Raw genomic sequence first — 72,089 nt, forward strand, 5'->3', positions numbered from 1 at the left:
ATAAAATTGTGCTAACAGTAAATGATTTCCTCCCTATTTCAAAGTCTTCCTCTAAGAATATTAAGAGACAGGACTTCATTTTACACGTCAAGACCTCATACATCTTTTCAACAGTTCTTCCTTCAGTCTGTAGATGGCATTGTCCACATCAGGTACAGAGTTCAGGTAAAACAGGAAAAAAACAAGTGGTATATAAAAACTGAAATTCTCTGAACTCTCAGGTGAATTTTTGGTTCCTAATTTATTATTTGTCTTGTAGCTCTTTTGTTAATAAAGTTAGTTCTATAAGGCTTGAACTGGTTTTCACCACATGAACTAGTTACTGGAAGACCAAATTAAAGAGGCTCTATTTGGCCTTACTAAATTGTACCAGGTTGTATCACTAGCAGGTTTTAGCAGCATTATCTAGGGAACCTCTGCAAGTGACTTGGAATCAGGGAAGCAAATCTACTAGGAGGAGCCCTGTGCAGAGCCACCCTGGTAGAGAGGACTATTCCAGAATTTCAAAGGGAAAATGTTTTCCACAATGAGATGGCTACAGGGAACAGCTAAGATCCAAGAGGCAATAAGCTGTTTAAATGGAGTTTTGGAATGGGTTATGAGGAGCAATTTAACATTGGTGACCATCAATGTTTTTTGGTGCTTGTGTTTGCCTAATTGTGTGATTCTTTGGTCTTTGAGATATTACAGAACTCTCTATCACCAAAATGGGGAAAACAGTGATGGGAACTTTTCATTTTCATTTACTATGTTGTTTCTATTGAATATCTGGCTGATTCCTGAAATATGTTTCTTGTTAACCCCACCCAGATATAAAAAAGGACTCATGGAATGATAGCATCAAAGGAACACTTCTAACATTCCCAAGATAAGAAATCAAATGGGAGGAAGGGAATACACCATCTTTAAAACCTCCAAAATATTTTATTTGTGGATGAATTTCCCTAACACCGAGTCTTAGTGATATACAATCCCTTTCTATCAATTAACTCACTGTGACTTCTTTAAAAAGTAGCTTTATAGAATTTATAAGTGTAGGATTTTGCAAACCTAGTGTGTAATCTGTAACTTAGTTTACCTATTGAGTCTCCTTAACCAGGTATGTTTCCTTAGGGGATGTATGTGATGATGTTCTTATTTAATTAAATTTGTTCAACTTCTATGATATTAAAGAAGCACAAGATTTTGAATCTGTCTTAAAAACAATTTTATAGCCTAAAATAATATATGAGATTGCAATATGGAAAAGAATTTATTTCTCTGCCTGATATAATTTTCCCTATAAAGCCTTATCAGAAACTTTGATCTTTGTTTGTTTTTTTAATCCTGAACCTGTGTTTGAGCATATTAAAACATAGCTTTTCTAACCTCTACAATTTCTGTGTTGTGGTAGATTTGTTTTAGCAGCAGGTACCACCTATACAAGCTGAAAGAGGGAGATATTTCTCTGATAATAGGGTCCATAGGCTTGCCAAGGTTGCCAAGGAAGTTCTGGACACAAAAGAGGTTAGGAACCTATTGCATATACACTACCAAGAGCTGGATTTCTTACTATTTCAAACTCAACTTGTCCCAAAATGAGCTTTTCACATTTCTGCCCAAAACTTCATTGGGTAATGTCCCTGCCTCATTCTCTCCTCATCCTCCCCTCCCCATTTGATTGATCTTCCTAAAGCAAGTTTACATCACCCCTTGATTCAATCAATTCCAATGGCTCCCTATTGCTTTTAGGATCAAATATAAATATAACGGCTCTTAAAGCCCTTCATAAACTGACTTTTTCCTAAATTTGCAGTCTTCATATATACCTTACTCAGCTTCATGTACTCTTTGACCTGCGACACTCCATCTCCCAACTCCTGGCATTTCCACTAGCTGACCCTCATTCTTGGAGCACATTCTTCTTCCTCTCCTTTTAGCTTCCCTGACTTCCTTCACGTCTCAGCTAAAGTCCTGCCTTCTACAAGAAGCTCTTCAAAGTCCTCCTGTCCTCTGAAGTTATCTCCAACTTACCCTGTATAGCTCTTGTTTGTACTGAGCTGTTTGCATGTTGTCTCCTCCCTTACACCCTGAGCCCAAGATCAGGGACTGTTTTTGCCTTTCTTTATATCCCCCCAGCTTTAGCAGAATGCCTAGCTCACAGCACACTCTTTACAATTTTTTTGATCTAACAACATAACTTGTGATTTTATTGTCATCAACTCCATTCACTCAGCCTCTCCTGTGAAAATCCTGGTATTTTTTACTCTTCCACTCCTATGACCATCTACTAGTTGGCTGTCAACAGTATCTCCAGGGCATCTCTCCTATTTCCTATCTATTCCTAATTTTCTCCACTATAGTAGAGGTCTTTATTAATAATCCCTGGGACTACTGTACTATCCCCTAATATGAACTTTTCAACCTAGAGAGGCAAGTATCGAGTGCAGTCTTGGCCCTAATGTGTCCTGCTAGGTGCTTTTCCTAGAAGACTCTTATGTTTTTCTATTTTTATCTGTTTTCTTTTACAGGTCTCCTAGTTTTTTCATTTAATATGATCTTGACCTGTTACATCTTAAAACCATTTGCCACAAACCCATTATGCTTAACGAGGGTACCAACATTCTTCCAGTCATCCAGGTCTGAAACTTCAGTGTCATCCTCACTCTCCACACACATCCAGTCACATAATAATTGTGTGTGTGTGTGTGTGTGTGTGTGTGTGTGTGTGTGTAACGTGCCTTATATATGTCTCCTTCTAATTCAGGCCCTGATCACCTCATGATTATGACATCAGCTTCCCAGTTGTCTCAATACTTCATTTCTCCCCACTCCAATCCTTTATAGATTTGCTGAGGAAATCTTCCCATGGTATAATTCTGACCCCCACATATACCCAATAATCTCCAATGCTTCCCTATTGCTTCCTTTTTCAAAACATGTACAAGGATATGTTTATTGTTTAAAATTTTTCTATTTGCAAATGTTCCATTTCCTTTGTTCCCTATTCTAGGGAAGGAGTCAGTAAGGCAAATTTCTTGGAGATCTGGGCACAAGCAGGGGCCTCAAAACATGAGAGAGAGAGACTGAGAGAGGAGGCAAGAGTTCCAGTGGACACAGCCTCAGGGATCAGCTCAGGAGCCCTGCAGAGGACATAGGACAGTCATATAAGAGTCTATGTATGGGTCTGAAACCATAAGTAGAACCACTTCTTCCCACTAAGGGCCCCCAAGTCATTTCTTAGGTTCAGGCCCCACTGGCAGAGACTGTAGCAATGAGAAGCCTGATTGCACCTGGATAGAAGGATCTCACCTGTTGGTTGTGAACCCTGATTTCCTAGAAAAGGAAGGAAGATAGACATACAAATACTAGTGAATTCTTGAGTCACAGAAGCAAAGAGCACCAAGATTCTGGACCCAGTAGTATGGGGGTTCCTAGCACTGCCTAGCCCAGCACCTGACACTACAGAGGAAGCACGTAATTGATACTTTACCCACCATCTACAATTGTGTGAGCGGATGGGGGGCAAGAAGAATTCAGGGGAGAGGTTATAAAGGCTGGAACCTGAGACCCCTCCCAAGGCCCTCTCTACTAATGAATATGGGATTCTATAAGACCCTAGAGCCCTGGAATCTGACCCCTTCACTATATTCATTAAGTCCCTGGGGAGGAAGAGATGAAGCTAGAGCCAGATCACCCCTTCACCTCTGGGGACCAGATTTCTAATATAAATATCCTCTCTCCTGGGGAGGAGATCATGGATGGGAGAGGGTCTCAGGCCTTTACTCAGAGTATCTCACCTTTCTGACTTCTCTTGTAGACAATGAGGCCAACCCCAAAGAAGATCAGCCCCAGCACAAGGCCTCCAATTCCACTGAGCATCTTAATCTGGGAAGATTCAGACTGTGCTTCTGGGGAAAAGAGACACCAAGGATCAAAACTGTCCCTGCAGGAGCCAGCCCCATGTGGGGAGCACACAAGTCTTAGGTGAGCCTGAGAAGGAGGCTAAATCCTGTCTAAGAAAGGAAGGGATGCATGTGCAAAGGTCTTTCTGGGCTCAAGAAGTGAAAATTCATCAGGAGACATTGATATATGTCTAAACTCCTAGCTCCTCTACTTGAAGCGGAGCTAGGCTTTGAGATGGATTGATAGGCCAATTACAGAGTCTCAAAGGGAGGCCAGCTCCCAGGGCTGGGGCCAGTGAGGAGGCTAGTAAGGTTCTAGGTCTCTATAACTCTTAGTTCAGCACTGCCATAAGAAGGCTCTGCTGGGCAAGTAGGGGAGGTTGAGTAGCACCACATGGGGTTTATATTAGCCAAGGACAGAAGAAAAGAGGGCATGACACATACACTGAGGTATCTCAGAGCTAGCTCCATGTCCTGAACAATATTAGAATTAGAGGGTGAGGGAGCTGTAGCTCACTCTAGTGAAACATAGCAGGTCTGTGAAGGCTGGAGTGCTCCACTTGGCAGGTGTAGACATCTCCACGCTTGGGGATCATTTCCAGCATCACCAGGATCTGGTAGGTCCAGTCTCCATTGCTGATCAGGCCTATGGACACAACCCCAGCTGTCTCCTCCTGCCCATTTAGGAACCACCTGACCTCAATGTCCCCAGGATAGAAACCAGTGACAGAGCAGACAAGCAGGTTGTGGTGTCCCAGGGGAGCCATCTTTGATGGATACACAATCACCTCTGGCTTAACTGGAAGAAAGAAGAAAGATCTTGAGTGAAGGAGCCAGAGCAGGTCTTCCTAATCCAGTCACCACCTCTGTCACCTGATCCATAACTGAGCTCTGGTCTCTTCTCCCCAGGGCCAGAAATGGGCATGTTGGTAGACATTTAAGCTCCCCCTAAATCTAGAAAGTTGAACTAGCAGGAAGTAGGCCCAGGAGTCCATGGTGCTGAATTATCACAGCCCCAGCTCATCAGGATTCAGTGATATGGGAAGAATTAGCAAGCAAGTTTACTTATTATAAATGGATACTTTATAATGGATCATTTCCAAAAGCAGGTCATATGTGAAGATAATAAACGATTTTTAAAAAGGTTTCCACTTCAAATATTAAGAGACACTATCATTCCACAAAAAAAGTTTTGAATCAGAGGAATTGTGGGAAACACCTAGACCTGGTAGAAATCTGAGCATCCTGACCAAGTCCAAGTACCCTGGGAGAAACAGAAATATATCTGGATCCCTGGAGGAAGACAATTTCAGTGATGAGGCCTCGGTTGTAAGAGACTGTTATCAGAGAAGGCTAAAAGTGGAAGGGAGAAAGAGTGAGTATGGACAAGAGTCACATAGAATGGGCAGGCAAGGATGAGTTCCTTGGAAGGAACTTTTGAACCAATGAGGTCAAAGATCCATTTGACTATGAGTACTAAAATATAGACAAATATTCAACATATGAAACTATCCTTCACTTGATTCTCTTGTCCCTCCCTAGATTATATCCTATTTCTCTAATTCCATTTCCAGACAAATCTCTCCAAATATTCATCTGTATCCAAAGTTCTCTAAAACTCAGTAATCTAGCTTATAACACTGCTCTTGAATGAATAAATGAAAAAAATATACTAATCACCAACTATATGCTAAGCATTGGAAATATGAATGGAAAAGTAAAAAGAGTCTTTACTATGAAGCAGCATGCATTCTAATGAGGGAAAGAATATTCATAGGTAGTGGTGGCCAAGGAGGAAGACTTTGGGCAGAAGGTGGGAAGTGAGGCCACAAGGGAGTAGATGGACACAGCCCATCAAGGAACAATGGAAAAGTAGATCTTATCACAGATTCTTGCTTCCAGATTTTTCTTGGGGGTGGGGGAAAGAAATCTGTGAGGAAATGGTAGGTGCATCTCTATGAAGAGGTTGGCAAGGGGATTGTGGAGAAAGTTGCTGCAGAGAAGGGATTGAAGTGAAGCATGTCAGAATAATTTCTGAAATAGTACTCAGGGTTTGGGGCAGCTAAGTGGCACAGGGGATAGAGCACTGGACTTGGAATAATGATGACCTGAGTTCAAATATGGCCTCAGATATGTTCTAGCTGTGTGACCCTGGGCAGGTTACTTAACCCTGTTTGCCTCAGTTTTCTCATCTGTAATATGAGCTAGAGGAAATGGCAAACCACTGCAGTACCTTTTCCAAGAAAACTTCAAATGGAGTCGCAAAGAGTCAGACATGACTGAAGTGTCTGAATAATAATAGTACTGTGGGTTCAGTTACCAATCAAGAGAGCAGGGTCCCAAAGCAGAAGATCCTCCAAGGGATGATGTTTGGTTTAAGAAGCAAGATGATTTTTAAAGTTTTAAAGGGAATGTTCCCTCCATTTACCTCCTTTCACTAATTATAATAATTTTGTCTCCAAATTCATCCTTCACTGAAGCCTTTGACAGTGATCGTCACCTCCTTGAAATCCTGCCTTCCCTAGGTTTTTGCGACACCCCACCATCCTGACTTCTTTCTTACTTCAACTACTATCTGCCTGTCTCCTGGGCTGACTCTTCCTCCCTCTTTTCAATCATTAAATATATTCATGACTCAAAGTCTCCACCCTCTATTCTCCTCTTATATACTCTCTCCCTCAGACATCTTTTTACTCCCACCTCATTTCTCCCTCTCTGCAGACACCTCCTGAATCTTGATCTTGACCCACCCTTTCTCATAGACTCACTTCCTACATTTCTAGCTCCCTGACAAACATCTCTACATGGATGTGCCCAAGCACCTCAAACTAAAAATGTAAAAGATGTAATCTTGTCCCTAAAATCAAATCCTCCTCCTGACTTGCTTATTTCTATTAATGTCAAATTCTGCCTCACACCAGATATAGAAACCTGTAGTAATTTGGGGCTCAGGTCTCTCTCTTTCCCTCAGCTCCCACAGACAAGTCAGAAAACCTTACTGGTTCTTCCTCTCCAGTGTCTACTCTCTGCCCTAGGTTTTCCAGTAACACCATGACCACCCAGTTTAAAACCCGTTAATCCTCAAATATCTTCACCCACACTAACATAGCAGCTTACCATACTCACTACACTACCCTGGTAATTTTGACTGTGTCACCTTGGCTGAGTCAGTAATTTGGGGGCCTCAGTTTCCTCAACTGTAAAATGAGAGTGTTGGCCTAGATGGTCGCTAATGTGCAAATGCTGGGATTCTGTGCAGAAGAGGAGACAGGATGAAGGACTCACCCACGGGTAAAACTCTTTCAGAAGAATAAGGGATTGGGGGAAGGGGAACACCTTGGCCTCTGATATAGGAGCTCAGAATGACAAAAATGTGGTCATCAATTCAAGTGATTAAGACTACACCTGGACCCCTTGGAAACAGGTGCGGGGAATCTACAGCCTTGAGGCCACATGTATTCCTTGGGTGCAGCATTTTGACTGAGTCTAAGTTTTATGGAACAAATCCTTTTATTAAGGAGATTTGTACTATGAAGTTGGGATTCAGTCAAAGGGCCGCCTAAAGAACCCCATGTGGCCTTGAGACCACAGTTTCACCTGCAATAACCTCAAACATCTTTAGCCTCCTGGTTTCTCAGACGTTTGCTTATCATTTTGGTAATATCATGATTTAAAAGTGAGAAAAGAGAACATCCTGATGTTACCAAATTCCTGACATTGTACTTCTGAAACTCGGGCAAATCTGAAGCCTCTGGCCCCTCTTTGCTTCCCTGACAGCTTGAGCCGGCTATGCTGATAACTCCTGAGCCCATCCTCATGCCTTTGACTGCCCTACTCTACTCAGTCCTTCCTGTTCCTATTCCTATCATCCTGGGATGATAGTTTATGACATGGCTGTCTGCCCAGCTCCAGAGGCAAGGCATGCTGGGTCAAGCTTCAGCATCTGCAGGGGCCTCCTAACTGCTCTCTGTGGTTTAAAGTCATCTCCTCTCCAAAGCCCACATCTCACCCTATGACTCTCCATGGCTGTTTAGATAAAGAATAATTTCTTTAGTCTAGAAATCAAGGCCTTCTCCACCTCTGTCCCCACTTCCCTTTCTAGCCTTCTTTCCTACTTTTGCCCACATGAAACCTCAGTCCAACCAAAGTCTATTGACAATCTCTTAGTTCCTCCTTGTGCTTGCCCTTCTCTGTGCTCATTCTCCCACAGACATGGATTCTCTCTCTACTACTGGTGAGGTACCACAATCCCCCAGTCACCTCGGCTCACAATCTCAGTGTTATCCTCACTCCCATCACCTATATTGAGTCTGTTGCCAAAACTTGTCAATTTTATCTTTGTGGTATCTTGAATATACCCCCATTTTCTCCCTTGACCCTGATATGGCCCTGATACAAGCCCTCGCCACCTTCCACCTGCACTACTGCAATAGCTTGCTGGTGGGTCTGCCTGCCTCCAGGCTCTCCTCACTCTAGTCCATCTTCCACTCAGCTGTCAATGGATCTTCCTAAAGCACGGATCTGACCACGTCACCCCCCTGCTCAATAAACTACAGTGGCTCCCAATCACCTCCAGTATCAAATTTAAAAATTCTGTTTGGCCTTCAAAGCCCTTCACACATTGACCCCTCCTACCTTTTCAGTTTCCCTACACCTGACTCTCACCTCTCCCACCCATGCACTGTGATCCAGTGACACTGGTTTTCCTGCTGTCCCTCCTAATAGATGCTCCATCTCCCAACTTAGGGAATTTCTCTGGGCTGTCCCTCATGTCTGGAATATTCTCCCTCCTCATATCTGACTTTTGACTTGTCTGGCTTCCTTCAAGTCCCAAATAAATTCCCATCTTCTCCAGAAACCCTTTCCCAATCCTCCTTCTGTTGGTTATTTCCAAATTACCCTAAATATAACTTGTTTGTACACAGTTGTTTTCATGGTGTCATCCCCAGGGATTTACACCTTTCTTTGTATCCCCCGCAGTTAACACAGTGCCTGGCATAAGTGTTTAATAAAACTGACAAATTTCTAGCTGGGAGGCTACTAAAATATTGTGTAGTTTGAATGATTGCCCACATGGGGGCATCGCCTGCTCAGTACACTCAAGGCAGAAAGCAGGATGATCCTGGAGCTGTCAGCTGGGTGAAGCAGACATCCACCACCTTGCACGAACTGGGAGGTGCCACTGCCCTTGGGTTTCCCTTGCTCACACCCTGACAGACTGTCTCTAGAAAGCCCCTTCTCTGTTGCCCAGCCCTGGAGAATGGGGGTTACACATGGCATACTCTCCCCCCAGAGGCAGTGCAGGTAACAATGCCCAAAAGTGGGTCAGATTCGGGGCAGCTAGGTGGCGCAGTCAGTGGAGCACTGGCCCTGGAGTCAGGAGGACCTGAGTTCAAATTGGACCTCAGACACTTGACGCACTTACTAGCTGTGTGGTAACCCCAATTGCCCTGCCTTCCCTCCTTCAGCAAAGAAGTGGGTCAGACTCCTGGAGGAGGGCTGGTCATGTTAGGATCCCAAAGAGAGTGTGATTGGCCGTGCCAGGTGCCAGCCCAGGCTTCAGGGACAATAATATAAACACTGCCAGAGGGGCTTTTATCTGCTCCCCTACAATACTTACACTGTCTGGGAGGCGGAGGAGGCGGAGGAGGCGGGGGACCGGGAGTGGAACACGGGACGGGATGAAGAGACGGGGTGAGGCCGAGCGGGAGCCGGAGTCTGAGGCGGCAGTGGTGGCGGCAGCAGCGAGGGAAGCGGAGACGGCGATGTCTGTGCAGGTGTGGGTCGTGACTGCAGCTCCTGCCGCCAAGGTGCCTGAGGTGGAGCTGAAGGACCTGAGCCTCCCGGATCCCGAGCCGCAGTTCGGGATGAGCTGGGCGGCCTTGGCCGCCATGGTCCCTCCGGCGGGTTCCAGGGACCCCGAGTCTGCTGCTGCGGCCCCGGCTCCGGCGCCAGCCCCTGCTCAGGTTCTGGCTCCAGTCCCGGCTCTGACCCCCGGCACCCGGCCCCGCCACTCTCAGCCCCGCCGCCTCCCCGCCCACCAGAAAGGTGCCACAAGTCTCAACCAGAACGACCCGCATCATCAGCACCGGCGGCATCGCGACGGCGGCGAGGCCCTACTCAGCCCCGACCGCACCGTCACCGAGGGGCCTCGCACCGTCACCAAGATCCGATTTGCTGTGCAGAAGCAAGAATCCAACAAACGTCCCACCAAGATTGGCATCTAGCGATAGCTACAGCTCAGCCGCTTCATCCACAGATAGCTCTGCTGATGAGACTTCCCCACGGGACAAACAGAACTCCAAGGGTAGGAGCGACTGTGTCAAGGACATCGAACACGCAGGGTTTGGCCAGAGAGAGATTGAGATGGCAGAGCAAGAGATGCCAGCATTGATGGCTTTGAGGAAGAGAGCTCAGGGAGAAAAACCTTTGGCTGGAGCCAAGATTGTGGGCTGCACTTCCATCACTGCTCAGACAGCGGGACTCATGGAGATGGGCTGCCTGCAGTATCTACTCTAACCTCCAAGAAGCGGCTGCTGCTGTCGCAAAAAAGTGGGTTTCCTGTCTTTGCGTGGAAATGAGAATCGGAAGATGATTTCTGGTGGTGCATTGACACGGGTGGCAGCCCAAAATGATCCTGGATGACAGAGGGGACCTGACCCTCGTGTTTAAGAAAATCAAGGCTATAATAGAAGAGTGTTACAGGATTTTAGAGGCTGTACCAGTTATCCAAGGCTGGCAAGCAGTGCGTGCCCTCCATGAATGTCAATGACTCAGTCACCAAACAGAAGTTTGACAGCCTCTACTGCTGCTAGGAGTCCATTCTTGATGGGCTTAAAAGGACAACAGACATGATGTTTGGGGGGCAGCAAGTGGTAGTCTGTGGGGAGGTGGGGAAAGAGTACTGTGCTGCCCTGAAGGCCATGGGTTCCAGAGTGTATGTGACTGAGACTGACCCCATCTGTGCCCTGCAGGCCCGCATGGACAGATTTCTACCTGTGAAACTGAATGAGTTCATCCAGCAGGTGGACATTGTCATCACTTGTACGGGTAATAAGAATGTGGTGACAAGACAGCACTTAGACCCAATGAAGAACAACTGCATTGTTTGCAACATGGGATATTCCGATACTGAGATTGATGTGGTAAGTCTGCATACCCCAGAAGTGACCTGGGAGGCCATGAGATCTCAAGGTGATCATGTAATCTGGCCAAATGGAAAGAGAACAGTGTTATTGGCAGAGAGCTGCCTGCTGAACCTGACCTTCTCAACAGTGCCTATATTTGTGCTCTTCATCACTGCCGTTGCTAAGGCTCTGGCTTTGATAGAGCTTTACAATGCCCCTGAAGGAGACTATAAGCAGGATGTCTACCTGCTGCCCAAGAAAATGAATGAGTATGTGGCAAGTCTCAGTTCCCGGTATATTTTAGATACGAGGCCTTTGTCAGAGACACTGGTTGTAAAGATTCTTTCCCAATTTTATGCTTCCCTCCTAATCTTTGTTGCATTGGCTTTGTTTGTACAAAACTTTTCAATTTAGCATAATCAAAATTATCCATTTTGCATTTTGTAACACTCCCTATCTCTTGTTTGGTCATGAATTCTTCCCTTCTCCATAGGCCTGACAGGTAAACTATTCCTTGCTCTCCCAAATTGCTTATAGTATCAGCCTTTATTCCTAAGTCATGAACTCATTTTGATTTTATTTTGGCATACAGTGTAAGATATCAGTCTATGCCCAGTTTCTGCTGTACTATTTTCCAATTTTCCCAGCAGTTTTTGTGAAATAGTGAATTCTTAACCCAGGAGCAGGATTCTTTGGGTTTATCAAAGAGTAGATTGCTGTAGTCTTTAACTATTATGTCCTGTGTACCTAATCTATTCCACTGATCCACCACTCTATTTCTTAGCCAGTACCAGGTAGTTTTGATGACTGTTGCTTTATAATACAGTTTAATATCTGGTATGGCTAGGCCACCTTCCCTAGCATTTCTTTTCATTAATTCCCTTGATATTCTGGACCTTTTGTTCTTCCAGACAAATTTTGTTATTATTTTATCCAGCTTTGTAAAGTAATTCTTTGGTAGTTTGATTGGTATGACACTGAATAAGTAAATTAATTTTGGTGAAATTGTCATTTTTATTATAGTAGCTTGGCCTAACCACGAGCAACTGATGTTTTTCCATTCATTTAGATCTCAATTTATTTGTGTGAAAAGTGTTTTGTAATTGTGGTCATATAGGTCCTGGGTTTGTCTTGGCATGTAGACTCCCAAATATTTTATAATGTCTACAGTAACTTTAAATGGAATTTTTCTTTATCACTCTTACTGTTGGGCTTTGTTAGCTATATATAGGAATGCCAAGGATTTATGTGGGTTTATTTCATATACTACAACTTTGCTAAAGTTATTTATTATTTCAAGTAGTTTTTCACTTGATTTTCTAGGATTCTCTAAGTAAATCATATCATCTGCAAAGATTGATAACTTAGTTTCTTCTTTGTTTATTCTAATTCCTTCAATTTCTTTTTCTTCTCTTATTGCTAAAACTAACATTTTTTGTACCAAATTGAACAATAGGGATGATAGTGGACATCCTTGTTTCACCCCAATCTTATTAGAAATGCATCTAGCTTATCCCCATTACATATAATGCTTGTTGATGGTTTTAGGTAGATGGACTTCAGAATTGCTAACTCTCCCCTCCCCCTCAGACATGAAGTGTCCTCAATTAAGAAACTGAAGGAAAGGAAGAAAGAAAAAAAACCCTTGGAACAAATAAGCATACTGAAGCAAAATGAATTCTCACAGTGGCCATGATGCAAAATGGATGTCTGTTTCTGTACCTTGAGTTCAATACATCTCTGTCATGAGGTGAGTAACAGACTTCATCATAGGTCCTCTGGAGACATGACTGGTCACTAAATTGATTAGAGTTCTTAAATCTTTCAAAATTGTTTTTTATAATATTGATTTTTTGACAAAATTATTTTCTTAGTTCTGCTCAGTTCACTCTGCTTTATTTCACACTACCCAGCATCCCCTGAGATGGGCTTTGGCATCATTTATTAATGGCTCAAAAATATTTAATTAATACCTATACCACAATTTGTTCACTCATTCCTAATTAATACAGAACTCACTCTTAGATTCCAGTTCTTTTAGTTTTTTTCTTCTAACCCACCCTTAAAGATCAGGAAGATTTTCCTCCCTCCCTTCCTCTCTCTTTTTTCTTTCCTTCCCTCCCTCTCTCCTTCCTTCCTTCCTTTCTATTTTCCTTGCAACTATTTCCTTCCTAGTATTATCTTTCTGATTACCATGTCAACCTCAACCTCCCCTGTTTCCCTGATGAATTTAATGTATTTCTACACCAAACTGTGTTCAATCATCCTTTCATTTTTGTGGAGACTGAAATTCATCTACTCACGCTCCTCCCCCCTTGCTCCATTCTGGTATACACTTCCTCTCATGCACTGCATTTATGCAGATTCTACCTTCTTCTTCCTCCTTTCTACACCAGTTTATTCTTTTGGTGCTTTCTTTTCTTTCCCCTCTTAAAACCCTCAGAACAGAACCATTCTACCCCCAAGACCTTCTCTTTTTCTTGCTTAACTTCCTCAATCCACTTTGAAGACATATGTTTGAAGGGACTATTTTTTCTATTCCCCCATTAAAATGTTAGGACTACATCATCAAGCATCCCTTTATCATTTCTTAAATAAATGTACCTCCCTGGGTTTTCCTTGATTCTTGTGTTTGTATTTTGATGTTCCTACTCAGATCTTGTCTTGTTGCCAAAAAAGTTTTCCACTTCTCTGTTCTCTAAGGCCATCCCATCCACCCTCCCACACCAGCAGGATTATATTCAACTTTGCAGGGTAAGTGATTCAGAGTTATTTCTTTTGCCTTTTGGAATATTCAATTGTGAGATTTCTTCTCATTTTAGTAGAAGTTCCCAGGTCTCATGTGATTGACTTCCATTCTTTGCTGCCTGAGCTCCTTCTCTCTCAATACTTGCAACATGTTTTCTTTGCTATGGGAGTTCTGGATTTGGGCTCTGCCAGACCTGGGACTCTTCCTTATGAACCCCCTTGAGAAGACAGTCAATAGATTCTCTCTTTCTTTACCTTGGTCCCTGCTTTTAGTAGATTTGGGAAGTTTTTATTTATAATTTTTTTTGACATGTGATGTCCAGACAGTACCTAGCCCATTGTAGGCCCTTAATAAAATGCTTCTTAATGGATTGATGTGAGTTTCATAGAGGCATCCCTGGCCACTGACAGTGAGAGGTCTATGGGGACACCACTGACTCGGGAAGGAGGGAATTCTATTTCAGTGCTCTTTTAAGCTCCTGATGTGTTCAAAGTACCAAACTGTGGGATACACTGGGGAGAGATAATGAGATTAGACAAGACAAAGGCCAGCCTTTGTAGAGGTTACAGTGTGGCAAGGGATGAAGATTATATATACATATATATATATATATATACACATTTATACACATATATGCATACATATATAACTGTAATAAAAATGAATACATAGGAAAGGTACAATATGCATTGTGCAAAGCCAGAGGGATGTGAGTATTCCAGACAACTGAAATCAGAGAAGTTTTCCTGCAGGAGATGACCTTTGAATTAGACTTATAGGATTATGGACTAAGAGAGGGAAGGAAGGGAATTTTAGATTTCCACATTCTGTGGTTGGACACATACTTCTTTTTCTGCATACAAGGGAATGGGTGATTTGTTGAGTAGAGTCTAGCTGATTTATTTTTTGTCTGCCTTTAGTCTGATCTCAATATCTGTTTGCTGGTATGAGAATATTTGTTCTTAGGTTAGAGAGAGAAACAACTGCCCTTTTTTGTGGCTAGTCTAGGAATCTCTCCTAGAGGTTAGACTAAATGACCTCTCAGATTTCACTTTAATCTGGTATGCTGTATCTCTATTCAGTGTTTCCTCTGTCTTCTGATGACTTCAAAGCAAGAGAAACCCCAGTACAGAACAGGAAAGAGAGAAGGCCTAATTAGTGCGTCTGAGTCATGATCATAATGACAAATAAATGCAAAGCCCATCAAAGTCCATTTATATCTTTGGTTTTGCTGTACCTGCAAAGGAAAGGGTGAGGTTTTGGGCTGATCACATGAAGGTGCCATTGATCTGATTTGACCAATGTCTCTCTGCCTTTTGCCTGGGTGAGCAGAAGAGTCTAAGGGATCTGAAGCTTGGGAATGCTGAGCCTCCCCGAGTGTCTGATGGTCATTGCTATTGCCAGGTTTGTAGGCTAGCATTCTGCCACTGAAACTGGACTGTATATGGAATACTCACCATAAGCTCAGGGCAGCTCTCCGTTAGAGGAACAGAAGGCCCTGGGTCAGTGGGGAGGCAAAGAGAAAGGTGGTCATGCATCTCCTTGCACTATTTCCCTCTTAACATGACTGCCTCAATTTTCCACACTGGTCACCTACTCAAACAAAGGAATCATTCATCACTTTTGTCTTTTTTGCTCAAATGTACCCTGTCTTTGTCCTTGCTGCTAGGCAAATAAAGGCATAGTTCTATCATAGGAAAACAACGATAGGGGTCTGCAACATGACTATATGTAGACTCAACATGCCTGAAGATTGAAACGAGATGGACAAAAAGTCCCCTTCAGGTCTCGTTGATCAAGATTTCTTTACTGTAAGGGACATTCCATAGTCACATATCTCTGTCTATTTCTTTCTGATGAATGGCTTATACTACTGACCTGCTTCTGGTGTGAGAACTGTGGCTAATTACTACCAGAATTCTTAGTGCACCAAGGCCAAAAATCCAAATGCGCAAATCTAAGTGAGAAGGATCCACTGAACACTTTCCTCCAAGTATCAGGTCCAACAGAATTTAAGGAGACACTTTTAAAATCTCAGTGGGAGCCTCTGAGGACAGCTGCCTATCCAGTTCCCTGCCTAGGTTTTAGCTTCAGGATTTCTTTATGTTCTGACAGGACAAAAGGAATAAATACTTCTTCCAGTTCTTTTCACTGCTACTATTTTGTGACTGATTCCTGAGTGAAACCTGATAGACTGAAAATGTTTAAGCAACTACATGCCAGATGTCAATTTAGGATGGAATGGCTTTTATGGGTGGGGGGATTGAATTACCTCTGGTTTGCTTTGAAATTCTCTTTTAGTGCTTCCTTTAATCTGTCTGTGAGTGTATGCACATGCAGCAGCAGCACAAGGGGATAAGCAAACAGTGCTTCCACAAGTACCAATCCTAGGAACATCTGGGAGCCATCCTGATGTCCACCATCAAGGCCCCACAGGGTAGCAGTGAAAGCGGTCTATTTGGTGTGTTTGTACTTGTTAAATAGCTATGTATATCTCAGGGGATCTGAAAGGACCTGGTATTTCCCATGACAATAGCTGTCCCTCCTGCAGTCATGGCCCTCCTTCCAAAGAGCAAAACCTCACATGTTTTCAGCACTTTAAGCAGGAAAACCAGTCACTGTCAGTGGTCAATATCATCCCTGATGCACTGCCCTGTCCTAAATCCTACTCCCCTGCTCTCTATGCCCAGCAGTGTAGAACACCATGTCTCTATTTCTATCAACACACAGCTCCTTCCTCCCAGGCTTGACCTAAAAGGAGTCCTTCTCCATAAGTCCAATAGCCACTTATTCCAGGATGCATGAGGACACTGTAAAGGACAGCAGGCCACAGGATCTTCTGTCTGTCCCCAGTAACCTGCCTAAAGCTTGTTTTCACTCTCATGCCTGCTCTGCCCTATTTGTTGGACTTTACACTTTCAATCATGTCTGTATTGTTGCTGACTATAGTCAAATTTATGGATCCAAAATATACATTTGTTGCAGTGCACGATTTTTGTCTAATACAGAAAATAGCAAGATTTTTGACATCACCTGGAGCCCAGATCCACAATGATTTCTCTGGGAGATGCCAGTGTATTACCTTCTTCAAACATTTAAACTTTAAGGCTTGTAGAGCTCTTATTAGGGCATTACTAGAGGAAATGACCTGCAGGCCCATTTTACTGGAGTAGTGGTTCATTCAATCAAATGAGATCATATTTATAGAGGGCTGAGCTCGTACCTGGCCCACATTAGACATTTAAGAAATACTTATTCCCCTCCCTTTCCAGTCCTCAGTCTCCTACTTCTGTTATCATTTGTCTATCCATAGACCAGGGATCTCTGGCCAGCCTTTTAGATCTGGCCATCTTCCAAGATCAGGGATCATAAAAAGAAAAAAAAATATGGCCACCATGATGAATCATATTCCCTGTATTAGAGAAACTGAAGTTTTTCTCAGTTGGACACATGAGGGCACTTCTTGTACTTCCTTGCCCTACTCTGTTTCATAAGAGCAAATTGGGAAGAATCTTGTTTTCGTGGAAGTCAGAAAAAATTAGTGCTCCAAATTGACCCTCCTCAGCAAAAAAAACATTATTTCTCCTGCCCAACAAGCTTGGCCTTTGAATTGGTCAGTGGGTAATAACCACACCTGCTGTCCACCACAGGGACCATTTGGAAACCAGCAAGTTGAATTCCCTTGATTATCTAAATATTGCATTGATTATTACATTCTTTTTATTTTTGACTTTTTATCATTGACACTCTATCTGCCCTCTGTGATCTAAGCTAAGATTTTGGATGAGAAAAGCCTCCCCTTGCACTCATGCAGACTCCACTGACATAGCCAAGAAATTCCTTAAGGAATTCATTAGTAACTGTTCATTGCCATTCATTTTAGGCAGTAATAATTGTATGCATTTCATTGGTCAGATATTAAAAAATATTTATATATAATATATGTATGTAATATTCTATGAGCATATTGTGTATACAATATAAATATAAAATCAATATTATGTATTTATGCATTTGAACATCTAACTTATGAAATGTGTGCCACTATTTATTTTATGTTGTATATAAAAGAATTATAGGTTAGCTACCATCTCTAATCCAGCAGAGCTGTGAAACACAGAAAATCCAATATAAACATATGCTTGGCCAAAATTTGTACAAAATTGACTTCACAGGGTGTTTTACCACAGACGATAATTGAAGGATGACTTTTTACCAGAAAGAAGAGCAAGGAGCCCAGTTTGTATTCCTTGACTGCATTCTGACTGGGTCCTATGGCATTGGCAGTAATCTGAACCAAAAGGAAGTGTGATCTGGCCTGACTCTTGGGAATCATATCCAGATGCTCTATGGCTTAATCTGGGCTAATATGTTTATTCTCCTTTTATACTAATCTGTGTGTTTTTATCTTTATACACACCGAGGATGTATCTCCAAGTGAGACTGCTAATACCTCCCTGAAACTGATTAAGGTTATGAGGAGGGCTGGGCTGGTGTAGTTGTACCAGCATGCTGCAGCCAGCCCCTAGATCAGAGGATGACTGAAAGCTCATTTGGGTGCGGCTGCCAGTGCCATCTGGTGGTTCTATTTTTAAGACGGAACAGGAAGGTGTCAAAATGTTGGAGAGGTCCCTGGCTGGGGTTAGATTATGAAGGCCTTCAAATGCTAAATGGGGGACTTAGTATTTAATTCTAAGGACAATAAGAAGCCACTGGAGGTTTTTAAGAAGGGGATGCTATAATCAAACTTATTATACTTCAGCAATACCATTTAATGCTTTTGTGCATTATGCATTCAAGAAGGGGAAGAGACTAGAGAAAAGGAGACCAAGGAGGAGACTATGGCAATAATCCAGGGAAGAGGTAACCTCTGAGGTCCTTGGTGACCATGAGATTCTAGGAATTCTGTTCTCTTTTGTCCTCAGGAAAGTCTAAGTGTTGGAATAGAGTCTTCAAATGAAACCTCTGTCTAGGAACTAATGATGTAGTTCAGTCCTGATCCAGAACGGTTCTCCCATGTCTGTGGTTGCCCAATCCTAGAGCACAGAAGAGAGCACTTAAAGTATTATTCTAGAAATTTTAGGGGCAATTACTATGGGCTGGGGACCAACCTGACTGCCATTCTTATGTGTCCCTTGTCCTTTCCCTGTCCCCAGGATACTGTAGGTCTGGACAAAAGTTCTGATGATCACCCTGTGGGTGCTGAATTCCCTGATGGCTATAGACAGAGTAGCAAGTGTAGAGTAGTACGTATAAGCACATATATATACATAGATACATATATATGTAAAATATATGCATACACATACATATGTATACACATACACACATATGCATACATACACATACTTATGTATGTATATGTGTATAGGCATGTGCATGTATATGAATATGATTTACATGTGTGTATATGTATATACCTGTGTATTTATATGTAAACATATGTGTACATATATACATATGTACATATCTACACATATATTTATGTGCATGCGTATGTGTGCATAGTAAATATAGAGCAGTGGCTCCCCAGACAGAGAAGATGAAATTAAAACAACCCTGAGGTCTCCCCTCTTCCCCAGCAAATCTTCCAAGGTGATTACACATGAAAATGGCTAATGTGGGAAGGACTGCAGAAAGACAGGCAGGTTGATGCCCTGTATATGGAGCTATGAACTGGTACAACAATTGTGAAAAACAATTTGGAATTATGTTAAAAAATGTCAACATCTCCATAACCTTTGATCCTAAGATCCCACACCTTAACATATAAGCCAAGGGGGTCAAAGATGGAAAAAAATCTTCAGATATGAACATATATGAAAATATTCATAGGAACACTTTGTGTTACTAAAGAAGCAGAAACAAAGGAGGGGCCATCGACTGAGAAAGGGCTGAGCAAGTTGTGGCACATGAATGTAAGGGAATTGTGTTGCAACAGAAGAAACAATAAAAATGAAAAAATTCAGAGAAACATGGGAAGACTTAAATGAACTGATACCGAACAGTGTGAGCAGAACCAAGAAAGAAACATCCTCAAGACTACAAAATGGAGGAGCAGGGGAGATGATGCTGAAAGTTATGGAATCATAGATAACAAACTTGGCCACAGAGAAGAGAAAATAAACATTTCATGGAAGAAGTGGGGAGACTATGGGTATGCACTGTTGCATACACTGTTGGATTATATGTGATCAATGTGACGGTGATTATGGAACTTTTGAGTAAAAATTCTGTTACGAGGGAAGGCCAGTGGGAGTAGGGTATATACTAAGCAATGAACATAACATGAACACAAAATGTATTACTAAAACTTTAATTTTTTAAAAGTGCAATGGAGAGGCACATGATAGGCAAGCATAGGCTACAGCATATCATCAAAGAAGAACTGAGCAGAAGTGGTAGAAGGAAAGTCATCACAGAGATTATCACTAGAATGAGGGAGGCCCATCACAGAGAAAAGCTAAAGATTTCTGGGCAGACAGCCTGTGAAGGCCACTGGTATCTATGTAGCATAAAGATATGTAGAGAAAGGCCACCAGCAGGCTGGTTATTCAGCTTCTGTAGGAATCCTGGAAGAAAATGGACAAGAGGCACCCAGGATGAAAAGGTGTGGATGGATCGCAATCTGCACCTCTGGAGGCATTTCACACTTTGACAGATTCTATAGATCCTAAGTGATGAAGTTTCCTCCTCTGCTCCCCTCACTTTGTCTTCATGTCCCCAAACACCAGTTGATTCTGAGTCTTTTCATTTATTAGGGCGAAGGCTCAAGGGACAAAAATGGATTTAAAAAGGTACAGAAACAAAGGAGGGTGGAGGGTGTCTCTGAAGCTCTGTTGGGGAAATGCCAAAGAGTCCAGACAGAACTGAAGGTACGGGGAAGGAGCTATTCCAGAGAAGGGGTCAGCAGAGTTAACCTCCTGGAGATCTGGGCAGAAGCAGGGGCCTCCAAATGTGAGAGGGAGGCTGTGGGAACACAATAGTTCCAGGGGACACAGTCTCAGAGATCAGCTCAGGAGCCCTGCAGAGGACAGAGAACAGGCATGTAAGAATCTACCTGGGGGTCTGAAGCCCCCCATGAACAACTTCTTCCCACTGAGGGCCCCCAAGTCTCTTCTTGGCTCCAGGCCCCACTGGACAGATGATGTAGCTATGAGAACCCTGATCCCACCTGGGTAGAAGGATCTTACCTGTTGGCTGTGAACCCCGATTACCTGGGAAAGGAAGAAAGACAGACATATCAATCCTGGTAGATTCTAGAGCCACTGAAGCAAAGGCCACCGTGGTTCTGAGCACTGTGGCACAGGGGGCTCATAATACTGCTTAGCCCAGTACCTGATACCACAGAGGAAGCATTTACAACTGTGTGAGCAGATGGGTAGAGGGGGAGTGGCAGGGGGAGGGGCTAAAGGCTGGAACCTGAGACCCCTCCCAAGACTGTCTCTAGTAGTGAATATGAGATTCCTTGAGACCCCTGAGCCCTGGGATCTGGCCTGTTCACCACCTGAGGAGGAAGAGCTGAAGCCAGAGCCAGACCACCCCTTCACCCCTGACCTGGGGCCAGATTTCTAGCACAATTAAATATCCTCTCTCACTCTCCTGGAGAAGGTCAGGGAGGGGAGGGGGCTCAGGACTTTCCCCAGACTATCTCACCTTTCTGACTCCTCCTGTGGACAATGAGACCAACCCCAAAGAAGATCAGCCCCAGCACGAGGCCCCCGACTCCACTCAGCATCTTACTCTGGGCAGATTCAGACTGTGCTCCTGGGGAGAAGAGACAGCAGGGGTCAAAACCTTCCCTCCAGGAACCAGGCCTGTGTGGGGAGCAGATGGGTCTGAGGGGAGCCTGAGAAGGTGGTTAAACCCTGTCTAAGAAGGGAAGGGACAGATGTGGGAGGGGCCTTTCAGGACTCAGGAAGTGAAAGCTCACCAGGGGACACTGACATCAATCCACCCCAAAGCCTAGTTCCCCTACCCCAGGAGAAAGGGGTCTATAGGCTGAACACAGAGTCCCAGAAGGAGGCCAGTGAGGAGGCTGACAAGGTTCTAGGTCTCCATAGCTCTTAGTTCAGCATTCCCATGAGGGGGCTGTGCTGGGGAAAGAGGGGAGGGTGGGTAGCACCACATGGGGTTGGTATCAGCCCAGGGCAGAAGAAATGAGGGCAAAGGACACACACTGAGGGGACCTCAGAGCTAGCTCCATGTCCTGAGCAATGTTAGAACTGGAGGGTGAAGGAGCTCTATCTCACTCCAGTCTAGGATGACAGGTCTCTGAAGGCTGGAGTGCTCCACTTGGCAGGTGTAGACATCTCCACGCTTGGGGGTCATTTCCAGCATCACCAGGATCTGGTAGGTCCAGTCTCCATTGCTGATCAGGCCTGTGGACACAACCCCAGCTGTCTCCTCCTGCCCATTCACGAACCACCTGACCTCAATGTCCCCAGGATAGAAACCAGTGACAGAGCAGACAAGCAGGTTGTGGTGTCCCAGGGGAGCTGTCTTTGATGGATACACAATCACCTCGGGCTCAACTGGAAGAAAGAAGAAAGACCTTGAGTCAGGGAGCCAGAGCAGGTCTTTCTAGTCCAGCCCCCACCTCTGTCACCTGATCCATAACCAAGCTCAGGCCTCCTCTCCTCCCCAGGGCCAGAAATGCGCATCTTGGTAGACACTTAAGCTGCCCCTGAACTAGCAGGAAGTAGGTGGGGGGAGTCCATGGTGCTGAATTATCACAGCCCCAGCTCATCAGGATTCAGTGATATGGGAAGAAATTAGCAGGCAAGATTTCTCATTGTAAATAGCTACTTTATAATGGATCATTTCCAAAGCAGATCATAAGGGTAGGTAATAACCTATTTTCAGAAAGATTTCTAGCTCAAATATTAAGAGATGCTATCAATCCACTGAAGAAATTATGAATCAGGGGAACTGTGGGGAACACCTAGGCCCAGTAGAAACCTGAGCATCCTGACCCAGAGTCCAGGGGCCCTGGGAGAAGCAGAAACATGTCTGGGTCCCTGGAGCAAGACAATTTCAGTGATGAGGCCTCAGGTGTAAGGTTCTGTATTATCAGAGAAGGCTGGAGGGTGAAGAGAGGAAGAGAATGTGGTTGAGACAGGAGAGGGCAGAGCATGGGAAGTCTCTGCTGAGCTTAGATTCAGGAATAAAAAAGGGACAGTTTTATTGATAACTTAAAAAGGTTCATGAAGCCTGGGCACTCAGGAATTGGGGGATTTAATTTTGTATTAACTGTTTTGTTGCTGTTCTATCATTTTTCAACTGTGTACAACTCTCTGTTACCTTATTTAGGATTTTCTTGGCAAAGATAATGGAGGGTTTGCCATTTCCTTCTCCAGCTCATTTTACAGATGAGGAGACCGAGGCAAACCGGGTTAAGTTGATGTGGGTGCAAACAGTGCCCTAAGGACTAAATTGCCTTTTTCCTGGGGATGCCCTAATGTATCTTAATACACAGGTACCCTAAGGGATGAGTGTCTCTCCTTGGCACCCCAAAGTCTCCTCCCCTTATCTTGTGTCCGGTCCGGACTCCCTTATCTTATCCTTACCCTGTGAGTTTTGTCCTATCCCTAAATCTCCAATGCCCACAAGAAGCCCTAAAATCATCCTACAGGCTGTGTAGCTTTTTGTCTCTACAAGTCTGGTCCCTTCCCTACATCAGTGCCTTTGTTTGGCTCCTTGCTAAGTCTCAGGCCCGCTGCTTTTGGGTCAATAAAGCTCCCCTTGGCTACAGGGAAGGTCTAAGGGAATCCTTTCACATCTGATGAACCAGCTCTCCCAGCTCTGACCTCATCAAAGCCACTTGCCCAGCTAGTAAGTGTCAGAGGCCAGGTTTGAACTCAGCAACATGACTCCAGGCCTGGCGCTCTAACCACTGCCCTACCTGGCTGCCTCTTAACCACTTAGCATTGTATGAATGGGCGTTATTTAGTGGTGAAGGGTCTATGGCCTGTTCCCAATGCAAGTTATCCCCATTAAAATAGGAGGAGGGAAAAAATCTGAATCTGACTGAGGAAAAAGGACTCAAGGAACCAACATTCATGCTGCTACAGGAGGGTCTCTCCCCCTTCCCTCTATCCCTTCCCTCTTCCCCTTCACTCATCTCCAGTTTTTCTGCTCCTGATTCCTCCCCCTCATCTGTTGCCTTTCTTCTCCCTCTCCTCCCTCCTTCCTTCTCCCTCCATCCCAATCCCCTCCCCCATACGTCTTCCCTCCTCTTCATTCCCCTTTGTCCCCCATCTCTCCCTTCCCCCGACCTCCCTCCCCTGCTCCTCCCCTCTTGGTCCCCTCCCTTCCTCCTCTCTCCCAATCCATCATCTCCCCCTCCCTTCATCCCTGCTCCCCCTCGTCTCTCCCCTGCTCTGGGGGCCCCGTTCCTGCTTCTCCTCCTGTGATCCCCCCCCACCTTCTGTCCTCCCCACCTGCCCACTCCCATCACTGCCTCCCCTCCCTCTGCGCTCCCTGCTCTGCCCCCTCCCCCGCTCCCTCCTCCCTCTCCCCGGGTCCCTGCTGGGCTCCCCTGGTCTCCCCTCTCCTCCGCCGGGGATCGCACTCACAGGGCCCGCGCAGTAAGAAGGGCACCACCTGGTAGTTGTGCCTGCATAACCAGTCCACCGCGGTCCGTCTGCCCTCCAGGTAATCCTTGTCTCTGTTCAAATACTCAGCACTGCGCCGCCCCAGCTCCGTCACCGCCACAAACTCCCCCACGGCGTTGTCGAAGCGCACAAACTCCTCGCGGTTGTAGATGAATCTCAGCACATACCGCACGCTCTCCGTCCCGTTCACAAAGTGACACTCGGCCTTAAGCTGCTCCGTGAAGTGCTCTGGGGGACACCGGGAGGACGGTCAGCAGTGACGGACACCCCGGCCTCGCATCCAGAACCATAACGTGGGCCTGACCAACGAGAACGTGGCCCACCTCCCGCTGCCCTTCCTGCGCATGCTCTGCCACAGCCCCTCTGAGGCCCAGAGACCGCAAGCGACTTTTCCGAGGTCACACCGCAAATCTGGAATGGGGGCAGGACTAGAACCCAGACCTTCAGGTTCCGGACCGGTCCTGTCTGCCTGCTGCGTCACAGCTGCCTCTCAGCCACACCCAGCCTGGTGCAAACACTCCCAGGGAATCTTACCCAACAGCCTCCCCAAGTCCTCCGCACCCCAGTCTAACTCACTCTCTGATCCTCATCCTCCAGTGGATCTTTGTATCCCCCTCCCCCAGCCCCTCTGCAGAGACCCGGGCTGGTGACAGACCCTCCCCACACTCCCATGACCCTGGAGGTCACGCCCCCCTCTCCCCTTTGACCAGAGGACATTAATCACATCAATATTACCCTCCTTACTGAAAAGGGCTTGGAGATCTGCTGTGTGTGTGTGACTCTGCTGACAATTCTGTGACTGTGGACCAGGGCCCCTCCCCCATCACCCCTCCCGGGCATGGCTTGTACCCTCCTCCTCCTCCTCCTCCTGGAATGTGAGCTCCTCCAGGGCAGGAAATGACTGTTCTTATGTGTAAACTAGCTCTCAGCACAGTGCCTGGCACACAGGAAGCACTAAATTAATGCTTATTGACTGATTGATGTCATTTATCTGTCCACTCCACAAAGGACAAAGTAATTTTTAAGAAGTCTAAGCCTGACCACTGAACTCACCCCCTCAAGAACCTTTAGTGGCTCCCTATGGACCCTTGGAGAAATTTCAAAACCTCAACCTTGGCATGCAGAGCCCTCCCCACTCTGAGTCCAGCCTATCTTTGCAGCATCTCCTCTTGTCCCTCCTCACATACAATTCAGTCAAACTGACCTACTGGCTGCTCCCCAAACTCAGCATTTCGTCTCCTACCTCCAAACATGTGAACAACCTCCATGCCCTTCCCCCCTCCCACCCCAACTCATGAATTCCTTGCTTTCCCTTATACTTAACAGTCTTTCCTTCTCTGTGCACTGCTGTACTTCCTGAAGAGAATCAGTCTATCAACAGGCATTTATTAAGTGCTGACTGTGTGCTAGATACTATGTTAGCTGTTGGGAACATAAATATAAAGAAGGGAACCATCCCCAGGTTTACATTCAAATGGGAGAGACAAGTGTCCATTAAAGCACAGCCAGCATGAGTCCAAGTGAGTAGAAGGTAGGGAAGGAGGGAAGACACTGCATTTGGGGGGGGATCAGGAAAAGCTTCACCTAGATAATAGTGCTTGAGCTGAGCCTTAAAGGAAGAGAGGATCCACGAGGCAGAGGGAAGGAGGGAGTGGATTCCAGGAATGGGGGATGGCCTGGGCAAAGGCCCAGAGGTGGGAGGTGGGTTCAGTCTGCAAGGAAAAGGCCAGTTTGGGCAGATCACAGAGTACACAAAGAGGAGGACTGTCATATAAGAGAGGGTTCCAGCCACATCATGAAGGAATAAACAGAGGAAGGTCTAACTGATCATAGAAGCAATAGGGAGCCAGTGCTGTCTATCGAGGAGAAGAGTGACTTAGTCAGATTTGCTCTTGAGGAAAAATACATTTTTAGGTGTGTGACAGATGGTCTGGAGTGAATAGAGAGTTGAGACAGGAACAGCGATTAGGAGGCCATCATAATAATCTGGGTGAGGGATGATGAGGGTCTGCTCACATGGTGGCCAGAGCAGCAGAAAGGGTTGTATGTGGGAGGAAATTGAGGAGATTAGTTCAGCAGGTGATGAATTATGGGAACTGAGTGAACCCCACTGACTGCATCTTGTGACTCAGTTCTGGAGCTAGCTCAGCTCCCTTTCTATCCCATTATGGGAACAGACCAGTTTCTGTCTTGTGAGAAATTGTGTTCAATTGTGGGAAGTGGGAGAAAACCTTATTTCAGTGTTTGGACCTAGTGATGCATGGCTGGAGGATGGACCAGCTCTCCTGCTGCTTAGAGACCCTTAACCAAGGCCTGAGGTTGTGGGGACCACAAAGAAGGGCAGATTTGGAGACTGAAGCAGGGAGTTTTGTCACAATTGTACATCCCAAGCTGCCCATCTGTCTTATCTGAAATCTGGCCCCCTTCTATTCAGTCACTCAGTGTTTCCATGCTCCTTTCAGTGTTCACAGACCCTTGGCGGGGGGGGGGGGGGGGGGGCACCTCTTTCTAATTTCAGGGAATTGCACCTTTTTGCGCTCCCTCTTCCAACTTGGAAAGTCCCTAGTCCTTCCTCCAATTAGAATTCAAGTTACCTAATGTTCTTTTGTTTCCTTTTAATTCATTGGCCTTATGTGATTCCTTGTTTTTAATATATAAACGTCTGTCTCATCCTATGTTCAGGGTCCAGGCCTAAGCTAAGCAAGTCTGGTCCCAGTTTGTGGAGTAATCGGCATACATTGCTAATAAATCAATATGCACAAAAGCTTGACCCTTTGTTCCCTTAGTCATTTCATGTTTTACCCACCACATGTAAGAAAGGTTATGGCAGTGACTCTGTGGGGGGAGAGGGGGAGGTAGAGCGAGGCACTGAAGATAAAACCAAGGTCATGAACCATGAGATGAGAAGAATTGCATTATGTTCATCAGGAATAGGAAAGTCTAAAAGAGGGATGGGTTTGGGGGAAAAGCAATGAGTTCCATTTTGGACATGTTGTGTTTAAGAGAGCTTAGAGACATAGGGCCTGAAATATCCAGGAGGCAGCGGGTAATGCTGGACAGGCACTAGGAAGAAAACACAGACCTTGGAGTCATCTGAACAGAAATGGGAATGAACTCTATGGGAGCTGAGGAAGTTACAAAGAGGAGAGAAGAGGGCCCAGGACAGAGCCTTAGGAAACACCCCCATTTAGGGCATAGGATGTGGATGATAAACCTGCTAAGGAGACTGAGAAAGTGACCAGACAGGTAAGGAGAGAACCAAGAGAGAGCAGAGTCACAAAAACCCAGAGAGGAGAGAATACCCAGGAGTGGAGGGAGGCTGTCAGGGTCAGATTCAGCAGAAAGTTCCTGAAGAAGGAAGCCTGAGAAAAGACCATTGGCTTTGGCAACTAAGAGAGAGCTCCAGAGGCCAGGCATGATGGGTCAAGCTTCACCATCTGCAGTGGCCTCCTAATTGGTTTCTTTGATTTAAAATCTCCTCTCCAGAGGCTCCAGCAGACCCCATGACTCTCCATTGCCGTTTAGATAAAGGACTTCTTTAGCCTAGAAATCAAGGCCTTCTCCACCTCTGCCCGCATATCCCTTTCTAGCCTTCTTTCCAACTTCTACCCACATGAGACCCGAGCCCAAGCCAAAGGCTATTCACAGTCCCTTAGTTTCTCCTTGTGCTTGACCTTCTCTGTGGTCATTCTCTCACACACATGGATTCTCTTCCTGTTATGTAGAGGTGCCATCATCCTCCCAGTCACCTCGGCTCACAGTCACAGGGTTATCCTCACCCTAATCACCCATACTGAATCTGTTCTTGCCAAAACTTGGCAATTTTGCCCTTGTAAAATCTTGTATACACCTGACCCTGCATGGCCCTGATGCAGACCCTCAGCACCTTCCACCTGCACTACTGCAATAGCTTGCTGGTGTGTCTGCCTGCTTCCACGATCTCCCCCTCTAGTCCATCCTCCATTCAACTATCTAATGGATCTCCCTAAAGCACAGATCTGACCCTGTCACTCACCTGCTTAATAAACTCCAGTGGCTCCCTACCACCTCCAGCTTCAAATTTAAAAATTGTGTTTGGCCTTCAAGGTCCTTCTCATGTTGGCCCCTCCTACCTTTTCAGTCTCCTTACCCCTGAATCCCTCCTCCCCCACCCATGTACCCTGTGATCCAGTGACACTGGCTTTCCTGCAGTGCCTCCTGCCAGACACTCCATCTCCCAACTCTGGGCATTTCCTCTGGCTGTCCCCATGTCTGAAATGCTCTCCCTTCCCATATCTGACTCGTGACTTCCCTGGCTTCCTTCCCGTCCCAACTAAAATCCCATCTTCTAGGAAGATTCCCAATCCCCCTTAATTATTCCAGTGCCTTCCCTCTGTTTGTTATTCCCAAAGCATCCTGAATATAACTTGCTTTTATACACAGTTATTTCCATGGTGTCATCCCCAGGGACTTTTACCTTTCTTTGTTAACACAGTGCCTGGCACATAGCCAGGGCTTAATAAAAGTTTGAGTTGGGGGCGGAGCCAAGATGGCCGCATGAAGGCAGCCTCTTACCGGAGCTCTCTCACAAGGTCTGTCAGATTCCCATAAAAAAGTGAATTTGAGCAGATTCGAGAGAGTCAGAAACCGCGAGCGGTCTGCGTGGGGCAAATTTCCGAGCCGGGAGAGTCTGAAAGGCCAGAGGAACGAACCTGCAGGCGCGGAGAGTGCTCGGTGCGGGGCTGCTCCAGACCAAGGCGGAAGCGGCTGGCCGGGAAATCCACGTGGGAGACGAGCTGGGAGAAAGCTGGGCGCCCGAAACCGGCAGAGATCCCCAGGCCTCCCAACACAGGACGGCAGTCTCTGGGAGCGACGAGAGGCAGCGCAACGCCACCAGCCGCGAAAACACCCAGTTCTGACGCTTGCAAAACCCAGGATCTCGGCCTCTTGAACTTCCGGAAGACTCAATGGCTAGGTAAGCGGCTCTAACCCCTCCCCCCCTCACCCAGAGAATTCCTCGGGGAAAAAAAAAAAAAAAAAAAGAGAACTGAAACAGAGGAGAGAGTAGCAGGGCTTCACAGGACAAATACTAGAAGCTTATTAGTCCCAGAGGGGAAGAGTCGGCAGGGGGCCAAGCCAGGAGCCCAGACGTAACCTTGCTCCCCCAGGGGAAGCGCCAGTCATCAGCTCAAACAACAAACGGCTGAGACCATTGCTGAAAAGCAAGTGCTGGAGAGCACCCATAGGGAGTGAGACGCCAGGGAGCCAGACCCCTCCCCCACACCTCAGGAAACTGAAGGTTATAATTTTAGACTCACAACCCCCAGAATAAGAAAGCTGGGACAGAAAGCCCTGAGACTCACAGATAGAAATTCGTTCTAACGCCAGCAAAAGGCAATCCAACATGAAGAAGAACACAAAAAAACCGAGGACAATAGATTCTTTTTATGGAGACAGGCAGGATCAAAATATCGACGTAGAAGAAGATAGCAATGACACGGTAGATACATCAGATACCTCAAAAGCTAATATGATCTGGTCTCCAGCCCAAAAAGCACTGCTGGAAGAGCTAAAAGAGGATTTTAAAAACCAAATTAGGGAGCTAAAAGAAAATATGGAAAAAATGGAAAAAAGGGAGAAAAAATCCACTGACGAAATCAAGTCCCTAAAGAATAAGATTGGCGAAATGGCTATGGAGATTCAGAATCTAGAGAGAGAAAAGGACACCCTGAGAGGTGAAATCAACCAATTGAAAATGGAGGCTCAAAAGCAAAATGTAAACACTAACTCATTTAAAATTAGACTTGAGCAAGTGGAAGCTAATGAATCTATGAGGCATCAAGAAGTAATAAAACAAAATGTAAAGAATGAAAAAATAGAAAAAAATGTGAAATATCTGATTGGCAAAACAACTGACCTGGAAAATAGATCCAGGAGAGACAATTTGAGAGTTATTGGTCTACCGGAAATCCACGATGAAAAAAGGAGCCTTGACAGTATCTTCGAAGAAATTATCAAAGACAACTGCCCAGAGGTCCTAGAACCAGAGGGCAAAATAGTCATTGAAAGAATTCACCGATCACCCCCTGAAAGAGATCCCAAACTGAAAACACCAAGAAATATTATACCCAAATTTCAGAGCTATAAACTTAAGGGGAAAATACTGCAAGCAGCCAAAAAGAAGCAATTCAAATATCGTGGAACTACAGTCAGGACCACGCAGGATCTCTCAGCTTCCACATTAAAAGACAGGAGAAATTGGAATATGATATTCCGAAGGGCAAAGGAGCTGGGACTACAACCAAGGATCAACTACCCAGCAAAACTAAGCATAATTTTCCAGGCAAGGTGATGGACATTCAATGAAATAAGGGAATTCCAGACCTTCCTGATGAAAAGGCCAGAACTCAATGGAAAATTTGATCTCCAAATACAAACCTCAAGAGAGACATAAAAAGGTAACCGGGGAAAAACCCCACAAACTTCATTAACCAATAAGCTTAGGTTGTTTACATCTTTATGTGGGATTATATCATCTTATGTATGTTTTTTATGTATATATATACATATACATATATAAGTCATTCTTGTGAATGGTACAACTATTGTGACAAATGAAAGGGATATACATAGGTTGTGAATGCCTGTATAAATTAACTGATGTAAAGATATAAAATATAAATAAGAGATATAAAGGGAGGGCTATGAGGGAAGTGGTAAGAAGGTTGTAGAAAAGGGTAAATTACACCAAAGGAAGTGGCAAAAAAACATATTATAGTAGAGGGAAAGAAGGGAGGGAGAAGAGCAGTATTTGAGCTTTACTGTCATCTGATCTAGTTCAAGAAGGGAATAACATACTCTGATAAGTTTAGAAATCTAACTTGTCCTACGGGAAGTGGGAGGGAAAGGGGGGAAAAAGGGAGGGGGGAGGGCAGAAGGAAGAGGAGAAGTAGCAAGTGGGTAACGGTTAGATAAGGGAGGGGAATAAAGAGGGAGGGTTAACTGAGGAAAGCGGCGGTCAAAAGCAAAACTTTGTTGGGGAGGAGAAGGGGAAAGGGAGAAATAAAAGCATAAACAGGGGGAATTAGGATGGAGAAAAAGACACAGATAGAAATCATAACCCTGAACGTGCAGGGGATGAACATTCTCACAAAACAGAAGCAGATAGCAGAATGGATTAAAAACCATAATCCTACAATATGCTGTTTACAAGAAACACATCTGAAACAGGGGGATACACATAGGGTTAAGGTAAAAGGCTGGAGTAAAATATATTGTGCCTCAGCTAAAGTAAAAAAAGCAGGTGTAGCAATCCTAATCTCAGACAAAGCAAAAGTAAAGATAGATCTAATTAGAAGAGATAAGGAAGGACATTATATCCTGCTAAAAGGCACCATAAACAATGAAGCAATATCATTGCTTAACATATATGCACCAAGTGGTAAGGCATACAGATTCTTAGAGGAGAGGTTAAGGGAGTTACAGGAAGAAATAGACAGCAAAACTATAATATTGGGAGACCTCAACCTCCCCCTTTCTGAACTTGATAAATCTAACCTCAAAATAAATAAGAAAAAAGTTAAGGAGGTAAACAGAATTTTAGAAAAGGCACATATGATAGACCTCTGGAGAAAACTGAACGGGGATAAAAAGGAATATACTTTCTTCTCAAAAGTACATGGCACATACTCAAAAATTGACCATGTACTAGGGCATAAAAACCTCACAATCCAGTGCAGAAAAGCAGAAGTAGTCAATGCATCCTTTTCAGATCATGATGCAATAAGAATCATTTTTAATAAAGCACCATGGAAAAATAAGCTAAAAACTAATTGGAAACTAAATAATTTAATTCTAAAGAGTGAGTGGGCCAAAGATCAAATCAGAGAAACAATCAATAATTTCATTCAAGAGAATGACAATAATGAAACAACATACCAAAACTTATGGGATGCAGCAAAAGCAGTTCTTAGGGGAAGTTTTATATCTCTAAATGCCTACATGAATAAAATAGGGAAAGAGGAGATCAATGATCTGGGCATACAGCTGAAAAAGCTAGAAAAAGAGCAAACTGAAAACCCCCAATTAAATACCAAATTAGAAATACTGAAAATCAAAGGAGAGATTAATAAAATTGAAACCAAGAAAACTATTGAATTAATAAATAAAACAAAGAGCTGGTTTTATGAAAAAACCAATAAAATTGACAAACCTTTGGCCAATTTGATTAAAAAAAAGAAAGAAGAAAATCAAATTACCAGTATAAAAAATGAAAAGGGTGAGGTCACCTCTAATGAAGAGGAAATCAAAACAATAATTAGGAATTATTTCGCCCAACTGTATGCCCATAAATTTGACAACCTTAGAGATATGGATGAATATCTACAAAAACATAAACTGCCCAGACTAACAGAGAAGGAAGTGAAATTTCTTAATGACCCCATATCAGAAAAATAAATTGAGCATGCCATCAATGAACTCCCTAGGAAAAAATCTCCAGGGCCAGATGGTTTTACATGTGAATTCTATCAAACATTTAAAGAACAACTAATTCCAATACTTTGCAGACTATTTGGGAAAATAGGGGAAGAAGGAGTCCTACCAAATTCTTTTTATGACACAAATATGGTACTAATACCTAAACCAGGTAGAGTTAAAACAGAGAAAGAAAATTATAGACCAATTTCTCTAATGAATATTGATGCAAAAATTTTAAATAAAATATTAGCAAAAAGATTGCAGCAACTCATTACGAGAATAATACACCATGACCAGGTAGGATTTATTCCAGGAATGCAAGGCTGGTTCAATATTAGGAAAACTATTAGCATAATTGACCATATCAACAACAAAACTAGCAAAAACCATATGATCATCTCAATAGACGCAGAAAAAGCCTTTGACAAAGTACAACACCCATTCCTATTAAAAACACTAGAAAGCATAGGAATAAGGGGAACCTTCCTCAAAATTATAAATAGCATCTACCTAAAACCATCAACAAGCATTATTTGTAATGGGGATAAACTAGATGCATTCCCAATAAGATCAGGGGTGAAACAAGGATGTCCATTATCACCCCTATTATTCAATTTGGTTCTAGAAACATTAGCTGTAGCAATAAGAGAAGAAAAAGAAATTGAAGGAATTAGAATAGGAAAAGAAGAAACTAAATTATCACTTTTTGCAGATGGTATGATGATTTATCTAGAGAATCCTAGAGAATCAAGTAAAAAACTACTTGAAATAATAAACAACTTTAGCAAAGTTGCAGGATATCAAATAAACCCACATAAATCCTCAGCATTCCTATACATTACTGACAAAGCCCAACAGCAAGAGATAGAAAGAGAAATTCCATTCAAAGTTACTGAAGGCACTATAAAATATTTGGGAGTCTATTTGCCAAGACAAACCCAGGGCCTATATGAACATAACTATGAAACACTTTTCACGCGAATAAAATCAGATCTAAATAAATGGAGAAATATCAGTTGCTCATGGTTAGGCCGAGCTAATATAATAAAAATGACAATTCTACCTAAATTAATCTATCTATTCAGTGCCATACCAATCGAACTACCAAAATTTTTTTTACTGAGCTGGACAAAATAATAACAAAATTCATTTGGAAAAACAAGAGGTCTAGAGTATCTAGGATATTAATGAAAAGACATGCTAGGGATGGTGGTTTAGCCACACCAGATATTAAACTGTACTACACAGCAGCAGTCATCAAAACTGCCTGGTACTGGTTAAGAAACAGGGGTGTGGATCAGTGGAATAGGATAGGTACACAAGTAGGTGAAATCAACAAGTTTAGCAATCTACTCTTCGATAAACCCAAAGAAGCCAGTTTCTGGGCTAATAATTCACTATTTCACAAAAACTGTTGGGAAAATTGGAAAATGGTAGGGCAAAAACTAGGCATAGACCAATATCTTACACCATATACCAAAATAAAGTCAAAATGGGTTCATGATTTAGGAGTAAAAGTTGATACTCTAAGTAATTTGGGAAAGCAAGGAATAGTTTACTTATCAGATTTGTGGAAAAGTAAAGAATTCATGACCCAACAAGAGATAGAGAGCATTACAAAATGCAAAATGGATAATTTTGATTATGTCAAATTGAAATGTTTTTGTACAAAAAAAGCCAATGCAACAAGAATTAGGAGGGAAGCAGAAAATTGGGAGAAAATCTTTGCAACTAGTATCTCTGATAAAGGCCTCATTTCTAAAATATACAGGGAGCTAAGCCAAATATATAGGAATACAAGCCATTCCCCAATTGAGAAATGGTCAAAGGATATGAACAGGCAGTTTTCAGAGGAAGAAATTAAAGCTATCTACAGGCATATGGAAAAATGCTCTGGATCGCTGCTGATTAGAGAAATGCAAATCAAAACAACTCTTAGATACCACATCTCTCCTGTCAGATTGGCTAAAATAACAAATCAGGAGAATGATAATGCTGGAAAGGATGTGGGGAAATTGGAACATTGTTGCATTGCTGGTGGAGTTGCGAGCTGATCCAGCCATTTTGGAGGGCGGTGTGGAACTATGCCCAAAGGGCTATAGAAATGTTCATACCCTTTGACCCAGTAATACCACTTCTAGGGTTGTATCCCAAAGAAATCACGCAAGCGGGAAAAGGACCCATATGTACAAGAATATTTATAGCAGCTCTCTTTGTGGTAGCCAAGAATTGGAAAGCAAAGGGATGCCCATCAATTGGGGAATGGCTGAACAAGCTGTGGTATATGAAGGTGATGGAATACTATTGTGCCATAAGAAATGGGGATGATGCAGACTTCATAACAACCTGGAAAAACCTACACGACATAATGCTGAGTGAGCGGAGCAGAGCCAGGAGAACGTTGTGCACAGCCACAGATATGTGGATTCCGTGAGGACCAACCCTGACATACTGCGCTTCTCTCAGCAACCTAAAGGGGCAAGGACAACTCCAGGGGACTCACGATGGAGAATGCTATCTTCATTCAGAGAAAGAACTGCGAAGTTTGAATACAGAGTGAGGCACACTACATGCTCACCTTTTCTGCTTCTCTTTTGTTTTTGGTTTTGGGGTTTTTTTTTTGTTTGTTTTGTTTTTTTTGGTTCTGTTTCTTCTTTCTCATGATTCATTCCATTGGTCAAAATTCTTCTCCACGACTTGACTAGAGCATAAATTAATTCAATGCGAAGTTATACATGACAGTTATATGAGACTTCATGCCGTCTTGGGGAGGGAGGGGGGAGGGAGGGGAGAAAAACTGGAACTCAAAACTATGTAGAACCGTGTGTGGTAAACTAAAAATAAATAAAGGAAAAAAAAAATAAAAGTTTGAGTTCTAGCTGGGAGGCTTTCAATATTGTGTAGTTTGGAGGATTGTCCACATGGGGGCAGCACACACTCAGTACATTCATGGCTGATACCAGGGTGTTCCTGGAGTTGTCAGCTGGGTTAAGCAGCCACCACCCTGCTAGGACTGGGAGATCCCACTGCCCTTGGGTTTCTCTTGCTCATGCCCTGACACACTGTCTCTAGAAGGCCCCTTCTCTCCTGCTCAGCCCTGGAGAATGGGGGCTACATGTGGCAGGGGCAGAGCAGATGAAAAAGCTCAAAAGTGGGTCAGATCCTGGAGGACAGCTCTAGAGCAGGTTAGGATCCCAGGGAGACTGTGATTGGCCAGGTGCCAGGCCAGGCTGGAGGGTAAATAATATGGACAGTGCCAGAGGGGCTTTTATCTGCTCCCCCACAATACTTACACCAGCTGGAAGAGGATTGTGTCCCATCCCAGAAGGCTCCCTCCCTGCCGAGGACAAAGGATCTCACTCACCGATAGGTCGTGGCAGAGACCCCTTGATCCAGACCCCAGCTTCAGGGAGAGCAGCAGTGGTGTGGAGACCAGAGATGACACTGACAGACAGGGGGCAGAGAGGACAAGCCCTGCCTGGTCCAGGGTAGTGGGGAATTGGGGAACATTGTGCCTGCACCTCTTTTCTCAGCCCATGAACAAGGGATCATGAAGATAGGAGAAAAGCCAGTCTGGGTCCATCCCCTTGGTCCCTCCAGCCCAGTGTCTGCCTCTAACCTGCCTCTGAGGGATGGATGAGGAGACCTTCCCCTACTGCACCGGGCTGTTATTCATGAAAACCAGGGGTGGTCCCCAACTCCAGCTTCACTGGCCTTGAAACCATACCTGGGAAATTAATCCAGGAAAATCTACCCCTTCTTTCCCAAATAACAGCCAAATTGAAACCTTTCTAGCAGCTTGGGCAGACTCTGGGAAGATGTTTAGTGGGACAAAAAAGTTTAGATGGGGGTGGGAGACCCTGGCAGCTCTGCCCATGCCATCCCCTAATCAACAAGATCCAGGGATTCCCTATCACACACAGGATCCAATATAAAATCCTCTGCTTGGCCTTCAAGGCCCTTCACAACCTGGCCCCCTCCTACGTTTCCAGCCTTCTTACACTTTACATTCCCAGGCCCCCAGCATTCTGCTATCCAGTGACACTGGTCTTCTTGTTCTTCCCCCATATATTTCTCCATCTCCCCACTCTGCGCCCTCTCTGGCTGTCCCCCATGCTTAGAATCCTCTTCTCCCTCACCTCTGCCTCCTCACTTCCCTGACTGACTTCAAGGATCAGCTCAACTCCCACCTTCTACAGGAAGCCTTTCCTGATGCCCCTTAATGTCAGTGCCTTCCCTCTCTTGATTATGTCCCATTTATCCTTTATCTGTCTTGTTTGTACAGTCGTTGTCCTGTTGTCTCCCCCATTAGACTGGGAGCATTTTGAGAACAGGAACTTTCTTTTGCCTTTCTTTCTATCGTTAGCATTAGCACAGTGCCTGGCAGACGGTAGCTGCTTCATAACAGATTATTGACAAACTGCCTGGAGCACTCAGCTCTTGGAGGGGGGTTGCATCAAGTCCCTGAACCGTGAAGAAAAGGGGTAAAAGAAGTGAGGGCCAAAGGAAGAGTTAGTTGGGAGCAGAGCCTGAAAACAGATTCATTTACTGTCCATCTATCTGAGGATCATCCTGTCCCAAGTCCTTCCTTTGGTCTGGGCTTAGAAAGAGGAGTGCTCCCTTGGGCCCCACCTGTGCTTTCTGGGAAGCTGCTGCTCTTTACCTGGAGCATGTCTTCCTGCAGCCACCTGGGAAGTCAGCACCAGTAGGGTCACAGCCAGAACCTCTGTCCAGAAGCCCTTGGGCAGCAAGACACACAGCATCCTGGAGATAAGATGAGGCTGAGGGACTCAGAGATATAACAGTCAGGATGGCCCTCACTTCATGGGAACCACCCCCCACATCTCCCAGACTAAGAATTTACACTCTCTTGTCTGCCCCAGGGTTAGGCAACCTCAGAGTTGAGAGAGCCAATGAGCATTAGGAATGAAGGGCATCATTAGTTCCTAGGCAGAGGTTCCTTTTGCAGGGCCTGTTCTAATACTGAAATATTTTTCTGGTAAAGAAAAAAAAGGTTACATTAATCATAGAATCTCAGGGAAGTAAGGGCCCAGAGGTCGTGTCATACCTGGACTGTTGCAATAGCCAAACATTAAGGTGCTGAAGCTGAGCTTCTAGTGTAGATCAATGAATGTCTTCATCACTGCAGTGGGTCCCATAAAACTAGAGGACAAATGTTCCAATATTTATTTAAAAGGGAAGATGGATGAATCTGCAGTCTATGGTTCAATAAATTTTGCTTTTGCCTCCCGGAAAAAAAAATTTAAAACCCATTATAAAAGAAATGGTTTGTGAGCATTTTGAAAGGGAAAAGTGGTTGTATAAAGGCCATCAAGACCTCATCAGAAAGAGGTCATGCCAGATGAACCTTCCTTCTTTGACACTATAACTGAGCTCATGGATCAGGAGAATGCTGTAGATACAGTAAACCTGGATTCCAACGAAGAATCTGACAAAGCCTCCAGTGCTGCCCTTGGGGAGAAGATGGACAAATATGGACTAGATGATAATGTGGTTAGCTGGATTTGGAAATGGTTGAATGGCTGAGCCCCAAGATTGGTCCTTAATGGGTGACTGTCAGATTGGAGGAAGCTCCCTAGCAGTGTATGCCAGGAATCTGTCCTTGGTCCTGTCCTAGTCAGCATTTTTATCAGTGCCTTGGATGAAGACATAGAAGGCAGGCAAAGGGAATTTTCAGATGACTTGAAACTGGCAGACACTGCTACCATACTGGATGACAGAGCCAGGATCCAAAGCATTGTCGACAGGTCAGAACAATGGGAGAGTTGAATGGAAGGAGATTTAATTTAATAGAGATAAAGGAGTTCTACACTTGAATTTAAAAATCCACTTTATCTGTTCAAGTAACTTTATTTGATGAAGAGACATCATACTAACAGCATTTACAGATTTGAAGTTTGCAAAGCGCTTTATAAATATTACCTTAATTGTTCCTGTCCTGCCTCTTGATTGACACCAAAAATGCCAAGTACAAAGGTGCCTACATGGCTCACGGACTTATCTCAATCCTCTTCAGAGACTTGAGAGGCATTACTGAGAGAGAAGCATGGGCAGAGGAAACTCCGGGGGGTTAATGAAGAAAGACTTTGGAAGGGCATGTGTGTATGGAAGGTCAGGCCTGTCTTGTCTTTGGACTTGCTTGAAATTCTAGAGACTTCTAAGACTAGATCTGCTCTGAGTGAGATTGCGTGCTCATTCCTTGTTTGAACACTCACTGTCAGATGAAACTCAGATGAAAAGCTCATTTATTCTTCAGTATTTTATGTCATATTCTAGTCAGACACTTCTCTGGTTTCTGTTTGCTATTTTGCTTGAATAAGTGGGCTTGTGATATTTGGTGTAACCAGTATTTGTGGAGAAGGAGCCCAGCTGAGGGATATAAGTTTGGGACTACCTTCCCCTTTAAAAGTAATCAGGAACCAACTACTCTGGAGAGTAATAGGTAAATAAGTTCTTAGGCTTGCCATCCATCTCCTTGTTAATGATTATGCATACATGTGCAATATCAGCTCTTCACAGTACCATCTCTTTTCTACATGAAGTGATGATATATACATGTGTATATCCTCAAAGAGGGGCAAGGACAAAGGCACAATGTGATAAAGACAAAAAAGTTTTAAGTTTCATACAAACTTTACTTTGAGAAAAGCAACAAAACTTTTCTCAGAAATAGAATGTGTGCATGTGTGCTGTTGGCTTCTAAGTGTTTTTATTAACAACAATGACAAAAGTATGAGTAAACTTGACATTCCTGGATGACATATTTTTAATTTTTTCTTTTGGTCCTGAAGGTAATTAAGAACAAGAATGAAAAAGTAGAGAAAAGCACCAATCATCCTTCAATTTCAATCAAATATAGATGATTTTTGTTGTTGTTGTTTCTTCTTTTCCTTCCGGGATACATGGGTTCTAATTATGTTTTAGTAATAAATTCTCAAAAGTTACTTATGGATTTTACATATAAAATTGTGCTAATAGTAAATGATTTTCCCCTTATTCCAAGTCTTTCTCTGATAATATTAAGAGACAGAAGGACTTCATTTTACATGTCAGGACCTCATAGATCTTTTCAACAGTTCTTCCTTCAGTCTGTAGATGGCATTGTCCACATCGGGTACAGAGGTCGGGTAAAACAGAAAAAAACGGTGGTATGTAAAAATTGAAATTCTCTGAACTCTCAGGTGAATTTTTGGTTCCTAATTTATTACTTGTCTTATAGCTCTGTCGTTAATAAAGTTAGTTCTATAAGGCTTGAACTGGTATTCACCACATGAACTAGTTACTGGAAGACCAAATTAAGGAGGCTCTATTTGTCCTTACTAAATTGTACTAGGTTGTATCACTAGCAAGTTTTAGCAGCATTATCTAGGGAACCTCTGCAAGTGACTTGGAATCAGGAAAGCAAATCTACTAGGAGGAGCCCTGTGCAGAGCCACCCTGGTAGGGAGGACTATTCCAGAATTTCAAAGGGAAAATGTTTCCCAGAATGAGATGGCTACGTGCAACAGCTAAGATCCAAGAGGAACAGCTGAGATCCAAGAGGAAATAAGCTGTTTAAATGGAGTTCTGGAATGGGTTATGAGGAGCAATGTGGAATAAGATCTCAGCTTATTTAACACTGGTGACCTTCAATGTTTCTTGGTGCTTGTATTTGCCTAATTAAGTGTGTGATTCTTTGGTCTTTGAGATACTACAGAACTCTCTATCACCAAAACAGGGAAAACAGTGATGGGAACTTTTCATTTTCATTTACTATGCTGTTTCTATTGAATATCTCATTGATTCCTGAAATATGTTTCCTGTTAACCTCACCCAGCTAAAAAAAAAAGGACTCATGGAACAATAGCATCAAGGGAAGACTTCTGACATTCCCAAGATAAGAAATCAAATGGGAGGAAGGGAATATACCATCTTTAAAACCCCCCAAATATTTTACTTGTGGATGAATTTCCCTAATACCGAGTCTTAGTGATATACAATCCCTTTCCATCAATTAACCCACTGTGACTTCTTTAAAATGTAGCTTTATAGAATTTACAAGTGTAGGATTTTGCAAACCTAATGTTTAATCTGTAACTTGACTTGGTTTACCTACTGATTCTCTTTAACCAGGTATGCTTCCATAGGGGATGTATGCAATGATGTTCTTGTTTAATTAAATTTGTTCAACTTCTATGATATTAAAGAAGCACAAGATTTTGAATCTGTCTTAAAACAATTTTATAGCCTAAAATAATATATGAGATTGCAATATGGAAAAGAATTTATTTCTCTGCCTGATATAATTTTCCCTATAAAGCCTTATCAGAAACTTTGATCTTTCTTTGTTTTTTAATCCTGAACCTGTGCTTGAGTGTACTAAAACATAGTTTTTCTAACCTCTACAATTTCTGTTTTGTGGTCGATTTGTTTTAGCACCAGTTACCACCTATACAAGCTGAAAGAAGGAGATATTTCTCTGGTAATAGGGTCCATAGGCTTGCCAAAGTTGCCAAGGAAGTCCTGGACACAAAAGAGGTTAAGAACCTATTGCATATAGACTACCAAGAGCTGGACTTCTTACTATTTCAAACACAACTTGTCCCTAAATGAGCTTTTCACATTTCTCCCCAAAACTTCACTTCCTTGTTGGGTAACGTCCCTGCTTCATTCTCTCCCCCATCCTCTACTCAACTTTTCAATTGATCTTCCTAAAGCAAGTTCACATCACCCCTTGATTCAATCAATTCCAATGGCTCCCTATTGCTTTTAGGATCAAATATAAATATAATGGCTCTTAAAGCCCTTCATAAACTGACTTTTTCCTAACTTTGCAGTCTTCATAATCACCTTACTGAGCTTCATGTACTCTTTGATCTGTGACACTCCATCTCCCAACTCCTGGCATTTCCACTGGCTGTCCCTCATTCTTGGAGCACATTCTTCTTCCTCTCCTTTTAGCTTCCCTGACTTCCTTCAAGTCTCAGCTAAAGTCCTACCTTCTACAAGAAGCTCTTCAAAGTCCTCCTGTCCTCTGAGGTTATCTCCAACTTACCCTGTATAGCTCTTGTTTGTACTGAGCTGTTTGCATGTTGTCTCCTCCCTTACACCCTGAGCCCAAGATCAGGGACTGTTTTTTGCCTTTCTTTATATCCCCCCAGCTTTAGCAGAATGCCTAGCTCACAGCACACTCTTCACAATTTTTTTTTGTTCTAACAACAAACTTTGTGATTTTATTGTTGTCAACTCCATTCACTCAACCTCTCCTGTGAAAATCCTAGTGATATTTTTTACTCTTCCACTCCTATGACCATTTACTAGTTGCTGCCAACAGTATCTCCAGGGCATCTCTCCTATTTCCTATCTATTCCTAATTTTTTCTACTATAGGAGAGGTCTTTATTAACAATCCCTGGGGACTTTCGTCCAAGATGGCGGCTGGAAAGCAGGGACTAGCGTGAGCTCCCTGCCGAGTCCCTCCAAAAACCTATAAAAATGGCTCTGAACCAATTCTAGAACTGCAGAACCCACAAAACAGCAGAGGGAAGCAGGGCTCCAGCCCAGGACAGCCTGGATGGTCTCTGGGTGAGGTCTATCCTGCACAGAGCTCTGAGCAGAGGAGAGCGGAGTGGAGCAGAGCCCAGCATGAGCAGCGTGGACCAACCAGACCAGGAGCTGGGCAGAGCATGCCCTAGCACCCTGAATCAGTGAGTTGTGGCTGTTACCAGACTTCTCAAACCACAAACACCAAGACAACAGAGAAGGTTAGTGGAAGAGCTGTGGGAGTGGAAGGAGTTCGCTGTTTGGCTACCGCCTCGGGGTTAGTGGAGCTGGGGCAGCTACAGAAGTACAGCTGCAGTTGCTTCCAGCCCCAGGCCCACCTGGTGGGAGGAATTAAGTGGAGGATCAGAGCAGGAGTGAAGAGCCTGCTGAAGATCTAAGTCCAGTTCGGGTTGGGGGTTCTTGGGGAAGGAGGAGTGCTGGTGTGGCAGAGCTGGCACATCCCCCCAAGCGTGGAACATAGAACTCTTTAGTCTACAAGCAGTCATACCCCGCTGAAAAACTCAAGGGTCAAGTTAGTTGGTTGGGAATATGACCAGGCAGCGAAAATGCACCCAGATTCAGACTCAGACTTTGGATTCTTTCTTTGGTGACAAAGAAGACCAAAATATAGAGCACACAGGGTGAGTTGAAGATGAAGGGATGATATCTAAAAGAAATAAAACCCAATTAAGGGATGAGAAAGGAATATATTGAGAGAGGGAGAAAGGGAGAGATAGAATGAGGTAAATTATCTCACATGAAAGTGGCAAGAAAAAGCAGTCCTGTAGGAAGAAAAGAGAAGAGAAGGCAGGCGAGGGGGAATGAATGAATCTTGCTCTCATCAGATTTGACCTGAGGAGGGAATACCATACATACCCAATTAGGTATCTTACCCCACAAGAAAAAAGGAGGGTAGTGGGGTATAGAAATTTATCTTGCCCTACAAGAAAGGAAGGGAAAAGGGGATGGGAGGGGAGTAGGGTGACAGAAGGGAGGGCTGACTGGGGAACAGGGCAACCAGAATATATGCCATCTTGGAGTGGTGGGGAGGGTAGAAATGGGGAGAAAATTTGTAACTCAAACTCTTGTGAAAATCAGTGCTGAAAACTAAATAAAAGAAAAAGAAAAAAAAAGACTTCTTTCAGGATTAGATTTTGGATCCTGGTAAGTTTTGCTGTTTCTCTGCTTGGCCAGGGTTATTTTAAAAGTTTTTTGTGTCATGGACCCCCGTGGTAATCTGATGAATTCTATGAAATCTTTCTCAAAATAATAACACATATAGTAAGGTGAAGAAAAGCAGTTTGAATGACAAAAGATATATATTCTTTATCCCCCTCTATATATTCATCCCCCTCCAATCTATCCATAGACTACTTGTAGGATTAAGAATTCCAGCTCAATGGAAAAACTTTCATGATTTCCTTAGCTTATAGTTGTTAATTTCCATCATTATCTTGCATTTACTGCCTGTACCCACATCAGACTGTAAGTTACTGGAGGGCAGGAAACATTCTTGGATAGTTTGGGGAAATTTCAGTTTCTGTCAGTAGTAATATACACGTAATTTTTTTTTGGAAAAGATGTTTAGTTTCATGTGTTTTGATTAAGAATCACCATGAAACTGGTATGAATAGAAAACAAGGAAAAGGACTTTTAAAAAATCTGGAATGTGGTCTACAATGCGTTGTAAATATGATTTCCCTATTTTTGGAAATAAGAATTTTAAGCAATTATCCTGTATTCAACTGGTATTTTCTGGTGTAAGCAAATAAAAATGAGAGGTGTCAAACATGTGGCCTACATCACTCCCACATTCAACCAGAAGTACATCAACATGTAATTGGGAAATGTTTAATGACATGAAAGTATATAAACATCAATGGAGTTATTAAGTAGTTTTCTTAATGTACACCTATAGAGATCCTTATGTACAATTTAGTGACCCTCATCCATATTTGAGTTTGAAGAAAGTGGGTTAGGCTTTCAAAATAGAGAAATAAAAGCAGGGAATGGGAGCCAATCTGAACATATTTTACATGAAATGCTGTTAGTATATTCCTGAGAAACAAGAATAGTTCTAAGAATGGGAATTATCTCAGTAAATATAAATTTCTAGCATGTTGGCTTTGTTACTTAGAAAGTTTTAAAAAGTGATTCAGCTGTCAATATACAGTAGGGAGTTGGCTCCTTTCAAAATACTGACTCATTTACTAGATGCTTTTTCTTTGCATTTCTGTATTTTATTATTTCTTGGGCCTTTTATTTTGATGGCTTTTTCCCTAAAGTCTCAATATAAATTAAATTGTTAGGACATGGAATTATAATAGACATATATACACTGAAGCAGTATGTTTAATACTAACAAGCAATTTTTTTCTTTTTCTTAGTGTATTTCTGCATTTCATAATATTTCTCCTTCTGTAAAAGTCTCTAAATAAAAGCAAATTTGAACTGTTGTATTTTATGTGTCCTTCTTTTACCATGCAGGTCTATAGTTTGCCTTTAGAATCGCCTTATTAACCTTGGTAAATATGTTTCTCTTTCCTCATTCAGTAGATTTTTCTTAAATAACTAATAGGTGCATGGAACTAATAAGTACCTGTCATACTCTGTTGTTACATAAAGAAATATGAGATGATAGCTGCGTCTCAAGAACTAATAATTATTGTTTGCATTTTTGGTTATGTATTTATTTTATTCCATTAAATTGTTTCAAATGCCATTTTTAAAAAGGAAATTGGGGATTTGGGACTTTTGATGAACAGATAGGAATTTTTTCTTGGAAAAGTATATTTCATTGTATAATCATCCCCACTGCCTGAATTTCACACCCAGTTGCTGGGGTTTTTTTCTGAGTCCAAAAATTTGGTACAGCTTTTTCATCATGAAATTGTTCCATGGTATAATTCATTTTTCTCACTTAATAGTATTTTATTTTACTGATACATGTGAAGATAACTTGTCAATGTTTCTTAAAGCTGACTTGTGTTTCTGCTTATAGGTCTGTAATACCTAATGATATTGTGACTCAGGTGAAGAGTATAAGGAGAATGGTTGCAGGTGAGGCTGCTATAAGTAAGACTTCCATCTTTCTGGGCTAGATAAGTTTTATTGTTGCCTTCCATTGATATAGCAATAAATAGGAGAAACATTACTTTGTGATTATGGGTGAATGTAAAAACTACTACCTGGATTGCAAGATAAGAAGTGATTGTATTTGATGAACAGCATGGAAACCTCTGGGGAAGTAAAGTGTGTGAAAACGTGGTACAGTATTGCCAGAAACTAAAGGTAAAGTATATTTGTACAACATAACATATAACTTGCACCTCACTTTTTCCCGTGTGTTTGCCATAGAATCTGTAGCAATTAAAAAGTACAATTCAGTGTTTGAGTAGTGGTTTCGTTATCTGGAAGTAATAGGGTTTTACCGTATAGATTGACATTTAGAAAGTATTTTAGAGAACAAATCCTCTACCCTTCCTAGAGAGGGTCAGTGATTTGTGCCAGATCACACAAGTAATAGCAATGGCAGAGCTGGGTATTCCAGCTTGTCAGTTTTACAGATAAGGAATTCAGTTTAACAAACTTTTTCTTATTGTTGTCCTTCACTTACTCCATTTGTCTAAATCTCTTGTGACCCCATTTGGGGGCATTTTCTTGGCAAGGATAGTGGAATAGTTTGCCATTTCCTTCCCCAGCTTATTTTACAGATGAGCAAACTGGATCCAAGTGCGTATTTCTGATATCATTCCCAGTGTTTCATTTACTGCCCTGCCTGGATGCCCAGAACATTTTTCGGGCACTTTACGTAGAAGACAACAAGATTACAAAGATAAAAATAAGTTTCAGTCTTAGAATCGTACTATTCAAGAAGTTATATTCTTATGCATAAGCGGAAGAAATCCCTACTGATAATATACCCAGTAAATGGTCATCTGTTCTCTTCTTGAAGAACTCGCATGATCTACGCACTTCGTTTCATTGTGGGATAGCTCTCGTTATGAGGAAGTTTTTCTTGACACTGACTGCACTTTGCATTTTTTTTCTTTTCTTTCTTTTTTTTTTTTTGTTTTGCCCTCTGCAGCCAAATTGGCAGGGAAAGAGTCTAGTTTTTTTCTCCTTGTGACAGTCCTTCAAATGAGCTTAAACATAACCAGTTTTGTTTTTTTAGAACCAGATGTAGGAATTTACATTTATAATTATTGAAATTCATTTTACAAAATCGTCACCAAGGCAAATTTAATCCCTAAGTCACCAAACCACTATTTATCCCTTCGGGCAAATCTGTACTATGCCGGTTTAATAATGTTGCCCTGAGATGAGAATATTTAAAAATTGTAAAAACCATAATCTGGTTTCTGGCCTGCCTGATGTGATCTGCACTAGGTTAACACTGGTAAAGGCAAAAAATAGTCACTGCTTCTATGACAGTCAGTCATAGTATAACAAGGGAAATGACATGTAATCAATTATTCATAGAAACAAGGAAAATACAGAATAAATTGGTTAAGAGAAAGGAGAAAATGCTCCGGTTTTCTCAGTAGCATGAAATATCTGAAGAAATTAAAAATCAATCACACTAGGATCAGAAAGAAAAGTACATTTTGATAATTTTATATGAAATTTCTTATAAGAATCTATAAGAAACATTCCCCAAGTGGATGTGATGCAGGGATATGAACAAATAATTATTATTAAAAGAACTGAAAAAAACACATAGCTATGGAAAGTACATATCACTGAAATGGTGAAGAAAAGTAACTGAAGTTTTACTTCAGACATAGGAAATTGGCAAAGAGGACAAAATATGAGTCTAGCGTTGGAAGGTCTGTGGAATGAGATACACTAAGTTGCTGGATTTGTCAATTGATCCAACCATTGGGGAAAAGTAGTTTGGAATTGTGGCAATGACTAAATTGTACATGTACTTTAATCCACATGTCCTCCTGCTAGACATATGTGCCATGGCTGTCAAAGATAATCAACAAATGTTCCATGTATTCCATTAGCCATTCAAATAAATGCTTTTTATAATAGCAAAATAATCAAATAAAGGACATTATCATATGAAAATGTAATGGAATATTATTATACCATAAGGAAGAATTAATACGAAGAATTTAGAAAATCGAATTGAAGTAAAGTGAAATGACCTGGACCAGAAATGTAATACATAAAAAGGTAACAACATAAATGAAAATAGGGAAAATTTGAAGCTTGACTCTGAAAAAGAGCCAGAAATGTAATTCCATCATTATTTAGTTTTTCCGAACTGATTTTTTAAACTTTTTTTCTTATAAGGATGCATTTAATTGTGAAGCCATTGGGAGAGGGATATATGTGAAAATGAAAGTGGTGTAAAATACAGTAACAAGTACAAAATCTGTGATGTAAGGCCTTCCAGGTTCTGTTATTTTTTAGAATTTTTGACACCAAAATGGTATTACATTGCTTAACTATCACGGGTGGCTAATTTCTTTTTGCTTTCTGTTTCACTTAGGGTTTTGCTATGAAAGCTTAATGAACCACTTAACAGATGATGAAAATGAGGCCTACACAGGTGAAGTGCTTTAGGCAGAATAACAAAAGTACTAAGAGGCATAGTCAGGATTTCAACCCAAGTGCTCTGAAACTAAATAAGAGTCTTTCTCCTTTAAGATGATCTCCAAGCATCCTTTTGACTCTTAAGTCTTAAGTACGGACTCACTTTCTCTCTGTGTTGTCCTATTTTGCTATTCCAGCCTGTTATGCAGAATAGAGAAAGTAAGCATGAGGCTAGGCTTTTGGTGGTGTTGGCCTGAAAGCAGGGATTTCCAGTTAGGTCAGCCCAATTTAGTAGCCCAATAATAGCCCCAATAGTAAAACTTCAAATGCCAAAATTCATTTGATGAAACAAAATAATACTAAGGGAACCAGAGAAGAAAAAGAGAATAGAAATGTATTAAATGAACTAAATCATAGAGGCTGAAGTTGGCAAAATAGATGTTTACAGATAACCAGTGAAGAGCTTCTAAAGAAGTTTGTAGAGTAGCTGACAATGTAAGAGCTCTTTATAGATTGAACCATACATAAATTGTATAAATGGCTTTTTTGGTGAGTCAGAATAGCAAGTCTTTCCATTGGTATGTCCTCTGCAAAGCTACACATCGTAATAAATGGAGCATTGTGAGTTTAGAGGTAGGAAGATTGAGTTTAAATTCTGTCTCATTTTATTAGCTGTTTGACACTGGGCATGTCAGTTAATGTCTCAGCCTCAGTTCCTTCATCTGAAAAATTTGGATAATAATAGCACCTGCCCTCCAGGATTGTTATGAAGATGAAATTTGAATTTGTGATGAAATTTAAGATGAAAGTATGAATTTTATTACAATACTACATGGTATGAGTGATAGTTACTGTGTTATCATTTTTAGGTTTTCTTAATCATGACCATTCCCATGCTTAGTAGACTTTAAATTTTTAGTAAGAGTTCATATTGACTGTCTAAATCACGGTAACTGTTATTGAAACCATTGTCTTAATGCTGTTATGAAGGAAATAGAACTAGGCTGATAAATTGAGTTACTTCCCTAGTCTGTGAAGATGAGGAAATAATTTATTTTGGTTTCTTTACATTTCTGAGGAGCAATTGGAATTATTCTTCATGTTTCCAAAATTAGTTTTTATTTTGTTTTCCTTGTGATTTTTAAAAGTCAAGCTTCAATGATTCTTTTTCTATTTTGGGGGGCAACTCTCTCTTATTATGCCCAATTATTTTTTTATTCTAAATTTTCCAATCATATGTAAACACAATTTTTTAACATTCATTATTAAAAAATTTTGAGTTCCAAGTTTTCTCCCTCCTTCCCTCATCTCTCTGAGCCTCTCTGGGATAGTAAGGAATTTGATACAGGTTATTACATGTTCAGTCACCCAAAACATTGCCATGTTAGTGATGCTGGGAAAGAAGACACAGACTTAAGTGGGGGAAAAAACTGAAAACAATAAAGTGAAAAAAGTTGCGTGTTCTGGTCTTCATTATGCATCTTCATTCATACTGCATCAGTTCTTGCTTTGTAGGTGATGGCATTCTTCATTATAAATCCTTTGGAATTGTCTAGATCGCTGTATTGCTGAGAATAATTGTCACTTACAGTTGATCATGGTACGGTGTTGCTGTTACTGTGTACAATGTTCTCATTTCTCTTATTTCCCTTTGCATCAGTTCATGCATGTCTTTCCAGGTTTTTCTGAAAATCATCTTGCTTATCATTTTTTATAGCACAGTAGTATTTGATTACCACAACTTGTTCAGCCATTACCCAATTGATGGGCATCCTCTTCGATTAGAAAATGGACTTCTTTTTGACATTTAAATTGGCCATTAATTAATACCTGGTTTCAAGTTTCTGATTCAAAAGACCTGGTTCATACTCAATCTAGATCAGCTCTGATTAATCTGGTCTGTTGGCATTAGCATCGCAAATGCTTAGGCTCACGAAGAGTCAATCCAACATGGCAAATCTTTAACAAAGTTTCTTCTTCCTTGTCTGAGAAGTCTTGAGTTAGATTCATTTGGCAGGACCAGACTTGTCATTATCTTGGGATCTCAAGCACCCTTCAACACCAAACCTCATCATATGGTTCCCTGAGACGGGTAATACTGCCAGTCTCAAGTTTTTCTCCAGCCCAGACTGGGAAGGGATGTAAGCCTCATCCTCTCCCTATTCCCTTCACAATCTCCAAGTACTTTGGAGGTGCTTTTGGATCCCAGTTGGTCAGACTGCTGGGAGGCTCTCTCTTACTCAGCCTTATGGCTCGGCTTTCAGGTGGTTCTCAGTCCAATGGTTAATTTGGAGGCCATGGATCTGGGTACAGCTTCTGGACCTTTGTGGGCTTGGATAGATGCTTCATGTGTAAGCGTATGCCAGACTCTTTCAGTTCTTTCAACACTAGGAAATTTGGAAAACTCGGTACACTTTTTTTTACCTTGTTTTAATTTGTCCCTCTATGGAGAAGGTGTAAACCTCCTTTAATACCGAGGAAGGAAATTCCAGCCCAGACTCCTGAAATGGGTCAATCCTTTTCAATTACTACCATTTCACCTTTGGGTGGTCTTTTAAAAAACTGGGAAAAACCTAGTTTGCCTAGAGAAATTAAAAAGGGAAAAGCTGGTGTTATTTGGCAACATTGTTCGGCCTCTGGGTCACCCTCGAGGGTCCTGAACTGCGGCCCATTTTTGGAACTTTAAAACAATACACTCACAATTAGAATTATGTTGTCATAGAGAAGGAAAATGGGTAGAAGTTTCCTACATGATTCCCTTTGTGGAGCTCTCTTAGAACTTGGTTCACAGAAAAGACTGTAAGATGCTCGTAGGTATATGCCCAAAGGAGAAATGGGAGTGAACAGGACATTTTGGATGACCCCCTTATGGCCTCCAGGGCTTTAGCCCTAGCCCCTCCTCCTGCTCCCCAACATCACCCAGCCCTTTCCTTCCCAATTCCTGCTCCCCTTCAGCCCCTCTCCAAGCAGTAACTCTTACTAGAGGCAATATTTACTCATTTTCTGTCCTTGGGACCTGCCCAAGACAGTGCTTTCTCCCCTGGCTCCTCTCTCTGAGGCAATGCCCACTCAGGTCTTTTGGGTATTTCCTCGTCTGACCCCTACCCCTCCAGTAATCCTCTGGCCTTGCAGTCTAATCCTGGAGTTTGCTCCCACTTTCACCACCTCTTGCCAAGCCCTGGGCAAAATTAAGGATGAAGGTAAGATTACCTATTTTATCATGGCTATGTTCTCTTGTTTTAAGTAATTACTCTGCCCCCAGCTGCTCCTCAACCCAATGAGTCTCTGGCAGGGAAAGGATGTCTCAATACATTACTCCTCAGAGGTCTATTTGATGATCTTTCATTTGAACACTGATTCCTTCTTTCTGTTAGACTCTGGTCCTGCCCCTTTGTTTGGTAGGAAGCTGATGGTGAAATTGGGGAGCCAATTTTCTCTAGTTAGTCCTCCTAGCTTCCTTTTCTCTCAGTTTACCAGACCTCTTCATGTTCCCCCAGAGGTGTGGGACAGAGTTGAGCCAATTGTTTGGTTCAGGGAATTCTTGGGCCACCTACAGCCATAGTTGCCCTCCAGTTTCCTAAAGTGTTCCCCCATTGCAATCAACATTCAGTTAAGCCCAAGGTCTGAGAGGGACTGCAACCTTTAAATGCTACTCAAGACCCTGACTCATTCCCTCTACAGGGGCCCCAAACCAGGCTAAAGGTTTTGAGACTTTCAAAACCAAGTTGATCACCATGCCAGCAGTAACTCTACCTAATCTAGAAAAATCTTTAACTTAGTGTGTTGATTAAGCAAAAAACTGGTTTTGGGAGTCCTAATTCAGTCCTTCGGACCTAACCCTAAGCCAGTTGCTTATTTTTCAAAACAATTAGACTCCTTGGCTGCTACAGCCTCGCTATTTGAGGAACCTTCTATACCTCTAGTTAGCCAGCCCTTAGAAGTTCTAACTCCCTATGTAATTCAGATTATCCTAGGAACAGAGAGCCACCAGTGCCTGGCTAACCACAGTCTCACCAATTACCAAACCTTGCTCTTAGATATCCCTGACCTAATTTGGTTATGCCACATATACTCTCCCGAAACCTGAAGTAGTGTGGGACACAGAACAAGTGGTTAGGAGAGTTATGTAGTCAGTCACCATCACACCATAGAGGATAAATCCCTGCTCCCTAGGTAAAAGCTGGGAAATTGTCCTCTCTCTAAACTCTTCAGTCCCTGTTTGGTTTTGGTTTGCTTAACCTCTTTGCCAGATTTGTATTCTTCCTCCTCCAAGCCATCAACTTCCAGATGGCTTGGCAGACTATGTAGGCCATTAATGAGACCCAGTGAGGCAGGGACAGCTCCACACCCCTTACCAGAAGGAAACAATTTCAGAAGCTGAGACCTTTGTCCCTCAGCCCAAAGGAATTTGGGTGCCATTGATTTAAGGTTGGGATGATTGGGTTTCAACTATGGGAACCCTCTTGAACTCTCCTGGAATCTTCCCACTTGATCTGGACTTCACTTAAGGCCATAAGCCTTTCCCTATCTAGGCCCAAATCTTTACCTAGCCTAGCCTTCTTTTGTCCAGCTCATTCCCACCCTTGATCCCATCCAAATCTGTATTAGGAGGGCAGAGTTTATAATCTCAAAGAGGATCATAAACATGTCTGAAAGGTTCGGAACCGCCGGATATAAGAAACTCTCAAAGTAGAAGGCAGAAGAATCAAAACATATATTTAGGCTCCACAGTAACCAACCCATGAACCAGCATCCCCATTTTGACATATTAATGAAAAGTTTCCAGGCCCAATAAGTAAGCCTTGAAAGAGTAACCAGGAGGCTACAGAGAAGGATGATTGCATAAAGCAAAATCATGCTTCCCCCTCTATGGTAAAAAGATTACCCACTGGCCTGAAGTCTTTGTTCAGCTTCCTCCCGTAGGTCAGCTCTGCTACTGGCAGCTCCTGCTTCAGCTTCAGCTGTGGCTGTAGCTGTAGCAGCCTCTGGCTCCAACGGGAGCTGCTTTTAACCATCCAGCTTCTGCGGGGGTGTAAGGTACGCCGGGGAAAGCACAGGTTCTTTCAATCTGCTTAAGCAAGGTGAAGGGGTTGACCGGGAAAGCACAGGTTCTTTCCATCAGCTTAAGCAAGGGAAGCAAGGTGAAGGGGCCGACAAGCTTACTCCAGTCCAACATACAAACAGCATTCAGTTCAGGAGAAAAAGCCAAACTAGTCAAGGGCACTTGTTGACTAAGTGCTAAGGAGCCCATTTTTGGTTGCCAATACAAAATCCCATTCTCTTTTTTTCCTGGAGTCTTAACCTCTAGTCACCCCACAAGACAATTTCCAAACCCTCATCTAGTCACCCCAGAATATTTGACCACCCCTCAAGCTCTCCCATAATTAAGTCTCATTTTGCCTCCATGAAGGTGCTCAGATTCAATTTAGCTCAGCTTATATTAATCTGGTGGGTTGACATCAGCATCAGAAATGAACATCCCCAAGAGTCTTAACCAATATCACAAATCTTTAATAAACTTTGTTTTTCTTGACTTATCAAATTCAGCATGGCTCACAAATTCACAAACTATCCCAGGATTAGAGGCATCTATGCATTCTTATAGGGACATGGCTAACTTGGCTAGACCTTTTCAGTGGAATATTATGACCAATATTCTGATGACAGTAGTATGAATATCCAATTCTGTCAGCACCTTATATTCAAGAGTATCAAAGTCTGCTGAAAGTATTTTTGCATCAAAAAAATATACTATCTCTGACTGAGATTTCCTTTGTGATTCACTTCTGAATTTAGCATCTGAAGTGCACATGGAATTAGAAAATCACCACATCACATATTTTATATTAAGTTAGTAGGATATGAGCTGGTGATAGAGTAAGAAATTGGCAAGAATTTTCACTCATCTGCCTGAATTGAAAGCTGAAGTGTGATCTAAACAAGTTTTATTACATTTAGTTTTTTATAATGTACTTTTTCTAAATTGGTACTTAAGCAGATATTATTTAATTCTTTGTAGTATATATTTTCGTTATAGAGTTCTCTTTCTTTGTATTTACCATTTGATGACATTTTTAAACAGTGGTTTGTTTGCTCAGGGCAGAAAGCTAACCAAAAAAAGCATGGGACAAATTGAATTACAAACCTGGTGTGGTCCTTTAATTCAATTTTCCCTAATTCATGTTATTTATGTCATTCTGGGTGGTATAGCTATTCTGCATGAATGACCTCAAAATTTTTTTTCATTGCAAGAATTTGCCCTGATTACTAGATTGAGGGATTTGTAGGAAGGTATTTCTGCAAATTGAATGAAATGCTATTTGGTACATACGAACCTTTTAGGAAAATAGAATCTTTCTATCATGCAGATTGCAAGACACCTTCAGAATTGTTTTTCATGTATTAACACCTTAGTAACTGAAAGTTCAGTTCAATGCCACAAGCATTTATTAAGTGTCTTGTGTCTAAAGCACCATCCTAGGTGCTGGAAATAATAAGTTAAAACCGGATGCAATAGCTAAAATTGCACATAAAGTTTGACTTCTGGTGGGGAGGAAGATGTAACGTATACAGGACATTTTACCTTCTCTGGTCACTCCATGTTATTTCATGTCCCAGCCTCCTTCAACCTATCCTGAATACTTCAAAACTAACTTCTCATTTATGTCAAATCAGTTCATAAGGTCTTAGGTTTTACTGTTAGATGAGATCTTAGAGATCATCAAATCATTCCTCTTTTTTTACAGGTGAGGAAACTAAGGCTCCATTTGTTCATTTACCCAGGAAATGATTGTTATATGCCTACTCTGTGAGGGCTACTGTGTTAATGTGCTGGGAACCCAAAAAGAAGCAAAAGAGGGTCTCTGTGCTCAAGGACCTTAGAATATATTTGGAAAGACAACACATATATACAAAAGACAAATAGGAAGTCATTAACAGAGGCAACACCGGACTCGAAAAGGATTTCCGGAAGACTTCCATTAGAAGGTGGAATTTTAGTTGGGTCTTAAAGGATGCTAGGGAGGTTGATAGTCACAGTAAAGGAGGGAGAGCTTTCCAGGAATGGAGGACAGCCTAGTGTCCAGCAGGTGACTGGCTGTGGTCATGATAAATGGCACGACTGAGATTTGAACCCCAGTCACCTGAATACAAGTGTAGTGTGCTTCCCACTATCTCACTTAATTCTCTTCTTTTCATATCTTCTCCCTCCTCCGTATTAGGAATATCTCTTTATCTAATGTAGCAAGTTCTAAACACCCACCATCTGAGTAAATAGAGCATTGATTGGAGCCAGGAAGAATCCTGGGTTGGAAAATAATTGTGTGATCCTGGACAAATCCTTGACTTAATATTATTACCAGTTTTCTTATCTGTACAATGCTGGAATTGGGTTTGATGACGTCTAAGTTCTCTTTCAGCTCTACATCTATTATTCTGTGACACATTTAACTCTAGTATATATTTTTTGTTCCAATATGACTGATCTCTTTGGTCATATGTTTCACTTATCTTTTCTTCTGCTTGTCCAAATCCTATCCATTATTTGAGATCAACCTGTGCTCAAAAGGCTTACCTTCAAGATCATATTGATGTTATCTATATCTAACAATTTCAGTTGTGTCAATTTTAATTTATTAACAAGAATGCAAACTTGGAAAATAGATGCACCTTGCCTTATATATTTTACACAGGGTTGGGTACTTCCGAGGTAGTAGATTCAAAATTGCCTGTTATTTGAATCAAATAGATTTTAAATAATTTTGGGGTGATAATATTGATGTATTCGTCATCTCTTACAGAGTTTTTAACTTCTGTAGCCACGAGGGAGGATTGGTTGTATACTCATGGAACACATGGAGCTACCTTTCATTATCTTGATGAAGGAGTAATGCTGTACAAGATAAATTCAAAGAAATGTTCCCTCTGCAAAACTTTCAAAACTGGGTTTCAGGCTCAAACTATCAAAGCAAACGTTTTCAAAGTATCCCAGAACAGAACAGTTATTAAATTAAACAGCAAGATATTCAAGTTTTACAGTGGTACAGCTTAGATTTTTATCCGACCTTTGGCCTAAGATAGTACAAAAATAGGAATATTCTTTGAATTCCTTCCTTTATGTTTTCCCAAATTTCAACATTAAAAAAGAGCAGGTCAGGGAAACTGTGTCAGTATCATGGAATTATTCACCAGGAAAAACCTTGAATATATGTAACATGGAATAAGAATGTAAATGTGCTATAAACAGGTAAGGTAGTAACCTTTTGTGTTTTTTTAGGTTTGTTGCTTTTTTCCGTGTGCACACTACTTTTTGAGTTTGAGAGTCACGTACGAGATAAGAAAGGATGAAGGAAAGAAGCAATATAGTTCTTTTTTTGAAATTCTATTTTTCCTTTTTGAATTGGTATATTTCCAGTTTGGTAAGTACTTCCTCCTCTTCTGTCCTTATCTTTTTCTCCCACCCTCTTTTTCACTGTCTGTCTGTTTGTGTGTCTGTATCTGTGTCTCTTTTTCTTTCTCAGCCTTTGATTCTCTATCTTTCTGTCTTTTCTCAGTTGCCCTCCTCAGTCCCTCCCTACTCTAGGATCAACAGGAGTGGGTGTTGAAAGTTATAATTAGATGGCACCCTAGAAGTCACTTCATGTGAACTCTTTCATTTTACAGAATGAAGAAATTAAAACCTAGATACTGTCACTCACCCAAGTCCATATGTCATTTAAGTAAAAGAGTTGTCCTTTGAATCCTGGTCTTCACACTCTAGATGTCATACTTTTGGCATTAAACCAAGGTAGGAAATATGTGAAGGACATTATATCTGATTTAGTGAAAGGGAATGCTAGAATAAGAATTGAGGAACTTGGTTTGGAATCCCAGGTTGGCCACTTAAATGCTTGTATGGCCTTGGGTCATGTTACAACCTCTGTGATCCTCAGTTTCGTCATCTGCAACATGAGGACAGTTGGACTAGACTATCTCTGAGGTCCTTACTCCCTCGAATCTATGATGTTATACTTTTTCATTGTCCTCCCATTCACCTTGTTTACATGTGTATTGTTGAATTACACGTTGCCTATTACACTATTCCACATTTCAATATAGCTAACCTGACATTATTGCTAATGAGAGCATAATTGGGTGTTTTCATTGTTTCTACATTTGAAATAGTAGCGTATTCATGTCTCTAGTATTGGGTTTTTTCTATTCATAGAAAAAGAGAGGAAAAAAATTAAAACTGGTATGCTGTACCCTGGCAGCTGGTGATTTTAAGATACATCTCTATGAAGATGGGGAACATTAGGTGTGAAGTTCCCTAGCTACTCCTTACAGATATCATCATTCAGAATTCTGTATTTCTTCTTTCCCCAGTTCTCTTATGGCTCTATAGAGAATAATTTATTTCTTCTTCTGGCTCTCATACTTTGCTGCTTTGTACTTACCCCAGTAAGGATCTGTCATGTTCTTTTTTAGCTTTTAACCCCTCCTTCTCCAGTGACTTTCTTTTGCCTTTAAATATAACAGCCACTCCACTCCACAATAAAAGACAAACCAAAGTGAATCCACTAAATTCTTTCTCTACAAAAATAAAACAATAACCTGCCCCACAGTGAAAAAGAAAATGAAAAACCCTTTACCATCTAAAACAGACCCTTTACCCTAGGCACTACCTCCTGTTCTAGCTGGGTTACTTTTGTGGTCCTCTGTATCTCTTCCTTGTACTGCTTCTTTTCTTTTAAAAGAAAATTAAGTTGGACTTTGGGAGTAAGTAAGTGTTCTACTGTTAGTGCTCTATGTAGCGCCAATCCCAATGAAATGTTGAGAGTTGCCATCTCTCTTGGTCACTGGACTATAGCTATTGAACATTCTCCTTTTCTTGAATCTGTGACATTGACTGTCTCTTTCCCCAATTGCTTTCATATTGTTAAATCATTGTCCTCCCAAGTTTCCGTGGCCTCCACTTTTTAATGAGGAATACAATTCCTAAAGGAAATGATTCAATTATGCTTACTTCTCCAGAATTATCTTTTCCTTATCGTCACATTTCTAGTTAACATGATATCACCTGTTGGGTATCATATCAATTCACTGCTACCTAACATTGAACACAGTTCATTGCTTTATCACCCCTTTGTGTGTCCTTTTTTTCATTTTTTTCTGAAGGATAGAGAGCAGGGAAATATATAGAAATTTTAAAGACTAAATATAGGTGGCTGGTAGTCATATTTTTTTTAGTATTTTTCTCCCTTTTTTGTTTTTTCTTCTGAATTCTTTCTCCTTATATAGACAAGCAACTCATCTGTAACTTACAGTATGAACAGATTTGCCCGGGCCAGGTAGATGTAAATTCACTTACCTGTGGTGAATGTCCTAACATATTCCAGAGACAGGACTTGAAGTATCCTTCTTTCTCCAGTACATTATTTCATCTAATTGTTTATTGATTTTAATTCTTGTTCTATAGGGATATACAATACAGTGCATATTTCCTTCATGTTCTCATAAATGCTTAGCATTCTAAATTTAGAATTGTACTTCATTCAGGTGGTAATCACAAATTTAGTGACTAAATGATTTTGAATACTTACAACTTTTATTAACAAGGGAGTTGTAAAATTAAAGAATTAATATCGTTGAAATTTTATTTCCTAATGAGAGTAAATAAAATAAACCAGCATCATAGCAACACAAAGAAAGTTAGGATATTTTATGGACATAACTGTAGTAGCAATTAGATTTGAGGATCTTTCCCACCCATTAATAGGTGATGTGACCTGCTTTCATCACAGGAAGTCTAAGTTACATGGTTGGAGGAGTTTCTGGACAGGAAAAGGAAGTTCTGTCACAGAAAATGCTGAGAAAGAGAGAGACAGATGTTATGGCTGCTAATGGCCGCCCTAGTGATTGTTAGAGCTGACCAGGCTGACTTAGCTGTACTGTGAGTTTGTTTTGGGGAAGACCCCAGCAGGGAGTTCAGAGAGTTTTCTGGATGTTGAGCCTCCAGGTTATGATATTCTGTATTGAATGTTTTGACTTCCTTGTTGTGATGAAGTGGACTGACTGACTGTGGGAGCTGACTGTTTGGTTGTGGGATATGATTTTCTGATGTTTGAATAAGTGGTTTATTTCTACCTTCTATGTGGAGAGTGCTTTTACTTCATGATATAGAACTTCATAGGCATTTTGGCAATTATCATCACATGGAAACCTTTTTTTACGAAATTGAGTTAAGGAATGAGAAAGGTTGGAAAACCCCCTAAATTAATTGAATATAATTGTGCCATATGGAATATGGTACATCTTTCTCAATTAGAAATTAATATTTCATTTTGACAGCAAATCATGTTTTTCATACCCTTTGGAGAACTTGCAGCATAGAAAGCTTCCATATAAAAAAGTGGATTTTTACCATTTTACCAAGTGAGAATGAAGAAAAATCTAGTTTGCTTGCTACTTTGTGCATGAAAAATAAGTACAGTACAAACAGATTAAATAATGACTTTTCAGAATTAACTCTGAATTTTAAGTTCATAGGCATTCTAGATGCATATTGTTGCATAAAACATCTGAGTAGTAGAAATTTATCTAATTTATATCAGTAAGGAAATGTTTATATACAACTAAAAGATAATTCAGTAATCTGAATTCAGAGTATTTTCAAATCATACTCTTCACTCCCACTTCCATCTTCCTTGACTCAGCCCTCCTCACTGGGCCTTTTTACTTCCACTTTGCTGTTTGGATGATTAGCTTTTTAATTAATAAGCTTTCATTTAAAATTTTTCCATTTTTACTTCCATCTCCTGGAATAAAACCTGCGTCTCTTCTTAATGATACTACTGTGTTGCACACCCTTTCCAAATGTAGCTATAGTTTATTTCATAACTTCTGTTCCGCCAACTGTTATTAGTGAAGGGTCAGAGAATACTCTTTGCTACCCATTACTACATACAGACTATCCCCAAATCACCATCAATTGACTTGATTTCCTTTGTGTTTTCTGCAGTCAAATTCATCCTAGCCATATTTATCACCCAATCCAGGTTTTGATTCCTGTTAGTCTATCTTCCCCTAGGGAATTCTCCAATCATTTTAACAGTCTTAGTTTCCATCCCAACTCCTCATACTCGAGGACTACAACAAACACTAATTTCCCCAGTGTACTCAGCCACCATGACTTATTCCTTTCTTTCACCCTGGGGCATTCATTCTTCTCCAGGCTGGGCTCCAGAGCTCTTACTCCTGAAGCATCCCTATCTCCCTAGAGTTCACACTCTAGAAGTACTGTCTCCTTATACTGCTTCTTCTGATTGGACTTTTTCCAAGAATCTCCTTTTAAGGAGGAAAACCGGACCAGCCATGTCTTATCCCACTCTCTGCTGCACTCCGGCTTTCCTTTACCATATCTCTCCAAGTAACCCCTTTTCAGCTTTCTTTCATGCATTGCCTTCTGCCTTTAGAATATGAATTCCTATATGCCAACAATTCTGTATGTGTGTTTATATTCCCAGTATTTAACATTATGACTGGTATATATTAAGTGCATAATGAATGGTTTTTGACTCACTGGAGGATGTTCGTATTTTTTCTTGTTCCTACCACCCACAGATGTTTTACTTCAGTGTTTTGAAATTCTGTAATTCCTTTATGTATCCTTTACCTATTCTCTATCATGGAATACCATATGTCCCTATGTGTTATGACAGTAATCCTATTTTTGATCCATACTGTGACTTTCAATTTCTCTCGCTTTCAGGCTGTCACTGCTTGTACTGGCTATTCTCTCTTCCCTTTCCTAAACTCCTGCTCCTTTTTGTCTTAGTGCAGAAGACAGAAAGAGATATATTAGTTGCTAAACAAATTTAACAAGTTAGAATGTATCTTGATGTTACATTTGAGAATTGCTGTTTTTTCAACAGTTGTAAAGGAAAGTAAAATCTCTTTTAAAAAAAGCCTCAAAAATTATCTATAAGAGAATGATCTCATATGTTGCATTATATTATGTAAGATTAATTATGTTGCCCAATTTTCAAATATAATTTTGGAGTTAGTAAAAATTGAATATTTTATCCATTATTCCTTTCAAAATTCATAATCTAGATCCTTTGAGTTTGCAGGAGCAGAATATCTCTGGAAATTACCCTTAGGCTTGTCTTTTTTCACAAATCTTTCAGAATTCTCTCCAGTCTTAGGGTCCTCATCTTCTTCTTCTCTTTGCTTTCTTTCCTATTGTTAATGGTGCTGCTTTGTCTAATAAACTAGGGTTAATTATTTTCTTTTTTTCCCTACCTATATACCCTTTCAGTAAATCCTGTAGGTTTTATTTTTCTCATATCTGTATTATCTTATACATTCTTTTGGTAAATTTGTTTTCAATCAGGAAAAGAATCCCTTTCTTGCTGACAGCTCCCACTGAGATCAAAAGAAAAGCAAAACCCCTTTTACAAATACATGTAATCAAGCAAAACAAAATTCTACTTTTGCCATGCCATATTTCTCTGTCAGTATGTCTGGCTTTCTCTGTATTCTTGTACATGTTTATTATGTATGTATCTATGCATATGTCTTACTCTTTTTAATCATTAGTTTAATATTTCAATATTCTCAGAAATCAATCATTGACCATCATGTTAATCAGAGTTTCTAAACTTGCATCAATCGTCCATATACTAGGTAGTGTGGGAGGTGGCAGTGTCAGAAAAGAGAATGGTCACAGCTTCCAAACAAAGAGCATGAGTGAGTATTCAGGGATGATACCTAAGTTGTAAACTTGGGTGAATGGGAAGATGATGTTGCCCTCCACAATAATAGGATAATTAGGAAGAGGAGAGGCTCTGAGGCTGCCCAATCCTGGAGCACAGAAGAGAGCACTTAAGTTCTTAGTCTGGAAGTTTTCAGGGCAGTTCCTGTGGGCTGGGGACCACCCTGACTGCCATTCCTCTGCGTCTCTTGTCCTTTCCCTGTTCCGAGGATGCTCTGGTTGTAGGCAAAAGTTCTGATGATGACCCTAATGGTGCTGAATTCCCTGATGGCTACAGGCAGAGACAGCCCAAGTAAGTATAGAGCAATAGCACCCCCGACAGGATAGGTAGAGAGATAAGAGAAAGGCTCCTCTCCATGTGGCTGAGACCAAAGAAGGTCTGGGAGCAGGCTGGCACTTGGCAGTATGGGAAGGTGGAAGAATCTCTAAAGTCCCATCATCCTGTTCCTGTGCTCCCTTCCTCCTTTTAATCCACATTCCAAGTATGCTCTTGCTTCCTCTCCCTTTCTCCATCCCTAAACCTACCCATTCTCAGGGGCTCTGAGTCTCTAGTCTACTCATCAGACTCCCACCTAAACTTTCCTGTCCTCCTGAACACCTTCCCATAGATGGCCTAGTTTGCTAAATAGATTTCAACTTTGGTGTTTGTAGGAGAAGAGCTTTCCCATTTTGCTTACCCCGCCCTGGAAGAATTGGAGGATTTTAAAGCCTTGTGTGAAGCCAAGGTATTTGGAATCCATCCCTAGCTTTAGGGTTGATGTAGTAGTGGCAGGCATTGGCAGGCATTTTTCCTATGCATTTCCCTGAGGCAGATCAGAGGCCAACTATGAAACAGAGAGACCAAGGAGGCTGAGCCAGGATGGGATTTCTTTTATCTTCATAATCCCTTGTTAATAGGCTGAAGAAATATTCCAGGTTCAATTTCTCCTAAATCTCCACTTCTCTCTTCCAGTCTGGGATTATTTCCTGTTGTGGCTGACAGATCCTCACCCAAATCAGCCACTGCTATTACCTCTCTCCTTGCTACTGCTCACAGAACCCAGGATCTGGATCATAGGACTTCTTGCATGAAGATAGCACCCATTAACCAATCAATAAGCATTTATTAAGTACCTCCCATGTATCTGGCACTATACTTGGTGCTGGGGATAGGAAAGGAAAAGACCCAAACTAGTTCCTGCCCTCAAGGGCCTTAGAGTCTGTGAGAGAAGACAGGTTGTATAGATAGAACTCTACAGAGAATGAATTAAACAGTAAGTACAAGCTAATTTAGGGAGAGAGGGCACTAGCATGTCTGGGGATCATGAAAGACTTCATGTAGAAAATGGTGCTGGATCTTTGTCCTGAAGGAAGTCAGGGCCTCCAAGAGGTAAAGATGAAGAAGGGCTGCATTCCAGGCACAAGGAACAGTCAATGCAAAAACACAGATAGAAGTATAGAGACAGTGAAAAAACTTAATTTGGTGAGACCATAAAGTTCATGGAGGGGAAAAAATGTATATAATGAAACTGAAAAGGTAGGTTTGGGCCACACTGTCAAAAATCCTCCATCATCCAAAGGGAGCCTTCTGGACTATGATAGAAACCCCACCAACCAGAGCTAGGTTTGCAGGTAGATAGTGATCAGATCAAAGTCCCTTTAATGTTCTCCCAGATATCTCCCCTAGAGCCTATCCTGTTGCCCAGCCTAACCACCTTCTCCCTAATCAGGTCAATCCTCTGGCTTGGATCCATCATCTACGATGTATCTTGAAAACCCTTTAATTTCTTAATGCTTGCAACCCTAGTACAACCCTCTGGGTAGAGTGTCCCATGTGTAACTCCCATTGACAGGGGCTAAACCTGAGATGGAGCTGTCTGAGGTAGAACAGTCAGCTTCTGAACAAGGGAAACCCAGCAAGGGAATCTCAGTCTCAACAATATGATGGCTGCTTAGACAGTTCCCAAGACTCAGTGAAGCCTAGAGGCAGCCATTAGTGGATTCAGCAGGCAGTGCTCCCATGTAACCAGTCATCCAAAATGAAAAAGTTTAGTAAGTAAATGTTCTCTGCTCAGCCCCGTGCTTGGTGGTCTGGGGAATACAAAGTATCACGTGAAAATGTAGTTAATGATCCAGGTTCCTCCCTAACTGTCTGTGTGTGATATAGAGGGGAAGTACAGTAAGAGTGGAAAGCAGAGGGAAATTCCTATGGCATGGGATGGGCAAGGAAGAAACAGGCAGGATCTGAGCTGGGCCAACATATAGAGAGAGAGCGCGGGGTAAATGTCCCTAAGTGTTCCTTCACTATATTACCCTGCATTTATGTGGTGTTTGAAGGTTTGCAAAGTGTTTTTTACAAATATTATCTCATTGTCAAGACAAGAATGGAAGGTGAATGCTATCATTATCCCCATTTTAAAAGTAAAGAAACTAAGGAAAACAGAAGCTAAGTGACTTCCCCAGGGTCAACGACTAGCAAGTGTCTGGGGCTGAATTTAACTCAGTCTTCCTGATTCCAGGTACGATGCTCTATCCCCTAGAGCACCTACATGCCTCCTTCAGTTACTCAAGGATTAATTATTGAAAATTTACTCCATGAGAGTCACTGTGACAGGAGCTATGGGGCTCACTAAAATGTACAGAAAGTTGCCTTTGTCCCCGAGAGTTTGTAATCTAGCTAGGAGACAAAAGTACAGACCCAGAAGTGCTGTGCACCAAGGCTGAATGTGGTACATGCTATGAGCATTTCATAAAGGATCAGGGCTGCGGGAATACAGATGGTGACCTATTGAGAAAAAGTTGTTGTTATAAGAACTAAGCCCCATCTGGATAGAGGCAGTTACCCATTGGTGAGTAGCTTTGGTTTCCTGGGAGATTTAACAGATAGAAATATTCACACAAAACCCTTGTGAATCCATGATCCATAAAAGGGAAGAGAGTAGATCATCTCAGCAAAGTGGAATAAGAAGCTCCTTCTGTGCTACTGGGCATGTGTGGGCTCTCTGAGCGGAACACAAGATGTCTCAAAGAGCTGTCTCTGTGAAGATGCATTCTCCAAAGCCCTTTGAGGCCTGAGAGCTGGCCTTCCTTTTTAAAGTCAAGGTGATGAAGAGATGCAGTCAGAGCCAGAGGACCCCCTCATCCTTGCACCAGATCACAGCCCCAGCCAAATCCAGTCCCCGCCTCCTCCCTTGGAGAGAATATGGGGGCCTCAGGGCCATCCCACCAGTTTCTCACCTTTTGGACTCCTAAGGTGAACAGTAAGGCCAACCACAAGGAAGATCAACCCTAGCACAAGGCCCTCAGCTCCACTCAGCATCTTTCCTTGGGCTAATCTGGACTATCCTTTTAGGGAGAAGACACAGAAAGAATCACAATGTTCCCTCCAGCAGCCATGCTAGTGTGGTGAGCAGACAAGTCTTAGAATCTGAGTAGTTGGTTAAAGGGAAGGAGGAAGAGAAACCTACTTGCCCTATTCCAGGAGAAAGGAGCATATGGACTAAGTACAGAATCCCCAAAGGAGGCTAGCTTCTAGGGTGGGGGCCACTGAGGATGCCAAGGTCCTAGGGCCCCACAGTCCTCAGCTCAGCACTGCAAGCAGGGGGTTGCACTGGGGGAAAGGAGAAGATGTTATAGGGGAGGAGAGAGGGCAACGGGAGACCAAAAATAGAGGCTGTATGCCCTATGGAATGTTGGTTCTGAAGGATCAGGAGCTGCTTCTCACCCCCAGATCATAATGAATGTAGACATAGCCACTCTTGGGGGTCATTTCCAGCATCACCAGGATTTGATAGGTCCAGTCTCCATTGCTAATCAAGCCTGTGGACACAACCCCAGCTGTCTCCTCCTGACCATTCAGGAACCACCCAACCTCAGTGTCTCTAGGATAGAAACCAGTAACAAAACAGGACAAGCTGGTTGGGTATTCTAGAGGAGCCATCTTTGATGGATACACAGTTACTTCAGGCTCAACTGGAAGAAAAAAGAAAGATTCTGAGTGAGAAAACCAGAGCAGATCTTCCTAGTCCAAGCCTCACCTCTGTCCCCTCATCCAAAACCAGGCTCAGGTCTCCTTTTTCCCCAAGGCCAGAATGTGGGCAAGACTTCCATTCAGCTAGACATTTTAGATGACAAGAAGTAGCCCCATGAGTCCTTGGACTCATCCACATTCAGAGAAACTGATCACAGTTATGAGCAGGGGGTTTTCTTATTACAAACCGATTTCTCAGCTTTAGAACAGGCTCCTTCCCAGAGCACCTCCCTTTTCAATCCACTGAAGAAATCTCTGGGCAGGAGGGTGTCTTTGGGGAAAGTCTAGGCCTTCAGTATCCTGAAGCCAGGTGACCCTAGGGTAGAGAGAGATATGACCAGGTCCCTGTGAAGTAGACAAGCTCAAAATGAAGCCCTCATCTCTTCCCCTCCCCTTTCCCTTTCCTTCCCCTGCCAACTCCCCTCACTCTGCCCTCCCATCTCTCTACACTCCACTCATTGCTCCCTTCTCCTCTCTTCTCTCCTCACCTGATCTCCTCCTGTCCATTCCTCATCTCATCCTCCTTTCCTCCCCTTTCTTTTCCCCTAATCCCCTCCCCTCCTGTTGTTCCCACTCACTCCTCTGTATCCAGAAGGAATCCAACAACCTAAAGTTGTCCCTGAGCCTGGCCACCTGGGCCTGCCTTGCTCCAGGGCCTTCAACAAAATTTGTAAAATAAAGAAATTTAAAATGAAGTCTTATAGATAACAGCAAGCATATGAGGGCTTCCTGAATTATTGTTCTAATTTTACAGAATATCTCAAATAAAATATGCATAATTATTTTGTAGTGAGTTTTATAATTTTATATTTAGCATTTTCAAAATCATAAGTATAACAAAATTTTGTATTTCATTACTACATAATACAATTTTAATTTGGAGCTTTGGGAGCAAAAGTTACAAGTGTAGTCATTGTAAGCACTTAATAAATATAAAGGAATTTTGTGATTGTTATGTAAAATAACTCCAGGAATTCACAACTCATTTTTCTGCTGAAAGGGATTTGTGGATCAAAAAACAATGAAAATCACTGCTATAGACTAAACCGCATAAACCACCCTATAGGTGAAGCAATACATCTTTGAAGACTACATTTCCCAGTGTAGAGGGGAGGTAAGTTTGGAGGGGGACATTTGATGTACTCTAATCTAATCGATGGCAAACAAAAAAGTCAAAATGAGTTCTGATAACTCTCAGGAAGAGGAAAAGGTACAGGGGAATTTAGGAGACAAAGAGAGGGATTGAAAGAAGAGGAAAGAGAGAGAGAGATCATAACTCTATGGAGAGGAGGAGGAATTTCAGTGAAGAGCATTACATATGAAGAGAGATATTCCATAACAAGTGATATGTCTAATCTAAAATGGGTTGGTTCATGGGGACACCATGATCCATGGGGAAACTATTTCCTCTGAAAGAGTGATCCACAATCTTTTTCAGCAGAACGGACATCAGAGTTACTGGGGGCTCCTAGAATCCAGAAGGGTGAGAAGGGAAGGACTCAAAGAGAACATTGCATGGCAAATGGAAAAAAAATGGTCACAAGGAAAATGAGGAGCAAAACTGGACTGAGTGAATCGGTACATGGGACAAGGCTTCTGTACTCATCAATTTTCCTATGAGTGATACTTTAAGAACAAGGCACAATAGAAAAGAGGGAAGAAGAAGCAAGAACTTCATTAGAAATAACATCAAAAATTGGTTTGAAGAGGAAACTGAAACTTGGTATTTTTGAAGCTTTAATTAGATGAGGAACACAGACATTAATGAAGGAATAAATACATATCCAGACCAAGAATCGAGGAGTAAAAGTTAAAAATACACGTTAGTGGGAGAAAATTAAAGTATAGAAAAAATAAGAAATACATTTTACAGAAGAGAATGTAATTTTTTTAGGAACAATTTCAACAGTTAGAGAGGGAGGATTTTGAATTAAATGAGAGAAGAAAAAGAAGAGGAAAAATAGGTACCTAAGTATAAGGAAAAAAGAAAAAAACAAAAATGAAGTAAAACTTTTAAACTGGGCAAAGGATTGACAAACAGGAGGGAGTGGTTATTAATAACAGGAAAAGAGTCTTAGAAAATGGGGTTGTTTTTAAAGTACTTTAAGGAAAAGTAACTGTAAAAAGTACTCATTTAGAAGGAGAATAAAGTCCTAATTCAGAAATAAAAATAGCAAAGAAAAAAGTGTAAAGAGCTATTGGTTCAGGTTTCAGGGAGAGATGGCAATAAATTTGGGGAAATGGGCCAAAGGAAGGAGAGCAAACAGGAAGAGCATTTGGGGGCCCTGAATACCAGCTTCACCTGCTTTGGGATTTGACTGAAAGTCAGCCTGGCTCCTAATCAATGGGTCAGTCAGTCAGTCAACAGTCATTTATTAAGTGATTACAATGTGACAGAGACTGTGATAAGTGCTGTGGACACAAAGAAAAAGCAAAAGCACTTCCACTCCTTTAGCCCAGGCAATGTAAGGGAAGAATACTTCCCCTGTACTCCCAGCCAGGGCTCTCTGCGGAGTTGATGCTTAATATTTACCTAGAATGTTCCCAACAAAGGATGACATATTCAGTACCAGCAGGTTCACAATCAGAAAATATAAAGCTAACTCTCATAACTAAACATGAATATATTGAGAAATCCAATAAAACTAGAGTGAGTGAAAGATTGGATAAGAAAACACAGTCTCCCTAGCTGTTGCTTACAAGAAACTCAACTAAAAAAGGAAAAAGAAGATTAAAAAAATAAAAAGGATAGCATATCTATAACAATACTAAATAACCATGATAAATATGGACATCCTTGTTTTAGCCCTGACATAATTGGAATGTCCTTTAGTGCTGTTTCTCTATTACAAATAATGTTAACTCTGGTTTTAGATAGATATTATTTCCCATGCTAAGGAAAGGTCCATTTATTCTTTTTTTGACACGAAAAAAACTGACAATAATAAATGTAAGTTGGTGTTTTCTCAAAAGTCTTTTTCTTTACTTCCCCAAAATAGATGCAGAGGGCCTAAAAGTCCCAACTTTTCCCATCAAACCTCATCCTAAGTTTTTTTAGCCTACCATCTTCACTGCCATGCTTAAACTGCTAAGCTCATTTTAATTTTGTTGTTATTGGGTCATAACTTTGCTTGTTTTCCCATTACAGGTAAGACTGGAAGTATTTCAATAAATCTGGGGTCATTGGTACCCAACCTTAGACATTATAGAAAACATTACGGAATAGGAATAACATGAGGGAGTTTTCCCCATCTGTCACTATGTAAGCATCTCAGAAGTCAATACTGTGCTGGAGAGAAGAGGGGCTGATCTGGGATGCAATTTCTTTTGTCTTCATGATTGCATGTTAATGAACTGGAAAAAAACCATGCCCTCTCAGACCTTCATCAAGCCCTCTCTCACTTCCCCATCTCTAAACCTGGTAGGGTTCATTTCCTGTTGCTGTTGACAGACACATTCCCTGACCCCAAATCCACTAGTACCACTCCTTTTTCAAGTTGCTGATCCTGGAATCTATAGCCAGCAGCTCTTGGATCACACAATAGGAATATAGGGAATCCCTGTCCTGAGGAAGGAGTCCTCTGGGCTGTAACAGAATTATCTTCCAGCCAAGGCTATTAGATGAAGGATCTTCTAACACTATCCAGTTATCTCACTTGTACCGTGGTGTGGTACAGGGACTTGAGTTCCAAATAACTATATCTTTGGGTGGGGGGGGTCTAAAATTTGATTGACACCTGTCAGAACCTTGAACTTCTTCATGATTTTATCCTGTACAACATCTGTAGGTAGATTTTTCATGAAGAGCACTGGTTTCTAGGGGTTGAGCCTAAGACAGGGGCCTCCCAGGGATCACCTGTCAGGACCAGAGCAGTAACAATGGGAATACAGAAGGAACTCTCAATTCCGGGAGGGTGGCATGGTTTCTTAATAGAACACACAATTCTAGTCAGAAATTATGTTAGCTGTGGATATACTAAGTAGGAATCGCTCCCATGTGGCCAGTCATCCAAACTTCAAATACTTATTAAGGAACTACTCCCTGCTCAGCACCAAGCTTAGGATTATGGGACATCCAAAAATAATACTGTACATAGTCCCTGTCCATATGAGAATATAACTAATAACTTAATTTATTGCACAACAGGTATGTTGCAAACAAGACTTTGACACAGGAGTCCAAAAAATGTTCAAAGAAATGATCTTCCTATAGCTTGGGGAGATCAGGAAAGAACATGTGAGATTTGAACTGAGGAGAAAAGGAATGATTTTCTCCAAATGACTTGCTGTGTAATCTTGGTCTAGGAGTTCAAATTCTGTAGCCCTCAGTTTCCTAAACTATAAAACATTGGTTGGGGAGAGGATGGACCAAATGACTGCTAGGGTCCTGCAATTGAATTGCTGGGGTTTAACCAAAGGTTTAGAGCCTGGAAATCCAGGAGGAAAATAATCAGGCCATTCCCTAGGTCAGAGCATTTGAAACAATTGAATGGTCTGAGCTGCCCCTGAAATTGTTAAAGAAGGCAATACCCAGAGAAAGCAGCAGCAGGAATACAGACCATGACCATTCAATACCTTGATATTTGCTTGAGAAATATGTTGTCTAATATCAATTTGGGAAGTAAGTCTGGAAGATTGAGTAGACAAAGCTACCCTCAGTATAAATAAATGCTAGAGTGCAGAGAATCCAACTCAGAAGACAAGAACTCGGGAAATAGATTGAAGAACTTGGTGTTTTGGTGACAGGTCGGTTGTAATGCCTAGAAAAAATGATGCAATAATTTTTAAAAATATTTTTAAAGTGGTGGGGAGCCAAGATGGCAAAGTTAAAGGAGGAACTTGCTTGAGCTTTCTGCCAAACCCCTCCAAATATGTGTAAAAATTACTCTAAACAAATTCTAAAGCTACAAAATGATGGAGTGAAACAAATCTCCAGCCCAAGAGAGCCTGGAAGGTTGACAGGAAGGGTCTATTGCACCAGACTGGAAGCAGAACATAGTCCAGCAAGGGCCACATCAGCACAGACAGGCCATGGCAGGACTCAGAGAACTGAATCACTGGCAGCTATGGCGGTTCCAGACTTTTCAGCCCACAAACACCAAATTCAGCATAAAAGGTCAATGGGGAAACTCTGTCAGACCCGAGTAAGAGAGGAGCATGGTCTGGCCCCAACCCCCGTGCAGTGGAGGTGGTGGCAGAAGCAGCAGAAGCAGGAACAGCAGCAGCAGCAGCAGCAGTAGGAGGAGGACCAACAGCAGTTGCTTCCAGAGCTCTGGAGCCACAGACAGTGTGGGAATAGAGGGGCTGATCAGAGGGGAATTGCAGGGATCTCCTTGCTGTTAGCAGCTTCTACATTAAGGGATCAATGATATTCCAGAGGTCAGAGGAGGTAGCATTAAAACCAAGAATCACCTACCCAGCAAAACTGACATTAATATTTCAGGGGAAAAATAGATAGTCAATGAAACAGAGGACTGTCAAGCATTGTTCATGAAAAGACAAGAACTGAATAGAAAATTTGACTTTCAAATATAAGAATCCAGAGAAGCATGAAAAGGTAACCATGAAAAAGAAATCATAAGGAACTTATTAAAGCTTAACAGTTCATATTCTTGCCTGGAAATATGATATTTGAATGAATATTCCCTCCAACTACCCTAATATATATTCCCTCCAACTAGCTTAATAATATAGATGGATAGAGAGATAGACAGACAGATGGATAGATAGATAGATAGATAGATAGATAGATAGATAGATAGCACAGGGTGAGTTGAATATGAAGGGATGACATGTAAATATAAAATTAAGAGGTGAAAGGGAAATATATTAGGAGAAGGAAAGATAGAATGGGGTAAATTACCTCACATAAAAGAGGCCAGAAAAAACTTTTATGATGAAGAGGAAGAAGGGGGAGGTGAGAGGGAATGAGTGAAACTTATTCTCATCAGATTTGGATTAAAGAGGGAATAACATACACACTCAATTGAGTATCTTACCCTACAGAAAAGTAGGGGGAAGGGGACAAGTGGAGGATTATACAAGGGAAGGGGGATTGGAGGAGGGAGTACTCACAAGCAAACACTTTTGAAGAGGGACATGGTGAAAGGACAGAAGAGAATAAATGGGGGTGGAGTGGGACGGTGAGAAATATAGTTAGTCTTTCACAACATGACTATTGTGGCAGTGTTTTTCATAACTACATATGTATAGTATATGTTGAATTGCTTGCCTTCTCAATGATGATGGATGAGAAAGGAAAAAGGGGAGAGAATTTGGAACTCAAAGTTTTTAAAACAAATGTTAAAAATTGTTTTCACATGCAACTGGGAAATAAAATGTACAGGCAGTGGGATATAGAAATCTATCATGTCCTACAAGAAAGTGAGGGGAAAGAGACAGGAG

The 72,089-nt window shown here is 41.8% G+C and overlaps 1 protein-coding gene and 2 pseudogenes across 1 annotated transcript; 1 reads left to right on the forward strand and 2 right to left on the reverse strand.

The window, feature by feature from the left end:
- Positions 1–3,154: 3,154 nt before the first annotated feature.
- LOC118857873 lies at positions 3,155–8,655 on the reverse strand (annotated as a pseudogene).
- A 994-nt stretch (positions 8,656–9,649) lies between these two features.
- LOC118857874 lies at positions 9,650–18,926 on the forward strand (annotated as a pseudogene).
- Positions 18,927–20,060: 1,134 nt separating this feature from the next.
- On the reverse strand, positions 20,061–37,669 carry LOC118858177 (HLA class II histocompatibility antigen, DRB1 beta chain-like). The gene is made up of 6 exons (XM_036768642.1): positions 37,497–37,669; positions 24,338–24,604; positions 22,013–22,294; positions 21,417–21,527; positions 20,954–20,977; positions 20,061–20,784 (listed from the first exon to the last, which is right to left on the reverse strand). The coding sequence occupies exons 1-6, from the start codon at positions 37,594–37,596 to the stop codon at positions 20,771–20,773; spliced, it is 798 nt and encodes a 265-aa protein (XP_036624537.1). The 5' UTR covers positions 37,597–37,669; the 3' UTR covers positions 20,061–20,770.
- Positions 37,670–72,089: the final 34,420 nt, after the last annotated feature.

This window comes from Trichosurus vulpecula, chromosome 7 (assembly GCF_011100635.1).
Source record: "Trichosurus vulpecula isolate mTriVul1 chromosome 7, mTriVul1.pri, whole genome shotgun sequence".
In the NCBI taxonomy this organism is placed as follows: domain Eukaryota; kingdom Metazoa; phylum Chordata; class Mammalia; order Diprotodontia; family Phalangeridae; genus Trichosurus; species Trichosurus vulpecula.

Excerpts from the sequence above, each read along its gene's own strand:
- LOC118858177 (XM_036768642.1), bottom strand. The coding sequence starts at position 37,596 with ATGCTGTGTGTCTTGCTGCCCAAGGGCTTCTGGACAGAGGTTCTGGCT. Across the intron at positions 24,605-37,496 it reads TGCAGGAAGACATGCTCCAG|AGCACTTCACGGAGCAGCTT; the intron begins GTAAAGAGCAGC and ends GGTGTCCCCCAG. Across the intron at positions 21,528-22,012 it reads ACCTGTCATCCTAGACTGGA|GAGCACAGTCTGAATCTGCC; the intron begins GTGAGATAGAGC and ends TCTTCTCCCCAG.